Raw genomic sequence first — 70,432 nt, forward strand, 5'->3', positions numbered from 1 at the left:
TCTGCCATTTGAGATCCTTCAAAGCATAAAAAACATCTGCACTATCTCACAGATAACCGGTGTCCTCTGTATGAGCGGCTGGAGGAGCTGGTCTCGCTTAGCGATCCTATACCTGAGACTATCGGTCTCATTGATGGTGGAAATTGACCCTTGTGTGTTTTGGGCAGCGCATACAATATTGGGGTTACTGGATTGTTTCCTTTGAAATGTTCACTTTCTTTTTTATTAAAGTATCCCACACTGAGACCTTCATCCACAATTTTGAAGATTTTTTCTTGAACCTTAGATGTGGGATCTCAAGGCAAGTGTTTAAAAACAGCAGAATCAAGTAACATGGTTTCCACCCATGTGATGTAGTCAGTTTTGTTCATAATAACCACTGAGTCTCCCATGTCGGAGGTGAATAAAATATTGGTTTCACTACAGTATATCGTTGAGCTGGATATTTTCCTTTTCGTATAATGTGTCTGTACCTTCGCTGCTGATGAAGACTATTGGATATGGAGATTTTCCTTAAAAACGTTTATTAAAATAAGTTTTCAAAGTCAACGCGTTTCAAAGTCATGCAGGACGTCTTCCTAAGGACAAAAACTGATAGCGGATAAACATGTCAAGCTTGGAACATTTAATATGCAGTCTTTTTAAAAAAAAAAGCCAAACAAAGCGCTATATGTCAATGTTTATGAGAAAATCCATGTGTGTATCAAGCCCCGCCCCTCATCATGTCACTAGTTGAAGAGCCTGACGTTGTCCGGACATAGTAACTTACTGTGGGTAGTTAAAACAAATTATAATGATTATCCTCCATCCCATAGTCCAGTGCCCATATACCCATCATACATATCCTCCTTCCCATACTCCAGTGCCCATGTACCCATCACACATATCCTCCATCCCATAGTCCCATGCCCATATACCCATCATACATATTCTCCATCCCATAGTCCCATGCCCATATACCCATCATACATATCCTCCATCCCATAGTCCCGTGCCCATATACCCATCATACATATCCTCCTTCCCATACTCCAGTGCCCATATACCCATCACACATATCCTCCATCCCATAGTCCCATGCCCATATACCCATCATACACATCCTCCATCCCATAGTCCCGAGCCCATATACCCATCATACATCAAAATTTCACCTGTACATATAAGGGTGAATTCAGAGAGACCATGGCAGATCGAATGACAAGTGATGAGCGAGCATACTTGGTAATGCTCGAAACTCGCCCGAGTTTCGCTGTACTCTCGGTACTCGGCGATCACAGAACATTTCCGGGTTTGCTCAGTGGGAGTTTGGGTCCCAGCCCAATATGTTTGGTGCTCTTTAGGGAGCCTATAAACATGCAAGGATTGTCTGCCACGCACTGTAATGCCGCAGCCATCTTTGTTGTGGTATTACAGTGATTGGCTGGCGTCATCAGGTCTATGAAAAACCTTGCCACCACCATGCTCGTCGCATTCAGCTCCAAATTCAGACAGTGTAGGGAGAGGTGCTGCCAAGCTAGTCAGATTTGGGGGTTTATCAGTTAGTGTGGGTATACTGTAAGAGGGTCAGGGCCTAGACCTGCAAATGTTGTTGCTACTAGTTACCTGTAAATGATTGCCATATTTGAATGTATCATTTGTAGTATCTGTTCATTATGTGTAAGCTGCATATCCGTGTTTATTACCATATTCTATTATATATAAGTTAGGGACAGTGCAGTTAAGGAAAATGACAGTAGATGGGGCACTGAGTACACTTCATAATAGAGCACAGATGTAGTACACTTTAGAGGTTAATTGTAGGAGTGGCAACTGGGAATTGGTTAGAGAGGCTTTTCTTGGTTATAATCAGTCGGGGGTAGACCCATAGTTCCCAACCATCCCGAATTGGGCGCGACAGTCCTGTTTTTGCCTTGCCTACCCCCTGTCCCACCTGGGATGCTATTTTTTCTCGCACTGCAGGGAGAAAAGCCGCATGCACCTCATCCTCGCCCTCTGAGAAACCCCTCACAGCCTGCAATGATGTCCATGGCTGTTCTGTGTGCACAGGACTTGTGATGAGGTCACAGGAGGAGAGGAGTCAGAAGTCACATGATCATCATGTGACTCCTAACTCCTCCCCTCTTGTGAACTCATCACAGGTCCTGTGTGCACAGAATGCTAGAACAGCCATGGACGTCATTGCAGGCTGTGAGTGGCTGCGGTGATCAGGAGCCTCAGTGTACACAGGACTCTATCTGCTCTGCTGGTCGTCATGGTGCTGGATGAGGGAAGTTTATGTGTGGGGTCAGGAGGGGTTTACAGGGTGGATGTAGTAGAGCCGTGCGTGTACGAGGGATTACGGAGCAGAGCCATGTGTGTACAAGGTGTACTGTGCGGAGCCGTGTGTGTATAGAGCGGAGCCGAGTGTACAAGGTGTACCGTGTGTGCGGAGCCACGTGTGTACGAGGTGTACGGTGTGGAGCCGTGTGTATACGAGGTGTAAGGAGTGGAGCAGCGTGTGTACGAGGTGTGCGGAGAGGAGCTGCGTGTGTACAAGGTGTGCAGAGCGGAGCGGCATGTGTACGAGGGATGTATGGAGCGGAGCCGCATGTGTACGAAGTGTACGGTGTGTGTGGAGCGTAGCCGTGTGTGTACGAGGTGTACGGTGTGGAGCCGTGTGTGTACAGTATGTGCGGAGCGGAGCCGTGTGTGTACGATGTGTGCGGAGCAGAGCCACATGTGTACAAGGTGTACATGTGGAGCCGCATGTATACAGTGTGTGCGGAGCCGCGTGTGTACAGTCTGTGCAGAGCGGGGCCATGTGTGTACGAGGTGTACATAGTGGAGCCACATATGTATGAGGTGTACGTAGCGGAGTCGTGTGTACGAGGTGTACAGAGCAAAGTCGCATGTGTACAAGGTTTACGGAGCGGAGCCATGTGTACAAGGTGTACAGAGCGTGGCCATGTATGTACAAGGTGTACGGAGCAGAGCCATATGTGTATGAGGTTTACGGAGTGGAGCCATGTGTGTACTGAGTGGAGCCGTGTGTGCGCGAGGTGTACGGAGCGGAGCCGTGTGTGAACGAGGCATACAAAGTGGAACCATGTGTGTATGAGGTGTGCAGAGCCATGCGTGTACGAAGTGTATGGTGGGGAGCATTCATACCTCCCAGCTGTCCCCGATCCAGCAAGACAGTCCCGATTTTGAGTCTGCCCCACTGCTCCGGCCGGGAGGTTACTTTTCCCGTGGACACAGGAGTACACAGCGGAGCACTGAGGAGCACTTTAAAATTCGCATGTGACGTTCCACCGGAAATGACGTGCTGGAAGCGGACCGGAAATGAGGTAATTTCGGGAGGAGATTGTGACGGAACCATGGAGGCACTTCGGGGAATGCTTCAGATCCATCACCGTGTCCTCTGAAAACAGCGCAGACAGCGGGATCACCTTGGACTCGGGGATGTTGGCCATGTGAACGGATCATATGTCCTGCATCAGGAGGCTCACGTGGGCACTAACAATGTGAGCCGGGCTGCTATAGTATCTTTATTTCTTTCTCTCTCTCTTCTTTCTTTCCCCTCTTCCTTTCCCCTCTTTCTTTCTCTCTCCAATCTTCCTTTCTCTCTCGCTCTGTTCTTTCTCTGTTCTCTTTCTTTCCCCTCTTTCTTTCTCTGTTCTTTCTTTCCTCTCTTTCTCTTTGTTCTTTATTTCTTTCCCCTCTTTCTTTCTCTGTTCTTTCTTTTCCCTCTTTGTTTCTCTCTCCCTCTCTGTTCTCTTTCTTTCTTTCCCCTATTTCTTTTTTTCGCTCTCTGTTCTTTTTTTCTGTCCCCTCTTTCTCTCCGTTCTTTCGATCTGTTTCTTTCTTTCCCCTCTTTCTTTCTCTCGCTCCTCTTTCCCCTCTTTCTTTCTCTCTCCCTCTCTGTTCTTTCCCCTATTTCTTTTTTCTCTGTTCTTTTTTTCTGTCCCCTCTTTCTTTCTCTCTGTTCTCTCTCTCTCTCTGTTTCTTTCTTTCCCCTTTCTTTCTTTGTTCTCTCTATCTCCTCTTCCATTCTTTCTCTGTTCTCTTTCTTTCTCTCTGTTCTTTCTTTCTTTCCCATCTTTCTCTCTCTGTTCTTTCTTTCTTTCCCATCTTTCTCTCTCTGTTCTTTCTTTCTTTCCCCTCTTTCTTTCTCTGTTCTTTCTTTCCTCTCTTTCTCTTTGTTCTTTATTTCTTTCCCCTCTTTCTTTCTCTGTTCTTTCTTTTCCCTCTTTGTTTCTCTCTCCCTCTCTGTTCTCTTTCTTTCTTTCCCCTATTTCTTTTTTTCGCTCTCTGTTCTTTTTTTCTGTCCCCTCTTTCTCTCCGTTCTTTCGATCTGTTTCTTTCTTTCCCCTCTTTCTTTCTCTCGCTCCTCTTTCCCCTCTTTCTTTCTCTCTCCCTCTCTGTTCTTTCCCCTATTTCTTTTTTCTCTGTTCTTTTTTTCTGTCCCCTCTTTCTTTCTCTCTGTTCTCTCTCTCTCTCTGTTTCTTTCTTTCCCCTTTCTTTCTTTGTTCTCTCTATCTCCTCTTCCATTCTTTCTCTGTTCTCTTTCTTTCTCTCTGTTCTTTCTTTCTTTCCCATCTTTCTCTCTCTGTTCTTTCTTTCTTTCCCATCTTTCTCTCTCTGTTCTTTCTTTCTTTCCCCTCTTTCTTTTTTCTGTCCCCTCTTTCTTTCTTTCTGTTCTTTCCCCTCTTTCTTTCTGTTCTTTCTTTCCCTTTCTCTGTTCTTTTTTCTGTCCCTTCTTTCTTTCTTTCTCTGTTCTCTTTCTTTCTTTCTGTTCTTTCTCTCTCTAATCTTTCTTTATTTCTCTGTTCTCTTTTTTCCCTCTTTCTTTTTCTCTGTTCTTTTTTCTGTCCCCTCTTTCTTTCTCTGTTTTCTTTCTCTCTTTCTTGTTTCCCCTTTCTTTCTGTTCTTTCTTTCCCCTCTTTGTTTCTTTCTTCCCCCTCTTTCTTTCCCTCTCTCTCTGTTCTTTCTTTTCTTCAGTACCAGCCATTGTGCCCATAATGCCAGCCACTGTGCCCATAATGCTAGCCACTGTGCCCTCGGTACCAATCAATGTGATCAGCAGTGCTAAATTGGTATGCTTGGGGTGTGGACATGGGTGTGACTAGTTATGAAATGGGTGTGGTCAGGGGCATGGCCTAAAATGTTACACGGCGCACACAGCGCACCGCAGCCTCTCTTTTTCCCTTCTTCAAAAGTTGGAAGGTATGTAGACCCTTGGTGTGGTTTGGATGGTGTGATACCTGAGATCCATCCAGTATCCTGTCTGAATCTCCTGCAGTTCCTCCAGTAGGTGCAACGTGACCATCCAAGACCTGTTATGCCAGAAGTGAACAGTACAGCATCCGGCATAATAGGGCTTGCAATAGTGTGTAAATGGAGCTCAGTGGATAGCTCTGGCCTCTAATAAAGTGGCACTTGGCCACACCTACAGCAGTGAATTGAGCAGCCCACAGAAGTGTGCCCTGTTCACAGCTGATGCGGCTGCAATGTTAGAGATAGCGGTCGGACGCCGACCCTGTCTCCTATGCCCAGAGAGTGCAGTATTTGAGGATTGAAAGTGTCGTTCAGCAGCCATTACAGACCTGCATGGTAAAATGGCATTGCCCAGTGGCTGCACTAAAACAGTTAAAAAAACAAAAACAACAGAGTCAAGCTTAGGTGAAAACATCTTTTTAGATAATTTATTGTAAAAATTTAAATTATCAAAAATGACAGCACCTTCCCTTTAATCTCATTTCAGCCTTGATAGTGACACTCTTAGGATACATTTTACTCTATGATGGAACTTTTGCACATAGCCACTTGATGTCAAATGTAGCTACATTTGCCTGAATTTTTATATCTACACATGGTTTACACAAATTATATTTTTTTGTCATAACTGTATACTATTTAACATTATAAGCTGTGTATTTTTGTAATTATTTGTATGTATACATGATTGATTACCACTTCTGTCTCTGTAAAAACAATCCCCTTTAACCTCTTTCTGACATCAAGTGTAAATGTACACCAATGTCGGACTCCCTCCCTTTGATGTGGGCTCCAGCGCTAGGCCACATCTTTTCTGGCACATGTCCGCAAGCGAGCCGGAAATGCCTCCCATCAGTGACCCTGTCACATGATTGCAGGTCACCGATGGGTTGGCATGACAACCAGAGGTCTCCAGCAGAAGTCTATGGTTGTCACTGCCGGATTGCTATGAGCGCCGCCCGTTATCCGAAAACGCATGGACCAAGGATCATCCCGCAGAACTCCCACTCTCTCTTCAACATGAGCAAAATGCTACTCAGGCAACACAGGGTGAGGCTAAAACTATGACAATGCTTTATTGAACTTCAAAACAGGCAGATAACACATAGAACAGTACCAGCAAAATACCCAAGATGGTGCACATTACAGAGTCTCGCCCCTCCACTGACTCGCCCTGATAATAGCAGCTGTGACTACAGATTTTCCAGGGTCACTATCTCACCACACAGAGAGGAGTTAACAACAAGTGTAGGATGATGACAGTCCATTGAGTCCATACAAGGTACAAGGCCAGTTGATCCGAGGATCACAACTTGGCTTCTCCAAACGTATCCATGGTTCAGTGATGGTCAATGGAGCAGATCTGCATTCTTCCAACCGAGGCTGAAAACCCCTAGGTAATTTCCTATAAAATCATAGATCTATATCCCTTGTAATGGAGTCATGATGTAAAATGGCTGCTGTCCTGTCTCTGGTCCTTTTGAGATGTATGGATGTCTTGGCAGAATCTCTCTGGCTATTTCTCTCTCTCAGTCTCTTTATACAGAGGCATATAACCTATTTTTAGACTTAACAAGTGTCCCTCATACAGTATTTACATAAAGGGTAAGAATGGAGATGAGATTATTATAGCCTTACTTGATTATTTAAACTATTTGCATAATTTTTCCCTCTCTGATTTTGAAGTCAACAAACTGGCTCCATAACACAATGCATAATCAGCATATCAGCAATCAGTAGTGATTAAGGATAAGCGCACAATAAAAGTCAATATTACCGGCTGACACAAAAGTCTGTTTTCTTGACCAACCAGAAATCAACACTTAAATTTGAAAGCCAACATACAGATAACATTCTATTATTCTTTGTTTGCTAAAAATAGTCATCTGGTTAATTAAGATGCAATGCTGTATGCCTTCACAATAAATAGAAAAAGATTGAGACAGCTGACCTGTTGTGGCGTGTTGTCAGCACGGACTGCAAGTGAACTGCTTGAAAACTTGATGGGAAAAAAAATAAAAAAGGATAGTCCAGCTGATGCAGAAAGGCTGATTTATTAGAAAAACGAGATTAAAATCGGCATACTGCAGGCCGAAGCGGTGACACCGCAACGCGTTTCGAACACGGAGCGTGTTCTTTGTCAGAGCTGCATAATAACATTTCAAGAAACAATTTATACATAGCAAATAATCAAACCACTCCTCCAACAAAACACCTGTTGAACATTCTAATAAAAACACTGATACCGATCAAATTCACATGAATTGTGGAAATAAAAAAGTCATCAAGGACAAAAAAAACTAAATAAAAAAAATTCAATAATGAGACAACAATTCCTTTCGAAGATTAAGTCCAAATGGGAGGCAGGTATTCAGATGGAACATCCTGAAGGCTTCGCGATCCCGGAAATATTTTCAAGTATCCCCTCCTCTAGCTGATGGAGAGATTTTTTCGATCGCAAAAACCTGAAAAGAGGCGGTATTACGTTCGTGTTGTTGCACAAAATGTCTAGAAGCCTGTGACATAGTGCGAGAAGAATCAGAGGTGTTATAAATATCCCCCAAATGTTCAGAAATGCGCTTTTTTAAATTCCTAATGGTACAGCCCACATATATTTTGTTGCAAATAGAACAATTAATACCATAAACATATTGACTGTTGCAATTTAGAAATTGATTAATATTAAAGTGCTCAGAAGCATTCGAATTATAGAAGTTTTTAGTAGTAGAAACGAATTTACTTATTTTACATCGGCTCTCACCACATTTGAAAAAAACCCCTGCAGCTGAGCCATGTAGACCTATTGCGTTTTTTTTAATATTATTTGGGGCTGATAAAAAATTACCCAGAGTTTTAGCTTGTTTAGCCATCACTGCAGAACCAGGTTCCAGTATTTTGGACAACGTTGCATCCTCTTCCAAAAAAGGCAAATATTTCAAAACATTTTTTCTTATATCATAAAATTGCATGCTATACTGCAAAGATAATGCAGGTCTAACTTGCCAGATTTTTTGGGGTGCCCCATCATCCAAAAGATCAAATAGTTTCTTTTTTTCCACTATTTTTTTTAGCCCTGTTTAACATACAATTAGGATATCCACGGTTACTGAGCTGTTTTTCACTTTCATCACTACAATTGCGTTTTATGCGTGCGAAATTCACCTACAGGTATGGACTTAATAGTGTGCTTTGGATGGCAACTGTGTGCATGCAATATACTATTGCCTGACATTGGTTTTGAAAAAGTAGAAGTCAAAATCATACTACCTGTACCCTCCAAAAAAAGATCTAAAAATGAAATTGAAGACGTATGAGTACTGGATGTAAAAGAAAGACCATACATGTTATTATTAATGTACTCAATAAAATTGGGAATTGTGGTGACGTCACCCCTCCAAATAAACAGATCGTCGATAAATCTTCCGTACCAATGTATACTGCAAATAAAGGGGTTAGATAAAACATAAAGATGATTTAATTCCCAATAGGACATTACCAAATTGGCTACTGAGGGGGAAAATTTAGCCCCCATTGAAACACCCCTGCACTGTAAATAAAATTGATTATCAAAAAGAAAAAAATTATGCGTCATGAGAAAAAAGACCAAATCTAAAATAAAATTAATCAGGTCTTGGGAATAATTGCTGTAATGAGAGAAATGAAATTTGAGCGCTTCCAAAGCAACTTAGTGAAGGATGCAAGTGTACAATGACCCAACGTCACAGCTGACCCAAGAACACATTGAATCCCAGGATACCTGTGATAACTGCTGGAGAACATCACGGGAATCTTTCAAGAAACTGCAAGTACGCTGAACTAGGGGCTGCAGCATAGAATCAAGCCACTCACCTGCACGTTCAGTGACTGACCCGATTCCAGAAATGACTGGTCTCATGGGGGTGGGTGAAGAGACTTGTGCACTTTCGGTAAACCATAAATATGAGGAATAGTTGGATAATCAATGGTCATATATTCCATTTGTTGTTTAGTTAATACCCCCAACACAAAACCGTCATTAATGATGGAATGGGTTTCCTGCATAAAGGTTTTTAATGGATTACCCGACAATTTAGTGTATATGGATGAATCAGATAACAGAAGAACATTCATTTGAGAATTGTATACCTCTAAATCCGAAACCATCACCAGTCCCCCCTTGTCAGACATTTTTATGATGCAATTGATGACTTTATAGTTCTACAATTCATGTGAATTTGATCGGTATCAGTGTTTTTATTAGAATGTTCAACAGGTGTTTTTACCACATGATTTGTTGGGGGAGTGGTTTGATTATTTGCTATGTATAAATTGTCTCTTGAAATGTTATTATGCAGCTCTGACAAAGAACACGCTCCGTGTTCGAAACGCGTTGCGGTGTCACCGCTTCTGTCTTCGGTATGCTGATTTTAATCTCATTTTTCTAATAAATCAGCCTTTTTGCATCAGCTGGACTATCCTTTTTTTTCCCATCATGTCTTCACAATGCCAAAAGTAAAAAAAAAAAAGTTTTTAAAAAATATTAAAAAAATAAAAAAATATATAAAAGTTCAAATTACCGCCTTTCACCCCATTCAAAATAAAACAATAAAAAACACACATATTTGGAATCACCGCATTCAGAATTGCTTGATCTATCAATATAAAAATAGAATTAACCCAATCGCTAAACGGCGTAACGAGAAAAAAAGTCAAAACGCCACAAAGAGGTTTTTTTGGTCGCCGCAACATAGCATTAAAATGCAATAACGGGCGATCAAAAGATCGTATCTGCACTAAAATGGTATCATTAAAAACGTCAGCTCGGCACGCAAAAAATAAACCTTGACCCAACCCAAGATCATGAAAAATGGAGATGCGACAGGTATCGGAAAATGGTGCAATTCTTATATAGTTTACCTAATAAAGAGGAGTTATTTTTACTGATAAATGTTTTTTTTGGGTCATTTATTTTCTGTTGGTATTTGGTTTATCCTATAAAACTCCCATATAATATTCTCACCTTGAATTTTTTCTATAAATCTCCCATATGATATTCCATCCTTGAACGCACGCCACGCGCTTCATGTTTTTGTACAATTTGTCAATTATATATATATAGGTTCTCCCTGTCTGAGTTATTTTTGAAGGTCAACAAAATACGATTTTTCTGTAATTCATTTCTCCCACTCCAGGTATGATAATGACTTTTCCCTGTGTGGGATTTTTGATGTTTAAAAAGGTTGTCAACTAGTTGGACAAGCCCTTCTCGTGCCTCATGTTTGGTATTGCTAAAATAAAAGCACTTATACAAACCTCCCATGCTGGCACCGTTTCAGCAGTGTCGACACTTGTGTTCTTAGGACTTTTTGAAGTTGTTACGTCATGTGAGCCTGTGCCCAATTAGCGCTGGCGTCACTGTCCCCACCTTCAGACAAATCAAGCATCATGAGGCAGTCCGAGAGCAGCTGCAGCCCTTGCCTTCATGTTGATGTTCAATACGTCCGAAGGAAGGAACAGTGAAGCTGCCGCTGATTGGGCGCAGGGCTCGTGTGATGTGACAAACTCACATAAGCCCCAGGACAGTGAGTCTCGACACTGCTGAAGTGGAGCCGGCACACCAGTGTAGTATGAGTGTTTTTATATTAATGAGGCCAAACATGAGGAATGAGTTCACTGAGAAAAAAATATATACCGTATACCGTATTTTTTTGGACTATAGGATGCACCTAGGTTTTAGCATAGGAAATTAGGTAAAAAATGTAGTAAATTCTTTACTTAATATCCCCTACCCTGGTATATATGATCCCCTCACCCCCATCCTAGTATGTATGGCCCCCTCATCCCTACCCCCTGGTATGCATGACCCCCTCATCCATATCCTGGTATGCAATGCCCCCTCATCCCTACTCTGATACACATGGCTCCCTCATCCCTACCCTGGTATGCATGGCCCCCTCATCCCTATCCTGGTATACAGGGCCCCCATCTCGTCCTGGTATGCAGGGCCCCCAGCTCGTCCTAGTATGCAGTGCCCCATCCCTATTCTGATATGATTGGCCCCCATCCCGGTTTTGGTATGCATGGCCCAATCCTTGTAATTGGCCACGACCCCCATCCTGGTATGCATAGCCCCATCCGAAAACATAAAAAAAAAACAACCATTATACTTACTCACCCGGCGCTCCCTCATGGTGTCCGGCTCTTATGTCAGCAACTGCTTTATGCTTGCAAGCAGCACATCGTAGGGACGTCATGCATTGTTTACAAGCAGAGCACAGCTGCCGGAGTACTCACCAGGAGGAGGGAGTATTCATTCCTCTTCAGTAGCGCGCAGTGTCAGCCACCGGCTTCCTGCTGCTGCCGGCGGTAACGTGTATCGCTACTTAAGAGAAATGAATGTTCATTGGATTCATCATTCATTCATCAGGAGACTATTTAATATTGAACTTTATTCAAGCAGGACTAGACGAAGAAAACCCTAAAATCATGTATCTTGTTAACCAAAACAGTCAGAAAACTAGCCATATTGGCAGACCCCAGACCTCAAACTATATACTTTGTAAGTTTATAAGCCACTCCAGTGTCAGGAATAGATAGTGTTACAGAACCACTCAGCACCCAGAATATGTTGTGCAGTTATTTGTATATATAATAGGTTCTATGAGAAATGCATGTCCCTAATGTATCAGCAGTGTCCACCCTCCCCCCACCTTTGTAATTTCCACAGTAAACATCGGCAGGCTCCGGCCACCTGCGGCTTTTGTAATGCATGTCTGGCCTGCCCTCTGTATCTGTGTGATATATATTCTGTGTCCTGTGAGTAAAGTGTTGTCAGACTGGAAATACATGGAGAAGCAGTGATCTTTTATATGCTCCCAAGTAACCTAGGGATTCCAGCCAGCGTCATTCATTCAGACTCCAGCCAACGCAGAGCGGACCTCCCAAACCACCGAAGATTGTAGGGGGACCAGCTAGAAACCCGGCCTACCACAGTCCCCCTGGGGCGCGATGCCACACCTGCCGTCAGCTGGGCCACCTGCAAAGACAATGCCCCAAACGGACTCAGCATACCCAGTGGCCAAAGGCGGGAACAGCTACCTTCAGCCGGGCTGCTGTACACTGCTACCAAGGCGAAGCTGACCCGGCATTGGGGGCTACGACTAACCAAGGGGTGGAAGAGATGGAGGAAGTGCTGCATGAAGTAGACCCTGTGCAGGCAGCCCGGGCAGATAATCAACAACATCGACAGGCCGTGTGGGTTAATGGGAAACGTATGCAGGGACTAAGAGATTCCGGAGCAACTTTGACACTTGTGAAGCCTCATCTCGTCCGGGACCAAGAGAAGATGGACCGGACAGTGGCAGTCTGTGTAGCAGGGGGAGCTATACATCGACTGCCCACTGCCAGGATTCACCTGAACTGGGGAGTCGGGGATGGCCTTGTTGAGGTCGGCTTGATGGAGGATTTGCCTGCAGACGTCTTGCTGGGAAATGACTTGGGGCCCATGTTGTCTGCATTCTCGGTGGCCCCTCTGGCTGAGACCTATCCTGTGACCACCCGGAGACAAGCTCGAGCTGCGGAAGCGGAATCACACTCAGAGGAGGCCCAGGTAAGACATCCCAGCCCTGCACGTATTCCCATAGCCAGACACATTTCTTGGGCCACCCCAGATGAATTTAAGAGGGAGTTACTTGAGGATCCTTCATTAGAGGGATATCGTGGGAAGGCACAGGAGGGGAGAGGAGTACTAGAAGGGGAACAGTTTGTATGGAAGCAGGGATTTCTCTACCGGATCACAGAGCAGCACCACACAGGGACAAGGCCCCACTATAAAACAACAGCTGGTAGTTCCCAAGAAGTATAGGCAGGAGCTACTGCGAATCTCTCATGATATACCCTTGGACGGGCACTTCGGCGTCAGTCGCACCAGGCATCGTCTGACACAAAACTTCTTTTGGCCGGGGGTAACCTATGATGTTCGTCAGTACTGCGAGACCTGTGACAGTTGTCAGCACATTGGCAAGAGGGGGGATCGATGCAAGGCCAAATTACGCCCCCTCCCCATTGTGGAGGAACCATTTAGCCGAGTAACGGTCGATCTGATAGGGCCGTTAGCCAAACCCAGTCTGTCAGGGAAAAAGTATATATTGACCGTGGTAGATTATGCCACACGGTATCCAGAGGCGGTTGCGTTACCTAACATACTGGCAGAGACGGTGGCGGCCGCCCTGCTCCAGATTTTCTCACGGGTTGGATTTCCCCGGGAGATTATCTCGGACCAGGGTACCCAGTTTACAGCAGAGGTGACCAACCAACTGTGGAAGCTGTGCGGCGTAAAGTCCATTAGAAGCGTCCCGTACCACCCGCAAAGCAATGGGTTGTGTGAACGCTTTAACGGGACATTAAAACAGCTCATTGGGACTTTTACCAGGACCTACAGGGACTGGGAGAAATTCTTGCCACACCTCCTGTTTGCCCATCGGGAGGTGCCCCAAGAATCCACGGGGTTCTCCCCATTCGAGCTGGTATACGGGAGATGGGTAAGGGGACCCCTAGACTTAGTGCTGGAACACTGGGAAGGGGTACCTATTGTACCCTATGTGCAGGAATTCCGGGACCGCCTACAGGAGCTGACTCAGGCTGTATGTGAGAACATGCAGGCGACCCAGCGGCGCCAGCGCATATGGTACGATCGGAGGGCCAGAGAGCGCACTTTGGAAATAGGACAGAAGGTCCTGGTGTTAGAGCCCACTAAGCAGAATAAGTTTCAAGCTGCATGGCAGGGGCCCTACCAGGTAGTGGGGAAAATAGCCGACACAACCTATAATGTCGCCGATTGTGACGACCCCAGGGTTATCCGCATGTTCCACGTGAATATGCTGAAGCCCTACCTGGAGTGCCCTGAAGAGGTAGTGGCCATCTGTGCACCTGAAGCAGAGGATTTAGCTGGACTTCCCTTGCCAGATGTCTTAGGGGAAAGGACTCCGTCTAAAACATGGGACCAGATACACTTGGGTGAAGACCTAGGCCCCCGGGAGAGACAGCAGGTGGAGGAGTTGTTGAGACTGCGACAGAGGATGTTTTCAGAGAGACCTGGGTACACTCGTCTGGCACAACACAAGGTTGAGACCCAGGATCAGACCCCCCCTGCGACAAAACCCCTTCCGTGTCCCTGAGTATGTACGAGAGGGGATGCGACAAGAGATACAAGAGATGTTGCATTTAGGGGTCATTGAAGAGTCAGATTGTCCCTGGGCATCCCCCGTAGTGTTAGTGCCCAAGAAGGATGGGACTACACGGTTTTGTGTAGACTATCGTAAGCTCAATGAGAAAACAGTGACGGATGCATATCCTATGCCACGTGTGGATGAGTTGTTAGACCGGCTGGCGGGGGCAAAGTATTTGACCACCATCGATCTATGCAAAGGCTACTGGCAGATTCGCCTTAGTCCTGACGCTATTCCCAAGTCGGCATTTGTCACCCCGTTCAGCTTATTCCAGTTTCGAGTTATGCCATTCGGGATGAAGAATGCCTCGGTGACCTTCCAAAGGCTGGCTGACCGGCTTCTGGATGGTCTCCAGGACTATGCTTGTGCCTACCTGGACGACATCGCCATCTACAGTGCGACATGGGAAGAGCATCTAAATCACCTAGAGACAGTATTGGACAGGATCTACCAGGCCGGAATCACCCTGAACCCAAACAAGTGTCACGTGGGCAAAGCAGAGGTTCAGTATTTAGGGCATTGGGTGGGAAGAGGGAAACAGCGACCAGAACCAGCCAAGATTGAGGCCATAGCCAAATGGCCCATCCCACGTACTAAAACCCAGGTCATGGCGTTTCTAGGGATGGCGGGGTATTACAGGAAATTCGTTCCCAATAACAGCAGCGTAGCCAAGCCCCTCACTGATTTGACCCGTAAGAACCAACCCCGCCAGGTAACCTGGACCTCAGAGTGTGAGGAAGCCTTCCGCCAACTAAAGGACGCCCTCACCAATACCCCTGTATTGGCCGCACCCGATCCAACAAAACGTTTCCTGGTTCACACAGACGCTTCTATGTTTGGATTGGGGGCAGTACTGAGCCAAGTCGGGCCGGACGGCCAAGAACACCCGGTAGCTTACCTGAGTCGGAAACTACTGCCCCGTGAAGTAAGCTATGCGGCCATCGAGAAGGAGTGCCTGGCGGTAGTATGGGCACTCAAGAAGTTGCAACCATATTTGTATGGATGACAGTTTTCCCTTCTAACGGACCATAATCCCCTAGTCTGGCTTAATCGGGTCTCCGGAGACAACGCCAGATTGCTGCGGTGGAGTTTAGCCCTACAACCTCTGGACTTCACCATCCACTACAGACCCGGCAAACAAAACGGTAACGCCGATGGACTAAGTCGACAAACGGAACTTGTACCAACCCCATAAACTTCGGTCATCCCCAAACCGATCCGTTGAGGATCAGACTGTGTATGCCGATCGCATCACTGAAAAGGGGAGCCGTGTTACAGAACCACTCAGCACCCAGAATATGTTGTGCACTTATATGTATATATAATAGGTTCTATGATAAATGCATGTCCCTAATGTATCATCAGTGTCTGCCCTCCACCCACCTTTGTAATTTCCACAGTAAACATCGGCATGCTCCGGCCACCTGCGGCTTTTGTAATGCATGTCTGGCCTGCCCTCTGTATCTGTGTGATATATATTCTGTGTCCTGTGAGTAAAGTGTTGTCAGACTGGAAATACATGGAGAATCAGTGATCTTTTATATGCTCCCAAGTAACCTAGGGATTCCAGCCAGCGTTATTCATTCAGACTCCAGCCAACGCAGAACGGACCTCCAAAAACACGGGGTAGTACTGAAAGAGGTACCCCAGCTTGGAAGACCCCGTTACAGATAGTATGTGAAAAGCGTAGTTAATTACCATTAACGGTATTTCTCTGAGCCCATGACGACACCACGGAGAGAGGGGATCCGTCCCACGGGGACAGGAAACCTACAGATAGAAAAGGCGGTACCTCTCTCACGCATCAGTTGTTTACAGAACATTAATGGAACTTCAGCCTAATAATAACATGAACAACTTTAATAAAAAATATTTTTTACTATAATCATTAAACTGCGTAGAGGAGACACCACGTGACTATTTGACTAAACTATATTTACATTAAGTGGCCACACCACGCATGTAGGGAGGGAATATACTGGTGCCGTCATGGGCTCAGAAAAATAGTTAATGGTAAGTAACTATGCTTTTCTATTTCCCCCATGATGGCACCACGGAGAGAATTGCAGAGACTATTAGGGGGGACCACTGCCTCCAGCACCCTTCTACCAAAGGTTAGATCTGAAGAGGTGGCTAGGTTCAGCCGATAGTGGTCGAAGGAGAGGATGAAGTAGCAGCTCTACATATCTGTTCAATCGAGATGCCTGCTCTCTCTGCCCAGGAAGTTGACACTGCTCTTGTAGAATGGGCTGTTACTCTCGCTGGGATCTTGGCACCTTGTGAAGAGTACGACAAGGTGATGGCATCTCTTATCCCCAGCGTGCTTTTTGATGCTTTTTGCCCCTTTCTTGGCCACTGGAAGCAGACAAAAAGAGACCTATCCTTTCTACACTCCCTGGTGGCCGCTAGGTATTCAATTAGACACCTCCAAACATCTAATGTGTGTAGCACTTCTTCTCCCTTGTTTTTGGGATCGGGGAAAAAGGAGGGGAGGGATATTTCTTGAGTTCTGTGGAAACGGCACACCACCTTCGGCAGGTGGGCTGGATCTGTCCTAAGTACCACCCTGTCATCCAAAATTTGCGTAAATGGAGGGAAAGCTGACAGGGCCTGGATATCACTGATTCTGCGTGCTGATGTCAGGGCTATCAGGAGGGAGGTCTTAAGTGATATTATTATTATTATTGATATCAACTTTAGTGGTGCTTCTGATAACGGTTCAAAAGGAGGCTTGGTTAGAGCTGAGGGTACTATGTTTAGATCCCAGGGAGGAGTGTTTTAGGAAAACATAGGCCTGGATCTACTGGCTGCCTTAATGAACCTTGACACCCAACAGTTTCCCGCCAAGTTATTGTTGTATAGGGCTCCTAGGGCCGCCACCTGAACATTTAATGTGCTGGTAGCTAGACCTTGCTCTTATCCCTTTTGCAGGAACTCTAAGATCTTTGATAGGGGAATACTCCCCCTCGAACTGGCCCCTGACACCGAAAGGAACTTCCTCCAGATCCTCCCGTACAATCTAGTGGTTACCGGTTTTCTACTCCGTAGTACGAGTAGAGTAGACACTAAATTTTAGTAGAAACCTCTGCTGCTCAAAAGCGGCCTTTCAAGTTCCAGGCCGTCATATGTAGATTCTCCACCTGAGGGTGCAGCACTGGGCCCTGTGAGAGTAAGTTCGGGATATCCGGGAGGACCCAGGGGTTGGATACAGACATTCTCCTTAACCACGAGAACCAAGTCCTTCTCGGCCAGAAGGGAGCTATTAATATTACCCTTGCTTTGTCCCTGGTATTATTTTTGTAAAAACTGTTGGGGCGATGGCCAGCCCGAATGGGAGAGCTTTGAATTGGTAGTGCATTATTTTTCCCCCATGGTGACTGCTATCCTGAGAAATCGGCGGTAGTCTTTGTGTATAGGGACGTGATAGTACACGTCTTTTAAGTTGAGTACAGTCATGTAACAGGATGGAAACAGCATTTTTACTGCGGACTTTATTGGTTCCATTTTGAATGGATGAATTATCAGGCAATTGTTTAACCTTTTCAGGTTCACTATTGTCCTGAATGTTCCATCTGGCTTCCTGCTCAGGAAGATAGGGGAATAGAAGCCTTCTCCTTTTTCTTGGTGAGGGACCTCTTGTAACACCGATTTCTCCACCAGGGTCTGAATCTCCAGCTTGTTCTTCCATTGACTGCCTCTGTGGGGTCACTACGAAAGAGGGTTGAGTAAGATGTGGAAATTTAATTTGAGGCCTGTTTTTATGACGCTTAAGATTCAGGAACTGTTCAATATCTTTTCCCAGGTGGGAAGAAGCAGCCCAACCTTCCTACCTGGGAGACACCTTCATTGGGGTTGCTTTTTGTCTGCTGGTTTCCCGAACATGAATCCTTTTCCTTTCCCTCTCCTATCCTCCCACTTATCCTGGGAGTTTTTAGGTGGTTTTCTCTGGATAAATTTCCTGCTCCAAAAACGCTTGAAGGGGAAATTAGATGGGTTGGGGAAAGATTTCTTTTTATCCCCTACTTTGACAAGGATATTGTCCAGTGTAGGACAAAAAAGGAACTCGCCTTCACAGGGAAAGGAGCAAAGCTTTGATTTGGTCTGCAGGTCCCCTGTCCAGCATTTGAGCCAGAGTACTCTCCTTGCTGCGTTCGAGAATGAGGCTGCCCTGGCTGTCAGTCGTATCGAATCCGTGGATGCATCCACCAAAAAAGCCGCCGCTCCTCTCTTCAATGGGACAGAGTCTAGAATTGCGTCCCTTGGGGTTTTGCTCTTCAGTTGGTCCTCCAACTGATCTAACAACACCATCAAGTCTCTGGCTCTACAAGTAGTGGCTATAGCGGGTTTCAGTCCTCCTCCGACTGCCTCTCAGGAGCCCTTCAGGAATGTATCCGCATTTTTGTCCATGGGATCCTTCAATGTTCCCATATCATCAAATGGCAAAGAGAATTTTTGAGAGGCTTTTGCTATAGCTACGTCCACTTTTGGTGCTTTTTCCCATTACGAGCAGGATGGGTCTTTGAAGTGGTATTTTCTTTTGGGAGCTAGGAGTCCCTTTTTTCTGTTTTTTTCCACTCCCTCTGTATTAGTGCCTTAATTTTATCGTTCATAGGGAATTATCTCTTCTTCTGCTCTAACCCACTGAATATGGCATCCTGAATGGTTCTTTTGGGCCTGGTGTCTACCAGCCCCATAGAGGTTCTAATTGCCTTTACTAAGTTATCTGTTTCCTCTATAGGGAAACAACTGCGACCACCCCTCCGCAGAGGATGAGGAATCGGATGACGGACTGTGTGTCTGACGAAGAAGATTTGCTCTCCCTATCACTGTGGTCTGATTCCGGGTCCCTACTTTTAGTCTTCTTATGCTTTTTACTCTCTCCCTGGAAGGATTTGAAGGTGTTCTCTACTTGATGTTTGATTAGGGTCCTAAGGTCAGAGGCAAAACATGGGGATTCCTTGCATATCATGTGCTCAATGCAGGCTTGGAAGAGCCTTTTCCCCATGCTGTGGGGAGCTCCTCTTTACAAAGTGGGCAAATCTTGTGGTTGGCCTTTTGCGTGCACTTCTTCCCCTATAAGATAAGGAGGACAGGCCCTAGATACAGTATATACGTTCACGTAGTCCACTTACCCACCAGGCAGAAGGATACCGAGTTTGAAGGGGCCATCGTATCTGCCAAAGACTTGTCTTTTGGGGCCACTGCCCCACTGGACTCCTTGCTGCACTTGGACCCTGAGCGGCTGCTACTGCTGAGACTGGTTCCCCTTAGCATCCTTTTTACGGTGCTGCTGCTGTTGTGGCGATTGCTGCTGGTGTCCCGTGCCCGAGGACGTGTCCACCAGCAGTTGCTCATCTGGAGGCTCGGAACTCATGCTTCCAGTAGATGTAGCGTTATACCTGCTATGCTCGTTTAAGGCCTCTTTCACACATCAGGTTTTCGCCGTCAGGCGCGATCCGGCGCTTTTGACAAAAACCGGATCCGGCGAAATGCAATGCCGGATCCGGTTTCCCCCCCATTGACTTGCATTTGCGCCGGATCGCGCCGGATGGCCATGCGTTTCATCCGGTTTTCGCAGGATCAGGCAATGTGTCGCGATCCGGCGTCTGGAAAAAACGGCTACTGTAACGTTTTTTGTCTCCGGCGAAAAAGCCGGACACGCCGCATCCGGCGTGTCCGACTTTTTCAAACAATGAAAGCCTATGAGCGCCGCAATGCGCCGGATCCGTTTTTTTTTGGTCTGAGCATGCTCAGTAGCTCTGCCCACAAGACACATATATAAAAGCATGACAGTGGGACCCTCAGCCACACCCAACATGCCACCCAAGACAGCAACCAGGCGCAGGAGAAGGCAGGAGACCACTGCAGCAGCACCATCAGCACCACCATCACCCCAAATGGAGCAGCATGCTGAACAACGGGAGGGGAGTCCAGCAGCAGATGAGAGACGGTAATTATCAAATCCCCCATTCCTCCAAACTAGGGCCATGGAATATCAAGATATTCATTGCCCCTTTGTTTCTCTTTATTCAACAGCCGCCCAAGAGATGCAGCAGCAGCAACAGTGGCAGCACTGGAATCACTGGCAGCAGCAGTACCACCACCCACAGGCATGGAGTCTGGCCAGCAGGAAGACAGCACATCTTCTTCTGGGAGCCCTCCCTCGCATCGTCAGCGTTTGACGGTAAGTTTTTATTTCCAAAATCCATCATCTCTGTAATATATGTCTATTCATTGCCTTTTATTTCAAAACAGGAATCACAAGATGAAGAGGAGCTCCCAGAAGAAGGAAGGGGTGGACAGACACCTGGAGTGGGCTCACAATTGGTAAGTTTTTTGCATCAAACGCAGAAACACAACATCGCACTACACACAACACATAGAAAACAATGTTCTGCAGACCACACACAGCAAACAAATGCCTACATCCAAAGACATAACATTTTTTGTTTTCTTCTCTAGTCTTCCCAATCTGGTGCTCGGCAAAGAGGTCCTCGCAGTGCCTCCCAGGGTCGTCGGCGACAGCAACGCGGCGGTCACCAGCGTGTAAGTATAAATATTTTTGCTTTGTTTTTTTGCACTTTTTATTTCATTTCTTTTGTGGAGGCAAATTATGTTATTTTTGTCTTTTTCTTTAACAGCCTTCACAGCGTGCTCCCGACTCTGACGGTGAGGATGGAGGGATTGATGTGGACCACCTCATCGATCTCGTCAGAGAAAGGGAGCCGCTATCAAATATGGCTGACCGCCGCCATGCTGACCTGATCGTTACCCGACGACTCTGGGAGGAAATCTGTTCGCTCCTTGTGGACCACTGGGAGGACCTCGATGCTCGGGCCCAGATTAAAGAGCGTAAGTATATACAGTACCGTTTGCTTGATGTAAACCAGTGTTTCCCGAACTCCAGTCCTCGTGGTCCCCACGGATCATGTGTTCAGGATTTCCATTTACTATGGAAATCCTGAAAACATGACCCCTGGGGACCATGAGGACTGGAGTTTGGGAAACACTGATGTTGTATACTAACCACTCCTTTCTCGTTTCAGGGGACAGAATTGTGAAGCGGTGGCGGTCTGTGAGGGATCGTTTCAAGAAGGAGTTCAATAAAGAGATGCGGGCCCCGAGTGGATCTGGAGGACGCAGGAGCAAGTACAAGTACGCACAAGCCCTGTCATTCCTCCGGGAAACAATGGTCACCAGAAGGTAAATATTACACACCACATGTGAAAAAAAATGTTTAGATGTAACTTTTTTTTTTCAGCCAGGGCCATACCATGTCACTATTTTAATTGTTTTTTTTCTCTTTATTTCACAGCACGGTGAGCAGCACTCGGGAGCCTGCACGATTGGACCCTTCTGAGGCGATCCCTGAGGAGACCGGCACTGAGGGACACTTCGACCGCCCCGGTACATCTGCACCTTCCCACACATTCGACCCATCTGTTCCATCCACCAGCACAGGAGCATCGTGGCCGCCTACATTGCATGAAGCTGCTGGTGAGGAGATCGATTTCCCTTTACCCCACCCTTCTGCCCCTGCCACCTCTAGTACACCTGCGGGTACTGGGCGGCAGCGGCAGAGGGGTCAGGAAAAGACTTATGCGCCAGAGTTCTTGCATCTGAATGCATCTTTCCAGAACTGTCTAAAAGTCTTGTCAGAGCAAATCTCCGCAGGCTTTCAGCAGATCAACTCCAGCATTCTGGAGGTGAAGACACTTCTGCAAACCATGCATTCAGAATCAAGATCTTCGCCAAACCACACCTTTTTCAGGTCTGTTGTGGAGCGCATGGAAACGCTCTCTCCTACCCAGCAGATGCATGTAATGCATTCATGCCACGGTGCTCTCCAGCACGTTACCTCCCAACCTCCTCCTCCCACCACAGTAGTTCCTCCACCTGCACCCCCTCCAGCCACTTTCCATCCTCCCCCTCCTATTACATACCATCCAACTCCCCAGCAACAGCCACCTCCCCAGTACCAGCAACCTCCCCAGTACCAGCAACCTCCCCAGTACCAGCAACCTCCCCAGTACCAGACATCTCCCCACTTCCAGCAACCTGCCCCGTACCAAACTCCTTCCCAGTACCAAACTCCTTCCCCATACAACTTGCCATCAACATCATCTGCTCCTACAGTCCCTGCCCTCCACTCCACCGCCCACCACCTCTTCTGCCTCCCACATGTCCACCCATTCTGTAGCTTTTTCCACACCTTCACCTCTAACTGTTCCTTCCCCACCACGATCCCAGTCCTCTCTCCACACTCCCATTGTCGAAGTGTCCCGCAGCCCCTCCAGCAGTATTTCCACCCCACACTACACCGAGTTATAATGTTTTTTGTTGTAATAAAAATGCCCATTTGGTTGGTTTCAAACATTTATTAAAAAAGTTTTTTAAACTTTAAAAACATTTTACAAAAAAAAAAATATTTTAAATAAAAGTTAAATTATCGTTTTACAATGGTTGTCTGTCATTTCTTTCTGCGGCGAACTATGTTTAAAAAAAAGGTTAAATACAGGGTATTTCAAAGGTAAAAAGGTATTCAAAACCAGGTATATAACTGTGGGTAAATTTGACCTTTTTGCCACAGTTGTGTTCCTGGTTGTGTTTGAAGCAAAGTATTTCACCTAAAAAGTTGTGTTTATTGTTGGTGATTTCCTAACAATGTACACAACTTTTGTTACAAGGTGAAATACTTTGCATAAAACACAACCAGGTACACACCTGTGGCCTAAAGGTAAAAATAGTAAGACCATGACAAGATAGCCAACTTTGGTTGGCAAAGGTATATACTGTTGGTACAGAAGGTACACAAGTTTGGTTAAGGGCACAAATCTTTCACACTCTGTCATCCTGCCAGTGTACTCTGCCTTGAGGTGACATAAAGTATAGTGCAAAATTGTCCCTCATTACTGAAACCGTCACAGAACTTCTGGTGGTAATGTCATGGTAATCTTGCAAGGTGGTTTCTTCAGAGGTGTCCTCAATGGAAATGGGTTCCTGGCAGATAACAAAATTGTGGAGTACCACGCAAGCTTTGATCACCTCGTCCACAGTTTCTGTCTTGAGGTTGATCGCAGTCAATAGGACCTGCCATTTGGCTGTCAGAATACCAAAGGTACATTCAACCATTCTTCTTGCTCTTGTGAGGCGGTAATTAAAAATGCGTTTTGTTCTTGTCAATCCTCTGCTAGAGTACAGTTTCAAAAGGTGTTCTGACAGCTGGAAGGCTTCATCCCCTACACAGACAAATGGCATAGGTGGACCAGATGTTTGCGGCAGCGGTCTAGGGGGTGGGAACTGGAAGGTGTTTCCATACAGTTTACGCCCCATGGCAGACAGTTTGAAAACTTGAGAGTCATTGGAGCGGCCATAGGCCCCAATATCAACAGCAATAAATTTGTATTCCGCGTCAGCGATGGCCATGAGGACAATTGAAAAATATTTCTTGTAATTGAAATATTCCGATCCCGATCCGGCTGGCTTTACAATGTGGATATGTTTCCCGTCCACAGCGCCCAAGCAGTTCGGAAACTGACATATCTGTAGAAACTTTTCTGAAATTTCAATCCACCTCTCTGTTGTGGGCTCTGGTAAAAACTCTTCAGCTAAGGAGTCCCACAGTGCACGGCATGTGTACTTCACTATTCCAGATATGGTGGAAATCCCGAGTCTGTACTGGAAATGCAGTGACGAAAGGGATTCTCCAGTTGCAAGAAATCTGTGGGGAATTAAAAAACAATCAATTAGTTTTAAATCACAGCATTACATACCAAAACTCAGCTATAACACTTGGAGATACAAACTACCACCAACAAGATTGCAGTGAAAGTGTGCTCTGATGCGAGCACATCCAATAAATATGGCTTACCTTAAAGTCACCATCAGACGCTCTGCGGGTGAAACAGTGAAGCGGCAATAGGTGTCCGCTTTTCTTATGAGGTGTGCAATGCGCTCCACCAAGTAATCAAAATTCTCCATTTTCATCCGAACATATCCAAAAAATTTATCCGGGTTTCGTCTAAGGTCCATGCAGAGTGTAGAATAGACCCCACGCGTCATTCTCTTGGCTGTGATGGGGTGGATCCACAAACGTCGTCTACGATGCCTGATGCGCTGCTGTCTCGCTCTCTCCTTCTCCAGAACAATCACCCTCAAACGATTCGCCTCCGCTGTAAAATCCGCCAAATTCTTCAAAATATTTCCAATCACAACATCCATCTTCGCCAGTAACTTGCTCTTCTCTCCAACCTGCACTTTCTCCTCTACAACCTGTCAAAGAAGGGCTGTAGGAACACGCTATATATAGTTTTTCAGTAGCCAATCCCGTTCGGAAGGCCACAAGGGTCAATTTTAAAAACCGGATCCGGCGTAATCCGTCAAAAAACGGAACAAAAACCGGATTACCCGGATGAGACGGATCCGGTTTTGTCTGTCAAGAACAAGACGGATCCGGCAGAAAAACGGATCCGTCACATCCGGTTTTCCGAAATATTTGCCGGATCCGGCGCTCCGGCACGACGCCGGATCGCGCCTGACGCCGAAAACCTGATGTGTGAAAGTAGCCTAAGTATTATTACTCCCCTTCAGGCCACTGCCACGTGGGGGAGCTCTCCTTCTGGGCGCGCGGCACCTCTGCATCTTTTTTCCCGGCACTCCCAGCTCCCACAGATGCTTTGCGCCGCAACGTCATCTGACGGCATCCTCCCTCCCCCCCCACACGTGTGCCTTGCTGTCGCCGGCTCCCAGGAATGCATTGCACCTCGTCTCGACATCATCCCAGCCTGACGTAATCTGGCAGCGCCTTCCCCGAGCGAGCACACCCCTGCTGCCGGCGCACACCCTGGGATCCCTGGTGCAGCCGTCCGTAACCTGGACCCGGACACCCGGGTACCGCATCTTGAGGGAGGCCGCCATCATCTCCTGGAAGAGGCAGTCTTCTGGAACCGCTTCTGCCGCCTCTCTCCCTCACACACCCTGGATGCCCGTTGACCCCAGCGCTGGCGCCTAGGGTCACCACCCCAGCCAGGACAGGGGACCTCCCGCTGTCATCCTCTGGACTGGTCGGCCCTGGCCTCCATTGACGACGGTGAGTCTGTAGGTTCCCTATGGGGACAGGAAATCAACTGATGCGGGAGAGAGGTACGGCCTTTTTTATCTGTGGGTTTCCTGTCCCCGTGGGGCGGATCTCCTCTCTCCGTGGTGTTGTCATGGGGGAAAGAGAAAATACAGTATATACCGCTCAGGGAACATGTAACTTTCAGAGATAATTTCCATATTCATACTAAATAATGGCACAGATCTCCTAGACATTATGATTGCACATATCCCTAGTCTTTATAACGATATTGCACTCATTCCTTGACAGACCGCAGGATGGCCATTAGTTTGAAGCTGCTAATGTTCTTTGGAGCAAGTACGTTTTCCCTGAGTGGTACATATTGGGCCATCTGAAAACTGAATGAAGTCTAGGACAATTTGTCTGCACTACTAATTAACAGCTGTTACAATACCAAACTAGGGCAGTCCCTATAGGAGAAAAACACAAGAATTATACTGTATTTTCACATACTGACTATAGTCTGAGGTCTGGGGTCTGCCAATATGTGGCTAGTTTTCTGACTGTTTCGGATAACATGATAAATGATTTTAGTTTTTTTGGTCTAGTCTCGCTTGAATATAGGTCAGTATTAAAGAGTCTCCTGATGAGTCGCCTTTGGTGAGGATGATGAAACCCATACAAATGAGAGGCTTGGAGAGTGAGTGTGTATACGTCACTTCACCCTATATACTGAACTTTGGGGGGACATGTTTTTTCTATTAGTCACCAACTGACTAACCTTCAGGAGGTGAATTATGGGTATAGTTTTACATTTGCTATTAATAAAGTTTAGTTTTATCCTTTTTTCAGCAAACATGAGGAATGACAAGAGGCTACCCATTTAAGAAGATTCAATTTTGGTTAAAACTATTCCAACATTATGAATATAAAAAAGGCTTCTCCCCTATGTGACATCTCTCATGTAATTAACACTTGATGTCCAAGTAAAATATTTCCCACATTAAGAAAATGAAAATGGCTTCTCCTCTGTGTGACTGCTCTGATGGCAAATAAGAAGTGCTTTCTGGTTAAAACATTTCCCACATTCTAAACAGGAAAAAGGCTTCTCCCCTGTGTGAGTTCTTTGGTGTTCATCAAGATTCCCTTTAAAGATAAAACATTTCCCACATTCTGAACAGGAAAAAGGCTTCTCCCCTGAATGAGTTCTCTGGTGCTTACCCAAATCTGATTTCTGGTTAAAGCATTTCCCACATTCTGAACAGGAAAAAGGCTTCTCCCCTGTGTGAGTTCTATGGTGGCTATCAAGACCCATTTTCCTTTGAAAACATTTCCCACACTCTGAACAGGGAAAAGGCTTCTCCCCTGTGTGAGTTCTATGGTGGCTATCAAGACACATTTTCCTGTGAAAACATTTTCCACATTCTGAACAGGGAAAAGGTTTCTCTCCTGTGTGAGTTCTTTGGTGTGTATCAAGATTCCCTTTATGGCTAAAACATTTCCCACATTCTGAACATGAAAAAGGCTTCTCTCCTGTGTGAGTTCTTTGGTGTGTATCAAGATTCCCTTTATGGCTAAAACATTTCCCACATTCTGAACATGAAAAAGGCTTCTGTCCTGTGTGAGTTCTTTGGTGTGTAACAAGATTCCCTTTATGGTTAAAACATTTCCCACATTCTGAACATGAAAAAGGCTTCTCCCCTGTGTGAGATCTTTGGTGTTCATCAAGATACCATTTCTGGTTAAAACATCTCCCACATTCTGAACATGAAAAAGGCTTCTCCCTTCTGTGGTGGTTCACAAAATGTGATTTACGTGCAAAACATTTCCCACATTCTGAACAGGAAAAAGGCTTCTCCCCTGTGTGAGTTCTATGGTGAGTAACAAGATGTGATTTCGATGTAAAACATTTCCCACATTCTGAACATGAAAAAGGCTTCTCTCCTGTGTGAGTTCTCTGGTGACTAACAAGATTCCCTTTAAAGATAAAACATTTCCCACATTCTGAACAGGAAAAAAGCTTCTCCCCTGAGTGAGTTCTCTGGTGCTTACCCAAATCTGATTTCTGGTTAAAGCATTTCCCACATTCTGAACAGGAAAAAGGTTTCTCACCTGTGTGAGTTCTCTGGTGCTTACCCAAATCTGATTTCTGGTTAAAGCATTTTCCACATTCTGAACATGAAAAAGGCTTCTCACCTGTGTGAGTTCTCTGGTGTGTAACAAAATGTGATTTCTGGTTAAAACATTTCCCACATTCTGAACATGAATAGGACTTCTTTGCTTTAGGAGCAGTTTGTTTTTTAATGCTTCTTTTATGACTTTGATTTTCCTTAGCAGTTGGTAATGAGTCAGAAGATGGGACCTGTTCCATAGGATCAGATGACAGATCTTTGCTGTGAATGGATGATGGTATATCTGGAGTAACAGCAATCACTTCAGTTGTATCTTGTAGGATCTCAAGATCATCAGATTTAAAAATTGAAGATGTCAGCTGTCCCTCTGATCTCCTGGTACAGTCATCTGCTAAGATAAAAAATTTAAAATACAATTTTAAGCGTGCTCTGAAAGCGCATTTATTCTGACTGGCCTACCATCTCAACACATTAACCTAACTATCCCTGTGTGGCACAGTCAAAAGTTTTACCATACCAGGTTCCCTGCATCATGTTCCCACATGCTTTATGCATCTATTAGCCCTCTGTGTCTGTACTGTTACACACTTAACATTATGGCTGGTCCGAACAATGAAGGCAGCTGTTACCACCCACCTTTCGTGTCTACCTTTTTCCTCATGGATTGTAAGCTTGCGAGCAGGGCCCTCATTCCTCTTGGTATCTGTTATGAGCTATGTGATTATTGTTATGCTGTAATGTCTATCGTCTGTACAAGCCCCTCTGTAATGTAAAGTGCTGCGGAATATGTCGGCACTATAGAAATAAAATTTATTATTATTATTATAACTGTAATTATTTACCAAGACAATGACAGTTCACAGTCTAATAGAAAACCTTATAGGATGAACCAGTAGAGCGTGGTGTTCAACTGTTTGTTCATTCTGCCTCCCAAATATCGAATAAAAAAGAAACCAATCAATGTTATGTAGACGAAAATAATACCAATTCTCATCTCACAAAAAGCAAGTCCCCACTCAGGTCCATCATCTGTCAAAGGAAAAACAGAGATTCCCACACTTTTAGTGGCTGAAAGGCTGTTAAAAAGCAACAGGGTTTCTATAAACCAACCCTGCAAAATCCGCTCTCACTTCTGAGCCTTGCAGTGTGCTCACACAACATTTAGGATCCCTGTATTTAGCAATATTACAGTGAGAAGAATCCACTTAATTTATGGTGTGTGTCTCCTGGAGCACAATCTGGGCACTATGTGTTCGGTAATAAAATGGCAAACATCCACTGCGTGTTAATTTCCGGAAAGGGGCTGTGGAGTCAAAATATTCACTCCTCCTACACACGTGGTTAAAATTGTTGGTACCCCTCATTTAATTATAGAAAAACCCACAATGGTAACAGAAATAACTTGAATCTGACAAAAGTAATGATAAATCAAAAGTCTATGAAAACGAGCAAATGAAAGTCAGACATTGCTTTTCAACCATGCTTCCACAGAATTAAAAAAAAAAAAACTCATGAAATAGGCTTGGACAGAAATTATGGTACCCTTAACTTAACCGCTTCGTGCCTGCGAACGGTAGATAAGTGTCGGTGCTAGCAGGGCTTTGTGCAGTGCCGACGTTTGTCTACGGTCGGCAGTTTTGTACTTATCGGGACCCCCACATACCTTGTAATGAGGGGATTCTGCCGCACAACGCTTCCTGTGACCCCCAACCTCATAGAGACCTGATTGGTTCAGGTCCTGATGATGTCAGCGTCACACCAGCCAATGAGACAAATCACTAGGAAAGTTTGTTGTAGCAACGAACTTTCCCGGGCAATCTGCCTCATAAAAACACTCTTTCTCCTCAGATCTCCTGTCAGTGAGAGATTAGAGAAGAAACAGTGTTACAAGTGCTGCTGCCAACAGCTGTCAGTCAGTCAGTGATTGTGCAATAAAGTAAAAAAAAAAGATAAGGCAGGTTAGGGTTAGTGCTATAGTTAGGGTTAGTGTTGGGGCTAAAGTTAGGGTTACTGTTAAGCTAAAGTTAGAGTTAGGGTTACTGTTAAGGTTAGTGTTGGGGCTAAAGTTAGGGTTACAGTTAGGGTTACTGTTAGGGTTAGTGTTGGGGCTAAAGTTAGGGTTACTCTTGTGAACACTTGCGACCTGACTTCTGAGTTTGGGCTCCCTCTGGTGGTTGCTGCGGGTAATGGAGCTGGTCGGGTTGACAGAGGTGAATCACCTGAAGAGGATGATTGGAGGTCAGGTGTTACAGACTGGGAAGATTTAAGTGAGCAGCCTTCCATCAGTTCTTGCTGGTGATTGTTTTCCTCCTGTGCATTTTTGGAATCTGCTTGCCTGCTTGGTCCTGCATCGTTTAGATAAGTTATTTGTTTGCTGAAGCTTTTTGCATTTGATTCAGTTTTGACCTTTCTCTGATTTCTGCTTTGCTGGCATGGGTTCAGCATTGCTCCCTGTTGGGATCAGTGCTGGACCCCGCTCCATACGCCACAGCTCAGGTCAGTTTGTTCAGTATTGCTAATCCTCTGTTATGTCAGTGTTCTTTGGTTTTGTTTCTTTACATCATAATTGTGATCTAGTGGGGGAGAGGGCGTGTGGCCTCAGTATTTTTGCATATCAGACGTGTTGGATTTTTCTTAGGGTTTTTTGCGTGATTGTAGACAGTATCTTTCCTGTCCTATCTAAACAGTTTTGGGCCCCATCATTTGCTTACTCTATTTTCTACCTGTGTTTGTGCCTTATCTTGTCTCACCGGCAATATATGTTTGGGGGCAATCTATTCTTTTGGGGTTCTACTCCGGGGCAGTTTAACTTTCCCCTTTCTTGCTTTACACTGTGTTCCAAATTATTATGCAAATTGGATTTAAGTGTCATAAAGATGTAATTTTTTGTTTTTCAAATAAACTAATAGATGGTATTGTGTATCAGGGCTCTTTGGATCACTGAAATCAATCTCAAACGCCTGTGATAATTAGTTTACCAGGTGAGCCTAATTAAAGGAAAACTACTTAAGAATGATGTTCCACATTATTAAGCAGGGCACAGGTTTTAAGGAATGTAGGAAAGAAAAAGGATCTCTGCTGCTGAAAAGCATCAAATAGTGCAATGCCTTGGTCAAGAGATGAAAACATTAGATATTTCCCAAAAATTTAAACGTGATCATCGTACTGTTAAGAGATTGTGGTTGATTCTGAGCACAGACCATGTTTGTGCTGATAAAGGCAGAATGAGGAAGGTTTCTGCCAGGCAAGTTCATCGGATTAAGAGAGCGGCTGCTAAAAAGCCATTACAAACCAGCAAACAGATATTTTGCTGGTGCCTCTAGAGTGCCTCGAACCTCAAGGTGTAGGATCCTTCAAGGCTTGCTGTGGTGCATAAACCTACTATTCAGCCACCCCTAAACAGTGTTCACAAGCAGAAATGGTAGCAGTGGGCCCAGACATACCTGAAGACTAATTTTCATACAGTCTTGTTTACTGACGAGTGTCGAGCAACCCTGGATGGTCCAGAGGGATGGAGTAGTGGATGGTTGGTGGATGGCCACTATGTCCCAACAAGGCTGCGACGTCAGCAAGGAGGTGGAGGAGTCATGTTTTGGGCCGGAATCATGGGGAAACAGCTGGTAGGGCCCATTAAGGTTCCTGAAGGTGTGAAAATGACCTCTGCAAAGTATATCGAGTTTCTGTCTGACAGCTGTCTTCCATGGTAAAAAAAGCAGAAATGTGCCTTCAGGAGCAAAATCATTTTCATGCATGACAATGCACCGTCTCATGTTGCAAGAAGACCTCTGAGTCATTGACTGCTATAGGCATAAAAGGAGATAAACTCATGGTGTGGCCACCATCTTCCCCTGACCTCAACCCTATAGAGAACCTTTGGAGTATCATCAAGCAAAAGATCTATGAGGGTGGGAGGCAGTTCACATCAAAACAGCAGCTCTGGGGGCTATTCCGACTTCATGCAAAGAAATACAAGCAGAAACTCTCCAAAAACTCCCAAGTTCAATGGATGCAAGAATTGTGAAGGTGATATCAAAGAAGGGTTCCTATGTTAACATGTAACTTGGCCTGTTAGGATGTTTTGGAGTTAAATAGCTGTTTTGTTCAGTGAATGTGACCTCCTAATGCTGCAAATTCCACAAATGAACATTTTCAGTTCTTTAAAACATATCAAATGTTTAGAAATTCTACTGTGCCTAATAATTTGGAACAGTGCAATTTGAGTTTTTATTCATTTTGGAGATTATACTGTTATCATTGGGAGGTTTCTTCAATAAAATTCGATGTATACTCTAACAGATGATGACTTTTATTAGACTGACTGTCATTTGCACCGACTATTTAGGAAAATCATAGAAAAATATCATTTGCATAATAATTTGGAACACAGTGTAGGCTTAGTTAATTCTGTGGCTGTGCCGAGGCATCTAGGGCATTGTAGGTACGTCCCACGGCTAATTCTAGTTGTGTTGTTAGTTTTAGGAGGCTGCAATCCGCTTAGTTACCAACCTTTCTGGGTATCTGGCTGCCTAGCTTATTCCCCGGCAATCCTCAACAGTGACCTAATCATAACCGGTTACTGTTAGGCTAAAATTAGGGTTACTGTTAGGCTAAAGTTAGGGTCATGGTTTCTTCTAAAGTTGGGATTAGGCTAAAGAATTAAGGTTTTCTCAATTGTCCCCCAATAATTTGGTCACGTCATGTCAGTCACGTCAGAGTTTTCTATTTCCAGGAGAAAATAAAGCGAATAAAATGGCCCGTCTGTATTATAGTGCAGAGGAGGCTTATGCACCTTTACGTTCTGACAGCAAAGAAAGTGCACTGTCAGATGGCGATGTGGATTTCGAGGGCTTTAGTAGCAGCGACAGTGATAGCTCAGAAATGAGCAGTGATTCCGGTCCATCCTCACCCACAAGGATCAGTACAAGAAGGGCAAATAGCGCTTCTGGAGAAATGTCTCCAACTCAGGGAACAATGCCCAGTACTAGCGCTGTCCCTAGTGCTCGTGAATTGGAGCACACCAATGTCCAAGGGGCTTTGACTCTTGATGTAGCATTTCAAAGATGGGAGGCTTCGGATTCGGCTACTCCATTCATCCCTAATTTTAATGCCACTCCTGGTGTAAATGTGGATGTGGAAAATTTTTGACCAATTAATTTGTTTCTGATAGATAGCTTGCTAGAGCATATTGTCCTACAAACAAATTTATATGCGTCTCAATTCATCAGGCAGAATCTACGATCCTATTATGCTAGGTCAAATTTATGGACACCAACAAATGTCCTAGAAATGAAAAAATTTTTAGGCCTTACATTCGCTATGGAGCTTGTTATAAAACGAGCATTCGGTCCTATTGGGCCAACCGCCCTGTTCAAGCCACCCCTATGTTTTCTGCCATTCTTCCTAGGACCCGTTATGAAATGCTCATGAGATTTTGGAATTTTAACGACAATAGTCAATGCCTGCCTAGAAATGCCCAAGAACATGACAGACTATTCAAAATCAGAGCCATCATTGAAGACTTGACAGAAAAGTTCTTAAAGCTCTACACATCCCAACAGAAAACAGTTTCATTGATGAGTCCCTTGTAAAATTCAAAGGAAGACTGCACCTCAAGCAATTTATTCCTTCTAAGAGGGCAAGGTTCGGAAGAAAGCTCTATAAAATGTGCGAGAGTTCAACCGGATACACATCAGCTGTTCGCATTTATGAGGGAAAAGACAGCCAACGAAACCCACCAGGATGCCCTACTTATCAGGGGACATCTGGAAAAATCTTTTAGGAGTTGATAACTCCATTTTTACAAAAAGTCTACAATCTGTTGACAACTACTACACCAGCATACCCCTATTTAAATGACTGGTTGAACATAACATAGGGGCTTGTGGGACCACTGGTAAAAGCCATCAGGGGTTTCCACAATCATTGGTCAGCAAAAGTTCCAAAAGGGGCAGTCAGAGGATTTAAGCAATGGAGAGCTGCTTGCCCTTAAGTATAAGGATAAAAAAGATTTTTATCCTGAGATTGATCCACACAGATGCCACAAGGGCCACTGCAGACCAACAGGGATCCACTACTCCAAACCCTGTGTCTGTCATTGACTACAACAAATATATAGGGGGTGTGAACCTTGCAGATCAGGTTCTACAGGCATACCAGGTATCAAGAAAATCATATACCTGGGATAAAAAGTTATTCATTTATATGTTTCAGGTGGCCACATATAATTCTTTTGTGTTATCCCCCCTGAAGTGACCCCATTTTGGAAATGCACCCCTCTGCGAATTGGAAATGACACCCCCCTGCGAAATCATCTATGGGTGTAGTGACCATTTACCTATCTACCTATTTTCCTATGTAACATCTGGGGTTAAAACATTTTAGTGGTAAAAATGTAATTATTTTTTCTTCACTGCCCAATGATATAATTTTCTATGGAACGGCTGTGGTGTCAGTATGCTCACTGCAGCACTAGAAGAATTCATTCAGGGAAGTATTTTGTAAAATGCAGTCACTTTTGGGGGCTTATGCTGTTCTGGCACCTCAGGGGCTCTGACAATGTGACATGTCACCCACAAACAATTCCAGCAAGATCTGCACTCCGATGTGGCGTTCCTTCCCTTCCGAGCTCTGCCATGCGCCCAAACAGTGGTAAATCCCCACATATGGGGTATCGGCGTGATCAGGAGAAATTGCTCAACAAACTGTATGGAGCAATTTCTCCAGTTACCCTTATGAAAATGCAAAATATGGAGCTAAAAGATTTGGAAAAAATGTTCACTAAGGGGTCTACTTTCCAAAATTGGATCACTTATGGTGGTTTCCACTGTTTAGGCACATCAGGGGCTCTCTAAACGCAACATGGCAACCGCTAATTATTCCAGTATATTTTACATTCAAAAAGTCAAATGGCGCGCCGTCAATCCCGAGCCATGCCATGCACCCAAACAGTAAATTTCCCCCACATATGGGGTATCGGCATGCTCAGGAGAAATTGCTAAGGACTTCACAATTGCGCCTGAAAGAGCACTTCTTTCATTAGACATGGAACAGTTTGATGATTCGGTAAGATACATTATCATACACATCCTCTTAGTGACTAAGACCATGTTAGCACAATGGTGGAAGAAAGTCGAGGTTCCTAAGTTTTCGGACATACTTGATAAGATAGGCCAACATAGTGATTTAGAACTCAGATTTGCGATTAACAACAATCACATCCACAAATATACAAAAAAATGGAAGACTTGGAACAACAAATTCCATATCAAATAGACCTATTAAGAGGTATTATATTTTGAGGCCTAAACATGGCCGTTGTAGTACCGGTATGCTGTATCTCAAGAATGTTACCCCATAATAAGGATAGGCGATTTTCTTTTCCTTTTATGTTGTTATTTGCTATATGATATGTAATGCCTATTTGTGGGTTCTCTAGTTTTACATTTTTTCCGTACCTGTACAAGGTTCTTTCAAAATTATTTGAAAAGAAGTTTTTCTCGGCTCTTTTGTAACCACTCGTATTATTCGTCTCTTTGATTTGTCATCAATTTTCCTCCTGTGGCCACGTCCAGGGAGGTTGGCTACAGTCTCATGGAGCTTAAATTTCTGAATAATATGTGCAACTGTAGTCACAGGAACATCCAGGTGCTTGGAGATGGTCTTATAGCTTTTACCTTTAACATGTTTGTCTATAATTTTGGTTCTAATCTCCTGAGACAACTCTTTCCTTCGCTTTCTCTGGTCCATGTTGAGTCTGATACACACCGTGTCACCAAACAGCACAGTGAGTATCTGTAGCTCTCTATACAGGCCACTCACTGATTCCAAGATTGTAGACACCTGTGATGCTAATTAGTAGACACACTGTGATTTAACATGTCCCTTTTGTCACATTATTTTCAGGGGAACCATCATTTCTGTCCAGGCCTATTTCAAGAGTTTAATTTTTTTTTTAATTCTGTGGAAGCATGGCTGAAAAGCAATGTCTGACTTTCATTTGTTCATTTTCATAGATTTTTTTTATCTATTATTACTTTTATCAGATTCAAGTTATTTCTGTGACTATTGTGAGTTTTCTGTCATTAATTGAGGGGTACCAACAATTTTGACCACGTTTGTACAGATTGTAACCCTCAGTGAATTAAATGGAATCACTGAGGATTTAGACTATTCTTGTTTTCTGTCATTTAGTTATTTTAGGGCTTCTGCATATGGTGTTTCCAATCTCACCTGGGATCTCTTCCTGCTGTCCAGCTGGAGTAATCTGCTGTGAGCGGGGCTGTGGGCGGGGCTTTATATGGTGCTCTGATTACATATTCATCTGTATTGGCTTATGACAGGTCACTGATCCCTCACTGACCTGCCCCCCATTTTTACATAATGCATATAATAGCATTGATATTATTGTTGATAATGCCTATAATATTGTGGCTATTGTGAGGCTTAGAAAAAAAATTACATCCAGCAAAATGTCACCGGGGATGGCGGCACCTGAACCGCACAAACCAGAGCCCGCGCTCCGGCGCATGCGCGGTCAGCAGGACAGCGCTCGTGGTTTGTGTCATTGTGTCCATGGCAACCATGCTAATAGTCACTGTGCCCTTCCGTCAGAGCCCTGTCCTGCCAACCGCGCATGCACCGCCAATGCCTACAACCATCTCGCATCGGTAATCCCTGTGGCGTCTATCTGTCCGGACTGTGGTTGTGCGCGTGCACGGCTTGTGGGTCGGCCTCTCTGTGCCCGCATCCATTTCCTAGGCAATGTCTTTGTTTCCAGGGTGCGGGCTCTGGTTTGTGTCCGGGTCCCTCCAGCGGCGCATGCGCCGCATTCACCTCGGTCCCGCCTCATAGACGGCCACTTTGTGTATAAAAGGCGTCCGGTTCAGGTCGTACACCACCCCCTGATGAAGGATCTTTTGCATCCGAAATGTGCGTTGGGGCTGTGCTGTCCTTGGACCGGCAGACCTTAAAAGTATATACTCCCATATATGCTTCTTTCCTTATTTTTTTTCACTTTCTTATATGCAGTTCATTGCACTACTTCACTTTTTGCACATTGCATACTTACTATAATCCTTGGTCACATATTATGTTGGCTTATTGCCTCATATTTACTTTGTGTTCTATTTTTTTTTTTTTTTACACAAATTTTTCCACTTTTTACTATTGAATTGTTGAAGCTTTTTATGGGTTTTATACAAATATTTGCCAGGTATTACATACACATAGAAACAGGTCTTTATTTTGTCCAATAATAATTTTTTATCTTTATGCGCATGTATTTATATATTTTACCATTTTTTGGTCCGCTGTGTGATGATTTTTTCCTTTTGATATTTATCATGTAATATATATATATATATATATATATATATATATATATATAATTGAATGTGTGTGCATCCCCAACCAATCACAAAGCATCTTTCATTTCACCAGAGCTGTTTAAAAGAAGCTGAGCTGTGATTAGTTGCTATGAGCAACAGTTTTCCCACTCGACAACACCTCAGCAGACACTGACATGGTGGGAGAAATCTACCATCCCCGGGAACATAAGCTCCCAGCCATTGTCTGCCCCCCTGAAAGAAGCAAAAGGCACAACAGAAATGAATCACCCCCGCCCTGCCTATATACCCATCACACATCCTCCATCCCATAGGCAAAGCTTCCCTCTTAAAGGGGTATCCGGTATGGAAGTTAGGGCAAATCCCTGAGTGCTCTTATTCTAACCCCAGGCTTCTATTTAAAGGGATCATTGGTATGGAAGTTAGGGCAAATCCCTCAGCGCTCTGGTTCTGATGCCAATCCTCTCTTAAAGGGATCCCTGGTATGGAAGTTAGGGCAATTCCACTAAGCGCTGTGGTTCTGACCCCAGGCCTCTCTTAAAGGGATCCCCGGTATGGAAGTGAGGGTAAATCCACTCAGTGCTCTGGTTCGGACGCCAGGCCTCTATTAAAGGGATCCCTGGTATGGAAGTTAGGGCAATTCCACTCAGCGCTTTGGTACTGACCCCAGGCCTCTCTTAATGGGATCTCCGGTATGGAAGTTAGGGCAAATCCCTCTGCGCTCTGATTCTGACCCGAGGCCTCTCTTAAAGGGATCATTGGTATGGAAGTCAGGGCAAATCCATCCAGAACTTTGGTTCTGAACCCAGGCCTCTCTTAAAGGGATCCCCGGTATGGAAGTGAGGGCAAATCCACTCAGCGCTCTGGTTCTGACCCCAGGCCCCTCTTAAAGGGAACCCCGTTATTGAAGTGAGGGCAAATCCACTCTGCGCTCTTATTCTGACACAGGCCCCTCTTAAAGGGATCCACGGTATGGAAGTGAGGGAAAATCCACTCTGTGCTTGGCTACTGACCCCAGGCCTCTCTTAAAGGGATCTCCGGTATGGAAGTGAGGGCAAATCCACTTCGCTTTCTGTTCTGACCCCAGGCTGACGGGATGATGTGGGACATTAGGGGAAGTAGAATGGTGGCTCTGGCTCACGGGATGATGTGGGATATTAGGGGTAGTAGTCCAGCGGCTGTGACGGGATGATGTGGGATATTAGTGGTAGTTGTCCGGTGGCTATGGCTGATGGGATGATGTGGGATATTAGGTGTAGCAGTCCGGCGGCTGTGACGGGATGGTGTGGGACATTAGTGGTAGTTGTCCGGTGGCTATGGCTGATGGGATGATGTGGCATATTAGGGGTAGTAGTCCGGTGACTATGGCTGACGGGATGATGTGGGATATTAGGGGTAGTAGTCCAGTGCTTTTGAATGGATGATGTGGGATATTAGTAGTCCGGTAGCTCTGGCTGACTTGATGATGTGGGATATTAGGGTTACTAGTCCGGTAGCTCTGGCTGATGGAACGATGTGAGATATTAGGGGTAGTAGTCCGGTAGCTCTGGTTGACGGGATGATGTGGGATATTATAGTGAATGTGGCTATGCGGAGTGGCGGGACTATACACTCAGCTTTATATATAGATATAATCATTATAATTTGTTATAACTAATCGTAGTTAGTTACTATGCCCGGGCAGCGCCGGGCTCTTCAGCTAGTATTTACATAATTCCAAGTACGGGCACGCTCTGCTTTTAGTGTTACCGTGTACCATTAATATCTAACTAAAGGTCATTTTATCTATATATTTATTTCATTTGTATTATTTTTACCTATATATCCATTTTTTGGACCTAAGTTCGAGTTGTCCTCTTTTCATGTGTGGAGGAAGACCGATCTTTAGGCGCACGGCAGTGCTCAGAAGGGAAAGCGCATCATTTGAGGTTTTGAATGTCAAATTGGCTGGAATCGAGAGCGGATACCATGTCGCGTTTGGAGAGCCCCTGATGTACCTAAACAGTGGAAACCCCCCAAAAGTAACCCCATTTTGGAAACTAGACCCCCCAAGGAACTTATCGAGATGTGTGGTGAGCACTTTGAAACCCCAAGTGCTTAACAGAAGTTTATAACGTAAAGCCGTGAAAATAAAAAAATCTTTTTTTTCCACAAAAATGATCTTTTTGCCCCTAAATTTTTATTTTCACAAGGGTAAAGGAGAAATAGGACCCCAAAAGTTATTGTGCAATTTGTGCTGAGTATGCCGATAACCTGATATGCTGTGGGGTGGAACCACTGATCGCCTTACTGCGATCTTTGGGAGGCAGAATGAACAAATCCACAAAAGGTGAAGAATTGGTTTGATTTTTTACGCCGTTCCTCGCGCGGTATAAGTGATTAGGTGACTTTATTCCTCGGGTCGGTGCGATTACAGCGATACCAGATTTATATCCTTTTTTCATGTTTAGCTTCTGTCACACACTAAAAGACGCTTTTTTTGAAAGAATTTTGTGTAAGAAGTTTTTGCATCACCATATTTTGAGCGCTATCATTTTCCCATATTTCGGCGGACAGAGTCATGTGCGGGCTTGTTTTTTGCGGGACGAGCTGACGTTTTTATTGAAACCATTTTAGGGCACATGTCGTTTTTTGATCGCTTTCTATTCCGGTTTTTGTGGAGGCACAATCTACAAAAACCAGCAATCCAGGAATTGTTTTTTCTCTCCGTTCCACGTGCGGTAAAATTGGTAAGGTAGTGTTATTCTTCGGGTCACTACGATTACAGAGATACCTCATTTATATCTTGATTTATATTTTGGCTTTTTTTACACAATAAAAACTTTTATAGAAAAAAATAATTATTTTTGCATCACTTTATTCTGAGAGGTATAACTTTTTTATTTTTCCGCTGATGGAGCTGTATGGTGGCTTGTTTTTTGCGAGACAAGATGGCGCATTCAGTGATACTATTTTTATTACTATTCTTTTTTTATCGCGTTTTATTCCACTTTTTCCAAGCGGTATGGGAAGAGGTGCAGGGAACCATGCCGTCAGTCCCCGCACCCAGAACGCTGTGATTGGTCACTCAGTCTGACTGACCGATCACAGCATGATGGGAGCAGAAGTTGCTGAAATTTCAACATCTACCGCCCGGTCAGTGCAGGTAGATGTTGGAAATATTGCTCCCCATTTCAGGAGAGATTGTGCAGTAATCTGAATTTCTTAGGATCAAAAACAATATAATTTATGACATGGAGTGAATCCATGAATCCAGGGCTGGAGCCATGCCAACACATCTCCTGCAGGCGTGAATAAATGTATATTACAGCCATCAGCCACACACCACTTAGAGCTATATCATGGCACAGGTGGAATGTGTTTTCCTGTAGATTATCACAATCCTCCTTGAAGTTAGTTGGTTTTAAAAAAAATTGGAAAGTCAGGATAAAGGGAAACTCTGTTGTTAATGTACAGAAATTCACACTTGGCCTCACTGCACTTTTAATTTTGTGGATCATAAAAGCAAAATTTGGCCAGAAAGACTGGACCTGGTCTTGTAGGGACCATATGAGCACATTCAGCAGCACAGAAGGAAGAGAAGGTAGATTCATCCAATAAGATATCAGGATTCTAGGAAGCCAACAGCATCATTACCCTCCGCTTTCTCTTACAGACCCATCATAATACTTTTCTTCAAGTGATTTTCTAACTTATCAGCACATTCTACGTACGCTGTCATTTGCCTTTGTAGTTTACAGATCTGGGCACGTAACAGTCAGAGTCTCCTAATGTGAAGGAGAGAATGGCTAATGAAATCAATTATTAAACCTTATATAAGTCACTTCAGATATGGTGTACCAAGATGGCGTCTGTGTCTTCAGACAACACCCTGGAAGGAATCCTTGGAATGCAGAAGCTGAGATACTGGATACCATATATGGAAGTGAAGTTGAAATGGACCTATCATAGACTGACACTGGCTACTCAGAAGATTGTGTGACATGCATTTCCTGTCTCTTTGTCTTCAGAATAAACTTCAGTAGTGTGCAAGCTTTTGCTGAGAAAGGAGTAGACATCTAACTCTGTGTTCAGTGTGACTAAGTGCGCACTCGGCCTATATTGGGTCAGGTACAAGCAATCATATAGATCTCACTTTAAGGGATCACCCTCACACTAATACCAGGGGGTAGGTGGATCCTCCAGGTTGTAAGTTCTATGGAAAAGGGCTTTCAATGCCAAAAGTCATTTGAACAGTTTGGGGTGAGGACAATGTTGTGGTCTAGAGGCAAAATGGTGATCATGGTAATACGGCTGGACTACACCACCAATAAAGCAGCCACAGCCGGTGACTGAGAAGAATCTGTGACTTCTCTGCATTCAGTGGTTACTACTCACCTGGGTAGTCATATGTGGGAATCTCCTCTTTACACCACTCATCATCTCTCACATATATGTCTGTAGTATTAATATGGGTCAGATCTTCACCCTGAAACAAATATTGTAAGAGTCACAGACAGATGGAGGAGACGCATCTATGATCAGCTCTAATCCTGCCATCTCCACAATTCTCATTACACAAGTATAAAACATATAATACTGGTGGATAAAACAAGACTGAGCACAAGACCTTCACAGCTGTCTACACATCATAGGGGAGATCTCATGACACCTTCTCTCCATCTACCTGAAGATTCTGAGGAACATTAGGATCTTCTTGTTTACAGTCTTGTGGAAGAAGAGGATGGGGACATCTCTCTGGTGTTGTCATCTTACTGGATAGAACTGGAGGAAACACATACAGGGTCTGAATTCATTCTTTACATACAGATAATTATATGCCATGTTTATTTAGTCCAGTCTATTACCTGGTGATGTGAGGGGCTGGGGAACCTCCATTATGACGTTCTTGTACAGATCTTTGTGTCCTTCTAAATACTCCCACTCCTCCATGGAGAAATAGACAGCGACATCCTGACACCTTATAGGAACCTGACACATACAATGATACTGTCATCCCCTGATCCCTTCATAGTGTTACTGTATAACGTCCCAGGATTCCCAGCATTGTCACTTCTCCAGTCAGCAGCTCAATCATCTTGTAGGTGAGTTCTAGGATCTTCTGGTCATTGATGTCCTCATGGATCAGGGGGTGAGGTGGAGGCCCTGTGATTGGGCTCTGGGGTCTTCCCCATCCCTCAGACACTGGGTCCTGACAGTGATCACTAGAGGTCTTCTTCACTACTGTGTAATCCTGGTTATGGAGAGACACATTAATAAATCTCACTACAGACATTTCCAGAGTCCTCACCTCTCCAGTTCTGTCCATCTGTTATTCCCATAGATAAGAATGATGTAATGTGACGACATCAGAATCTCTCACCTCTCCAGTAAGCCGGAAGAGGATCTCTAGGGTGAGGTGTAATATTTTCTCTGCAATCTTGTCTCTGTCCATATCCATCTTTGATGGGTAAATCAGGAAAATTCTCTTATGTAGAAGATCTTCACTGAGAGGATCCGATATTGTAGAGACCTGAATGAGAAGAAGATGAGCCGATGTAACATCATAAAAATCCTGTGTAATACAATTACTGGAGATAATAAGGGAAACATAAGAGGAAATTATTTTACAGTATTTAGTTTCTTCTTTACATCTACTAATAAAACCTATATATTTAGGCCACAGACAACAAGCAGTTTCCTCCTCGGAGTCGGCAGCTGAATACGTTTCTCATAGACTCATCTTCCATAACGCTAATTCTCGTCTCATTTACCGACACTGGAATCGGCATTAGCAATACTGCAGGAGATATTCATTACATGTGACACGAGAAATAACTACTTCATGATGAGGACGACATCTTCATCTTCTACTACGGCTCTAGAAACATATTTGGCCAGAGTCGGTCACTGACTCCATCCCCACCGGCCGTCTATATGAAGGTTTCCCGTCTTCCCCGGACTGTAATCTTCTATCACGTTAGATCTCAGGTCTGATTCACACACAGAAGTTTGAGGCTTTTAGAAAAGATTTTTAGTTTCCACAATCAACGCGGAGAGAAATGATCTGATCCCAAAGTCTCCATGTACAGCGATTTATGGGGTTTATTTCAGGCCTTAGGCTTTCCTATATTACAAGAAAAACTCCAGGAAAAAAAAAACAGATATTAAAATGTTTCTAAAGAAAATTGGCTCCAACAATTCTTGTAAAAAGAAAAAAAGCATGGAAAAGCAGAAGACACATTTTATAATTTTTAACATGTTAAACATTTATTAAAAATAAATAAATCTTTTTGTGCACCAGAACATCGATGTACACCGAAGGGGCGGCACAGATGAGGCTTCAAAAAAAAACCCTGAAAAGCAAACATGACATCTCAGAAGGTGGGACAGAGTTCCCCCGAATGCCCCTCGCCTCCAAGTACTCGATAGTATGGGGGCGACCTAGTTACTACGATACTTACATGCCTAATAATGGTGTCTGGACCTGCAATGTATGAAGATCTATTAGGCCGGGGCCAGAGGCAGCGTCCAATAAGTTACATTTCATCACCCCCATACACATTAGACTAAAGTTACATGAAATCACTGATTTCGGGGGGTTGGGGCGACTATATAATGTATTTAGGGGCCTCCCGACAGATGATGTCAGGGCAGAGAAGGATCTGGCATCCTGAATTTCAGAGGATAGTCCGTTTGTTCTTCCTGTAGATAATCCTCCGCTAGAGGAGTCTGGAGGCGACTCTCATACAGACCACAGGAAAGCTGGAATATTTGTGTGTATGGGGGAGTCGGGAGAGATAGCCGTCTGCCAAATGACCGTTCAGCCAACACTTATCTCATGTGTATGGGGCCGTTAGTATTACACTGACAGGCAGTGATAGTACACGGCACTACAGTAGTACAGGGCATCACCGGAGCCATCAGAGGCTTGTATGTTGTATGATCGCACTGATCAGAGGGGTTTAAAAAATGGTTTAAAGTGGAAAAAAAAAAAATCACAGTTTCAGCAACAAGAAATATCCATCACTATAGGGAAAACAGGGTCACTGCACAATGTGAGTTACGTCATGTCCATAACTACTTTACTATACTCCATTATCCTATACACAGTGGAGTAGATACTGTAGAAATCACAGGTCCGACAGCAATAGCTGGAATTGGGCCCTCCAACGTAAAGGAAAAACACTATCTATATATAAACCTGAGTGTGTGTATGTATGTACTGTATGTATGTGTATCAAGCCACGCCCACTCCACATAGCAACCAATCACTAAGCATCATTCATTTCACCAGAGCTCCCAGCCATTGTCTGGCACCCAGAAAGGAGCAAAGAGCACATGACAGAAATGAATCACCCCCTCCTCTATTACTGCCGCGCTCTATTTTTACCAGCGTAGAAAATCGCATCATCAGCGGCCGCACACAGAGCAGCACTGCCAGGTTACATAACAGCACATCTCCAGGAACTCCCTGCACAAAGCCACCCAGATGGGGACTATGGGATGGAGGATGTGTATGATGGGTATATGGCCACTGGACTATGGGATGGAGGATATGTATGATGGTATATGGGCACTGGACTATGGGATGGAGGGTGTGTTATGGGTATAGGGGCATGGGACTATGGGATGGAGGATATGTATGATGGGTATATGGGCACTGGACTATTGAATGGAGAATGTGTGAAGGGTATATTGGCATGGGACTATGGGATGGCGTATATGTATGATGAGCATATCGGCACTGGACTATGGGGTGGAGGATATGTGTGATGGGTATATGGACACTGGACTATGGGGTGGAGGATGTGTGATGGGTATATGGGCACTGGACTGTCGTTGTAGGCCCAGATAGATGGTATAGAGATGAATGAGGGATACCCAAGTTCAAAAACAAACTTTCCTTTACTTAACCAGAACTTGATGAGAAGTATATACATCAGATAGGAGGCACAACACTTTATGAATGCTTCTTCTGCATTATGCAGAGTCAGGAACTTTCTGGTTACATGTGGCGGTGCATAATTTTTGTTATAAGCCACAATAGTGCAGCAAACCTGAGCCAATGACTTCTTCCTGCTCTTTGTCTCCGCTATGCCTCCTGCCTGGAATCCGAATTCTTAAGGGCCCATCACACTAAGATAGCTAGCGACCAGGCCCCCCCGCCGGGTATCGCTGATCATGCGCTAATGTCCCAGACCATTTTTTAGATCGTTGGTCTCCCGCTGGCCAGCACCCATCGCTGTGTGTGACAGCTGGAGACCAACGATCAGCAAGCTGGTATCCAAGGTAAATAGCGGGTAACTAAGCGACGGGTACCAACATCCTTGCTGGTCCTGATCGATGGTGAGTCTGCCTGTTTGGCAGCTCACCAGCGATCATATAGCGACGCACCAGTGATCCTGACAAGGTCATATCGTTGTCGGGATCGCTGGTGCGTCGCTTAGTGAGACGGGACCCTTACTGCCATTATATCTTTGCTTACCTTCAGAACATATGATCTGATGTCTCCCTCCTGGAACACAACACCATATCAATTCAGGAGGACCGCAATTAGATAGGCCAAAGGTCTGTATTTCTCACTTTCTATCTGACTCATCACAAGGAATTCGTTCTCCTGTGTGCCCATGTAGCTCAGTATGAAGTTTCCCACACAGTATGACGGCCCCCACAGCACCTCACACAGTATTATGGCTGGTGATGAGCGAATATTTCAATGTTCGGTTCGGCTCACAATCGCCAAATTTGCAATATTCGCCGATTTAATCGCAGAATATAGATGAACATCAACAGCACAAAACCGGTGTTTCCCAAGCTGTGTGATAGCATGGTAAACACCGGCTGTCAGAGACACCACACTGAACTTGCTCACTGAGCCAGTGTGCGTGTCCTGAGTACAGCGAAAGCGTGCTCAAAGCTACCTGTGGAGCGGGCAGCAACCGAATAGATGCGTACTTCAGAACAGCAGGACCTGAAGCACGTGACTGCTAGAGGCGTGGCCTAAATTCCACAGAGCTAGGAGCTGCAAGAGAACTCCTAGCAGGGTAACTGCGAGATAAAGTTACCAAGGGGCATAGACAGTGAGAATAGTCAGGACGTAGCCAATGAGTCACACACAGAGATAGCTGCAAGGTACCAAAGGGGGCGAGCAGAGAGTAGTCAGGTCACAGGCAATGAGTCATACACAGATAATAACGCAGTACAAAATCAACAGGCAAACTCACAACGGGAAACAGAGCCGGGTCAGAACCATATAAACAAGCTATAACAACAAACAGGCACACGGGGGTCAGCACACTAGGCCAAAGGCAAAAGTATAACTGGAAGGGACTGAAGCTACCCAGGGGTTTATGAAGCTATCCCAGAACCAGAAAGAGGCCACAATCATTAACCCCAAGTGTGCAGGTCAAAACCTGCACAGAGCTCCAGACATTAACCCCCGGTGTGCAGCTCAAAAACTTGCACTGGGATCATGACACCGGCGTAGCGCTTCTGATTGGCAGTAAAATCATCCCCGCCGTTGACAGAGCCGGGGTTCTCACTCTGTCAGAAGGCAGCGTGATCACTCATCTGTGATTGGAGGTAAAATGTTTACCTCTGGTCACTGGTGTCAGCTGATGGCACTACAGCTCCCATCATCCGACACCTACAGCCGCTAATAACAGTGAGAGCCGGAGCAGCGGATGGGAGTATTCATCAGTTGCTACGGAGCTATAAATAAATAATAACAAAAGAAACTGTGTGGGTTCCCCTGTATTTTTGATAATCAGCCAGGCAAAACTCACAGCTGGGGGCTGCCACCCTCAGCTGTCAGCTTCAGCAAGGGTGGTTATCAAGAATAGAGGGGTCCCCCCACAAGCCGTCAATTCATGTGCTGTGCTCAGTAAAATCACAGCGTGACAGGTTAGAATAGAATAGATAGTACAGATATATACACATAGAATACATAGATATATAGATGTCAGTGACACACACACACACACACATATATATATTATATACTAGCTGAAGAGCCCGGCGCTGCCCGGGCATAGTAACTAACTGTGGTTAGTTATAGCAAATTATAATTATCCTCCATCCCTTAGGCCCATGCCCATATACCCATCATACATATCCATGATCCCATAGGCCCATGCCCATATACCCATCATACATATCCTCCATCCCATAGTCGAGTGCCCACATACCCATCACACATCCTCCATCCCATAGTCCCATGCCCATATACCCATCATACATACTCGCTCTCGGGGTCCAGACGTGTGACTGTGCCAAATTTTGTGGCTGTAGCTGTGACGGTGCGGATGCCAATCCCGGACATACACACACACACACATACATACACACATACATACACACACTTGTATATTAGATATATACACTGTATATGTATATACAGTGCCTTGAGAAAGTATTCGGCTCCCTGGAACTTTTCAACCTTTTCCCACACTGCTTCAAACATAAAGATACCAAATGTAAATTTTTGGTGAAGAATCAACAACAAGTGGGACACAATTGTGAAGTTGAATGAAAGTTATTGGTTATTTTAAATTTTTTGTGGAAATACAAAAACTGGAAAGTGGGGCGTGCAATATTATTCGGCCCCTTTACTTTCAGTGCAGCAAACTCACTCCAGAAGTTCATTGTGGATCTCTGAATGATCCAATGTTGTCCTAATGATGATAAATATAATCCACCTGTGTGTAATCAAGTCTCCGTATAAATGCACCTGCTCTGTGATAGTCTCAGGGTTCTGTTTGAAGCACAGAGAGCATCATGAAGACCAAGGAACACAACAGGCAGATCCGTGATACTGTTGTGGAGAAGTTTAAAGCCGGATTTGGATACAAAATCATTTACAAAACTTTAAACATCCCAAGGAGCACTGTGCAAGCGATCATATTGAAACGGAAGGAGTATCATACCACTGCAAATCTACCAAGACCTGGCCGTCCCTCTAAACTTTCATCTCAAACAAGGAGAAGACTGATCAGAGATGCAGCCAAGAGGCCCATGATCACTCTGGATGAACTGCAGAGATCTACAGCTGAGGTGGGACAGTCTGTCCATAGGACAACAATCAGTCGTACACTGCACAAATCTGGCCTTTATGGAAGAGTGGCAAGAAGAAAGCCATTTCTCAAATATATCCATAAAAAGTGTTGTTTAAAGTATGCAGCAAGCCACCTGGGAGACACCCCAAACATGTGGAAGAAGGTGCTCTGGTCAGAGGAAACCAAAATCAAACTTTTTGGCAACAATGCCAAACGATATGTTTGGCGTAAAGGCCACGGCTCATCACCCTGAACACACCATCCCCACTGTCAAACATGGTGGTGGCAGCATCATGGTTTGGGCCTGCTTTTCTTCAGCATAAAACAAACGAAAAAACCGAGGAAAATGTCCAATAATTAAAATTTCTTTATTTTATTATTTAACAAACAAATGTATACATTATATATATAATTAAAATAAATTAATAAGGGGAGGTCAATGCCAAAATGAAGGCACAGCCAGGGGACAGCTGTAAATACTTAGTAAAAATGCACCCACAATAATGTCATACAAAATCTAGTGAAAACAAAAATGTATAATTAATGTATAATATATAAATATATAAACATATATATCAAGTGCAAAACTACAGATGATAAGTGCAAGCAAGAAAGAACTGTGTAAAAAAATATATATATATTAAAAAATGTAATATAAAAATAAAACTAAAATAAATATACAATAAAAAAGATATATTAATAATAAATAATAAATATATTACCACAAATAAAGTGCAATGTGTTGAAAAAAAGTGAATAAAAAAGTGTACAAAAAATCCCTGTATAAATATATATATATACACATATATTTAAGACCAAGTGCTGAAATAATTAATAATAAATAAAAAATAAATAAATAAACTAATAAGCTGCCGCACATAAAGTGCGATGTGCTGCGGTGATGAGGTGATGCGGTAAATCAGCGCTTATAGTAAAAAATAAATAATAAAAGAAGTGAGCACAGTGTGGATACCTTTCTGCTGCTTCTGTCCCCAGGATGTGCCAGCCCCTGGCAGGGTGACCCCCTGACGAAGGTACGCCGAAACGCGCGTCGGGGCTGGCACATCCTGGGGACAGAAGCAGCAGAAAGGTATCCACACTGTGCTCACTTCTTTTATTATTTATTTTTTACTATAAGCGCTGATTTACCGCATCACCTCATCACCGCAGCACATCGCACTTTATGTGCGGCAGCTTATTAGTTTATTTATTTATTTTTTATTTATTATTAATTATTTCAGCACTTGGTCTTAAATATATGTGTATATATATATATTTATACAGGGATTTTTTGTGCACTTTTTTATTCACTTTTTTTCAACACATTGCACTTTATTTGTGGTAATATATTTATTATTTATTATTAATATATCTTTTATTGTATATTTATTTTAGTTTTATTTTTATATTACATTTTTTAATATATATATATTTTTTTACACAGTTCTTTCTTGCTTGCACTTATCATCTGTAGTTTTGCACTTGATATATATGTTTATATATTTATATATTATACATTAATTATACATTTTTGTTTTCACTAGATTTTGTATGACATTATTGTGGGTGCATTTTTACTAAGTATTTACAGCTGTCCCCTGGCTGTGCCTTCATTTTGGCATTGACCTCCCCTTATTAATTTATTTTAATTATATATATAATGTATACATTTGTTTGTTAAATAATAAAATAAAGAAATTTTAATTATTGGACATTTTCCTCGTTTTTTTCGTTTGTTTTATCTTATTTGTCCGAGTTGTCTTTTTAATATTTTCCATGGGTGCATAACTATGATATTTAGGTGAATTTTATACTGCACTTTCCTTGAGTTATTTTATTTTTCTTCAGCATGTACAGGGAAGATGGCTAAAATTGATGGGAAGATGGATAGAGCCAAATAAAGGACCATTCTTGATGAAAACCTGTTGGAGTCTGCAAAAGACCTGAGACTGGGACAGAGATTTGTCTTCCAACAAGACAATGATCCCAAACATAAAGCAAAATCTACAATGGAATGATTCACAAATAAGCGTATCCAGGTGTTAGAATGGCCAAGTCAACGTCCAGACCTGAATCCAATCGAGAATCTGTGGAAAGAGCTGAAAACTGCTGTTCACAAACGATCTCCATCCAACCTCACTGAGCTCGAGCTGTTTACCAAGGAAGAATGGGCAAGAATTTCAGTCTCTCGATGTAAAAACTGATAGACATACCCCAAGTGACTTGCAGCTGTAATCGCAGCAAAAGGTGGCACCAGGCTCGGTCTGGCGGGGTACCAGGTAAATGCTTGGTGGGCCTCGAGGGTCGCTGGGGCCCTTTAAAAATGCTGCCCCTTTAAATGCGGGGGGCCCTTTAAAAGTGAGTCCCATGACTTGCAGGGACGTGCGTGCACATACCATAGCGCAGGGCCGGCGTCAGCACCCGGGGAAGTGCAGGGGCCCTGGCGAGCGGTGTTCTTCTCTTCTGGCACAGGACCTGTGATGAGGTCACAGGAGGGGAGGAGTCAGTGGTCACATGATCAGAAGCAGTCTGCAGGTCTCTGCTGTGCAGGTTGTCATGGTGCTGGATGAGGGTCGGTAAATTTGTGTGGGGTCAGGGGGGTTTACAGGGGGAATGTAGCAGAGCGGTGTGTGTATGTACAGAGCTGTGAGTATGGAGCAGAGCTGTGTATGAGGTGACGGAGCAGAGCAGCGCGTGTATGGGGCGTATGGAGCAGACCCGTGTGTGTACGAGGTGTACAGAGCGGAGCTGTGTGTGTACGAGGTGTACAGAGCGGAGCCGTGTGTGTACGAGGTGTACAGAGCGGAGCCATGTGTGTACGAGCTGTACAGAGTGGAGCCATGTGTGTACGAGCTGTACAGAGCGGAGCCGTGTGTGTACGAGGTGTACAGAGCGGAGCCGTGTGTGTACGAGGTGTACGGAGCGGAGCCGTGTGTGTACGAGGTGTACGGAGCGGAGCCGTGTGTGTACGAGGTGTACAGAGTGGAGCCGTGTGTGTACGAGGTGTACGGAGCGGAGCCGTGTGTGTACGAGGTGTACGGAGCGGAGCCGTGTGTGTACGAGGTGTACGGAGCGGAGCCGTGTGTGTACGAGGTGTACAGAGTGGAGCCGTGTGTGTACGAGGTGTACGGAGCGGAGCCGTGTGTGTACGAGGTGTACGGAGCGGAGCCGTGTGTGTACGAGGTGTACGGAGCGGAGCCGAGCCGTGTGTGTACGAGGTGTACGGAGCGGAACCGCGTGTGTACGAGGTGTATGGAGTAGAGCCGTGTGTGTACGAGGTGTACAGAGCGGAGCCGTGTGTGTACGAGGTGTACGGAGCGGAGCCGTGTGTGTACGAGGTGTACAGAGTGGAGCCGTGTGTGTACGAGGTGTACAGAGTGGAGCCGTGTGTGTACGAGGTGTACAGAGCGGCGCCGTGTGTGTACGAGGTGTACAGAGGGGAGCCGAGTGTGTACGATGAGGTGATCGGAGCGGAGCCATGTGTTTACGAGATGTACAGAGCGGAGCCATGTGTGTACGGAGCGGAGCCCGGAGCCGTGTGTGTGCGAGGTGTACAGAGCGGAGCCATGTGTGTACGCATATTCATGAGTTTTAATGAGCGGTACTACGTGACCGCTGAAGGCAGGAAGGGAGAGCGCAGAGAAAGAACCGCCCTCCAATACGGGCCTATCTTTGGACATTCCCAAAACACATGCAATAGATGAGCTTCCCCACACTCACATCTAGGGCATTTTGCATCTGTTCGCACTCCAATCTTATGTAGGAAGCTGGGGGTCCTGTCTGTGAATCAGGTAGATCTGGGAAAGTCTCTGGGCTACGCACGGTGACAACCTTGGAACATTTGCCAGAATCTCCTCCCATTGCTCCCTACCTCAGACACCCACCTAGAGCACACCTTTATAGGGGGCTTCTCCAACTGGTCTATTGCCATATGTTTATACCGTATATACTGGATATTATTTCCTTTTTGTGGGTCGCAGTAGTTATCATATCTATTAGGGGATGATGCTGGATCCTCGGATCTGTGTTTCCCTGTGTAGCCAGGGCATGTCTGATTTGTAAATACTGATAGAAACAGGTATGTGATAAGCCAAAATCTTCCTGAACTTGTTGGAAACGTAGAATTTTTATATAACTGGTCAGTCATACATATACAGTGGGGAAAAAAAGTATTTAGTTAGTCAGCAATAGTGCAAGTTCCACCACTTAAAAAGATGAGAGGCGTCTGTAATTTACATCATAGGTAGACCTCAACTATGGGAGACAAACAGAAAAAAAAATCCAGAAAATCACATTGTCTGTTTTTTTTTTCATTTTATTTGCATATTATGGTGGAAAATAAGTATTTGGTCAGAAACAAAATTTCATCTCAATACTTTGTGATATATCCTTTGTTGGCAATGACAGAGGTCAAACGTTTTCTGTAAGTCTTCACAAGGTTGCCACACACTGTTGTTGGTATGTTGGCCCATTCCTCCATGCAGATCTCCTCTAGAGCAGTGATGTTTTTGGCTTTTCGCTTGGCAACACGGACTTTCAACTCCCTCCAAAGGTTTTCTATAGGGTTGAGATCTGGAGACTGGCTAGGCCACTCCAGGACCTTGAAATGCTTCTTACGAAGCCACTCCTTCGTTGCCCTGGCGGTGTGCTTTGGATCATTGTCATGTTGAAAGACCCAGCCACGTTTCATCTGCAGTGCTCTTGCTGATGGAAGGAGGTTTGCACTCAAAATCTCACGATACATGGCCCCATTCATTCTTTCATGTACCCGGATCAGTCGTCCTGGCCCCTTTGCAGAGAAACAGCCCCAAAGCATGATGTTTCCACCACCATGCTTTACAGTAGGTATGGTGTTTGATGGATGCAACTCAGTATTCTTTTTCCTCCAAACACGACAAGTTGTGTTTCTACCAAACAGTTCCAGTTTGGTTTCATCAGACCATAGGACATTCTCCTAAAACTCCTCTGGATCATCCAAATGCTCTGTAGCAAACTTCAGACGGGCCCGGACATGTACAGGCTTAAGCAGTGGGACACGTCTGGCACTGCAGGATCTGAGTCCATGGTGGCGTAGTGTGTTACTTATGGTAGGCCTTGTTACATTGGTCCCAGCTCTCTGCAGTTCATTCACTAGGTCCCCCCGCGTGGTTCTGGGATTTTTGCTCACCGTTCTTGTGATCATTCTGACCTCACGGGGTGGGATTTTGTGTGGAGCACCAGATCGAGGGAGATTATCAGTGGTCTTGTATGTCTTCCATTTTCTAATTATTGCTCCCACAGTTGATTTCTTCACTCCAAGCTGGTTGGCAATTGCAGATTCAGTCTTCCCAGCCTGGTGCAGGGCTACAATTTTGTTTCTGGTGTCCTTTGACAGCTCTTTGGTCTTCACCATAGTGGAGTTTGGAGTCAGACTGTTTGAGGGTGTGCACAGGTGTATTTTTATACTGATAACAAGTTTAAACAGGTGCCATTACTACAGGTAATGAGTGGAGGAAAGAGGAGACTCTTAAAGAAGAAGTTACAGGTCTGTGAGAGCCAGAAATCTTGATTGCTTGTTTCTGACCAAATACTTATTTTCCACCATAATATGCAAATAAAATGAAAAAAAAACAGACAATGTGATTTTCTGGATTTTTTTTTCTCAGTTTGTCTCCCATAGTTGAGGTCTACCTATGATGTAAATTACAGACGCCTCTCATCTTTTTAAGTGGTGGAACTTGCACTATTGCTGACTGACTAAATACTTTTTTTCCCCACTGTACCCTTTCGCTCCCAGTTGGAGAATCTCCCCAGTTTAAACAACTCACTATATTTGGGATTATTCCAGATCGGTGTATATTTTGTACATCCTGAGATGTCGATGTATTTATTGCCCCTATCCCATACCTTGTACATCCATGCTAAAGTGGGGGCAAGGGGTCCCGAGTCAGGCAAAGTTCCCGCCTCCCAAAAGCACATTGGCAGCATCCATCCCGAACATTGCACCAAAACATCACCCACTTTCCCCATATTCTCTTTACTACCCCACCCTTGGAAGTGCTGTAACTGAGATGAAATAAAGTACACCCATGGGTCAGGAATTGCTAATCCGCCATCATCTTTATCACGTTGAAGAGTCAACAGTTTAATTCGAACGCTCCATTTTCACCATATTAACTCTCTAAAAATGGTTTGTATCTTACGGAACACGGCGGGGAGGAATCCAACAAGGGGCATTGTGTACTATGTACAATAATTGGGGCATTAACACCATTACTCAGGGAAAACTTACCTGCTCCGAAGGTCACTAGCAGCTTGTAACTAATGGCCATGCTGCGGTCTGTCAGGGAATGAGTGCAATATCATTATAAAGACTAGGGATATGTGCAGCCATAATGTCTGGGAGATCTGTGCCATTATTTAGTATGAATGTGGAAATTATATCTGGAGCAGTTATGTCTTCCCTGAGCGGTTTATACTGTATTTTCACATACTATCTATTCCTCACACTGGAGTAACTTATAATCAAAGTATATAGTTTGAAGTCTGGGATCTGCCAATATGTGGCTAGCATAACATGATACATGATTTTAGGGTTTTCTGTTGTCTAGTCTCACTTGAATATAGCCTAATATTAAATAGTCTCCTGATGAGTCATCTTTGGTGAGGACAGTGAAACCCATAGAAATGAGAGCATTGGAGAGCGAGTGTGAATACGTCACATCACCCTATATACTGAGATGTGGTGTATAGGTTTTTTCTATTAGTCACCTTCTGACTAACCTTCAGGGGGTGAATTGTGGGTATAGTTTTACATATTGGAATTAATAAAGTTTAGTTTTATCCTATTGTCAGTGAATCTTCTAATCAAGGGATAAAGTATATAAATCTATATATTTTTTTTCTCATTGGACTTATTCTTCATACAGTATTTGGCCTCATTAAAATAAGAACACTCATACTCCCCTGGCTCCACTTCAGCTGTGTCGAGACTCACTTTCCCGGGACTTATGTGAGGTTGTCACATCACACGAGCCCTGCGCCCAATCAGCGGCAGCTTCACTGTTCCCGGCTTCAGACCTATTGAACATCATCAGGAAGCCAGGGCCTCGGCTGCTCCGACTTCTTCATGATGCTCGATTTAAGATAAGATAGTCCTTTAATCATCCCACCATGGGGAAATTCAGAGCATTACAGCAGCAAGGCAGGAACAAGTACAGATACAGATGCATAAAGGCATTACATTGACGGTAGGTACATATACGAAAAAAAAAAAAAAAATTGTAACCGGACTATCACAACTTTGGATCTATCAGTTCTCTGTTTGGGTCGTTCTCCGTTTTGGACAGTGCTGGTTATACAGCCTAACTGCAGCAGGAAGGAAGGACTTTCGATAGCGCTCCCTCTCACATTTAGGATGAAGTAGCCGGTCACTGACAGTACTGCACATCTTTGTCACGGTCTCATGCATGGGATGGGAATCATTCTGCACCATGTAGCTCACCTTGGCCAGTATCCTCCTGTCGCCTACTTCCTGAACTGGGTCAAGGGGGCATCCCAGGACAGAGCTGGCCCTTCTAATCAGTTTGTCCAGCCTATTCCTGTCCCTGGTTGATATGCCACTACCCCAGCACGCCACACCAAAGAAGATGACTGATGCCACAACAGAGTTGAAGAAGGATGCAAGGAGTGCCCCTCTAACTCCAAAGGATCTCAGCCTTCTGAGCAGATAAAGCCTGCTTTGGTCCTTCCTGTACACTGCATCCAAGTGATGGGCCCAGTCAAGCTTATTATTGAGGATCACACCAAGGTACTTATAGGTGTCGACTATCTCAATGTCATTTCCCTGAATGTTCACCACTACTGGTGGATTTTTGCCCTTGCGAAAGTCCACCACCAATTCCTTGGTCTTCCCGGAATTAATCCTAAGGTGGTTCCTCTGACACCACTCCACAAAAGCTTGGTTAGTATCTCTGTACTCTCTTTCATCTCCTCCTGTCATGAGGCCTACTATTGCAGAGTCATCAGAATACTTCTGCAAGTAGCAGCTAGATGAGTTGCACCTAAATTCCGCAGTGTACAGTGTGAAGAGAAAAGGGGCAAGAACTGTACCTTGAGGTGCCCCTGTATTGCAGATCACTGTGTCTGACACACTGTCCCGAACCTTTACAAACTGAGGTCGGTTCGTGAGGTAGTTAAGGATCCAGGTGGAGAGTTGGAGGTCCACACCAACAAGGCCCAGCTTGTCTCTCAGTAGACCTGGCTGTATGGTGTTAAAAGCACTAGAGAAATCGAAGAACATTATTCTCACAGTGTTCCCAGGTTTCTCCAGGTGAGAGAAAGTCCTATCTAGAAGGTGGATAATGGCATCATCCACACCAATGCCTGGCCTGTAGGCAAACTGGAGAGGGTCCATATCCGAGCTCACTAGAGGATGGAGAAGTGTGAGAACCAATCTCTCTAATACCTTCATCAGGTGTGATGTCAATGCTACAGGTCTATAGTCATTAAGGTCTTTCAGATAAGGTTTCTTTGGAACTGGTACCACACACGAAAATTTCCACAGTTGTGGTACTATACCCATTCTCAGGCTCATATTGAACATATATTTAATGATCTCACTCAGCTGGTGCCCACAGGTTTTGATTAGCCTTGCACTGATGCCGTCAGGACCTGCAGCCTTCAAAACTTTGATCTTATTCAGTTCTTTTGCAACCTGGGTACTTGTGAAGAACAGACCCTGGTTCAGTTGACAAGTTGCAGCAGGGGGTGAGGTTATTGTAGCAGAGAGGTGTGAATGGTATGCAGGGGCAGGAGCAGCCAGTGTGTGATTAAATCTGTTAAAGAATAGATTAAGTTCATTAAGCCCCGCTTTATCTACAACCATCCTGGAGACAGTCTGTCTATGCCCAGATATAGACTTTAGACCCTCCCAGACTTCATGGATCCTTTTCTGTGACAATTTCAGTTCAATCCTTCTCTTATAATTAGCCTTTCCCTGCCTGATTAGATACTTCAGATCCTTCTGAACCTCTCTCAGCCTGCCCTTGTCACCTCATCTGAAGACCAACTTCTTCTCTTTGAGAAGAGCCTTTATTCCGGGGCTGATCCATGGTTTGTTGTTAGAGAAGCACCTCACTACTTTTGTTGGTACCGTGTTGTCTACACAGAAATTAATGTAGTCCATTATACAGTGTGCGAGACCATCCATGTCATCACCATAGGAATCTTGCAGCACTTCCCAAGTGGTTGTTTCAAAGCAGTCTCTCAGAGCATCATCACTCTCCTCAGTCCATATCCTCACTGTGCGAGTGACAGCAGGTTCTCTCTGTACAAGTGGCTTGTACACGGGTTGGAGGTGCACTAGGTTGTGATCCGATCTTCCAAGGGGCGGTAGGGCTGAGGAGGCATATGCCCCTCTAACATTGGCAAAGAACAAGTCCAATGTTTTGTTGTCTCTATTGAGGCAGGTAACATACTGTGTGCAACTGGGTAGTATGGATGCTGGAGACACATGATTGAAGTCTCCCGAAACCAGAAGGAGTGCTTGGGGGTGAAGGGACTGCATCATGCTCACTGTGGATTGTAGGACCTCAGTGGCGGCATCAGCTTTCGCAGAAGGGGGGACATATGCAGCTATCATGATTACATGCGATAGTTCCCTCGGTAAATAAAAAGGTCTCATGCCCACAGCTAATAGCTCAATGTCCTTACAGCATGTTTGCTCTTTGACCACGATGTGCCTAGAGTCACACCATCTATCATTCACAAATATCGCCATCCCTCCGCCTTTCCTCTTACTGCTCTCCCTTGTCCTGTCCGCGCGAATGAGTTTAAAGCCATCCAACGAGACAACAGTGTCCGGAGTACCTTCGGTGAGCCAGGTCTCTGTAAACAGCAACATGCTGCTCTCCCTTAATTCCCGATGATGTCTGGTCAGCGCCGACAGTTTGTCCATCTTATTCCCAAGTGATCTCACATTGCCCATAATGACGGAGGGAAGAGCAGGTCTATAGCGCCTTCTTCTAGCGTTCCTGAGGGCTCCAGCTCTGCAACCTCTTCTCTTAGTCCTCCTTATTTCTGGTAGAATGTCCTCTGGTCTATTAGCAGCATGCTGCCTTGCTGTATCCCTAAGCAGCAGTATAGCTTCTCTGGAGTAGACAATAGGGTCTTGTTCAGTTCCTGGATTTCCCAACACAATAGATCCAAGTAAAAACAAGGTAAAAAGTCCATCAAAGGTCCAGGTCCTCTTATGGTTTTCCATAGTGCAATGTCCCTTTGGAGTAACAATAAAAAAAAAGAGAAAGGAAAAATAGAAAATAGAAAAAAAGAGAGCAAAGAAGGAGCTACTGTAACAGGCTGCCACTCCAGCGGCGCAAGGAAGTGATTATGAAAATTTGTCAAAAAGGTTGGGACAGTGACAGGGAAGAAAAAAGTTGTCAGATCACACAGCTGAATAATCAAAAAAGATTCTTCTTTATTTCACACCATCATAAAAGCGTGTAGATATAGATAAAAACAGAGTCACATTCTTACGCGTTTCTTAGTCATAGAATGGATCAAAATAAGATCTAGAGAAGTAATTTATACCGGTGTGAGTTTCTATGACCTCACAGTTCATTAGCAGCTACACCTAACAGAATGCACACATGAATCAATCTCAATCAAAAAACAAACATATAGTTTATATATTCATGCAACATCATATACCATAGCACAGGCAGTATATTTATTATTATCCTTCATATATATATATATATATATATAAATGTATCCATGAAGTGAACCACTATAACAATTATTACATTCATATAATGAGGTATATGCTATTACCCAAAAAAAAACAAAACAAATTTTCTCAAAAGATTTTCATACACATTTTACGCTTAATAAATATACATGGTGTCCCTGCGATAATTGAATCCCTTTGGTTGTTTTGTATCTAATTGAATAATCCAAAAAGCTTCCTGAAGGAGCAATTTTTTTTTTTAGTACATTTCCTCCTCTTTTAGGATGAAAAACTTTTTCAATGCCAAAGAAGCATGAAAACTATCAAGATTTCCATCATGCGTTTCAACAAAATGTTTGGTAGCTCCTGAATAGGATGCATTTTTGTTATTAATATTCTGAATATGTTCCGATATTCTCTTTTTTTTAGTTTTCTTTTTGTGCAGCCAATGTAATTCAGATCACAAAATTCACAATGAATGCGATAAATAACTTGTTGCGTGTTGCAATTAATGAAAGACTGAATGGAAAAACCTTTCATTAATCATATGCGCTTTGAATGCGTGTTTACACATGTTGCATTTAGTGTTTGCGCATATGAAAAAACCCTTAGTGGATAACCATGTTGTATTACTACAATAAGGGTAGAGACACACTGGCGAATTTTTCGTCCGAGAATCGGATTGTAAAACTTGCCCTGGCCCGACACATCTCCTGACCTGATCTTGACAGGGTGATGGATTACTATGCAGCTGTCAAGCTCAGGTCTGGAGAGGTGCCGGCCAGGGCAAGTTTTACGATCCGATTCTCGGACGAAAAATTCGCCAGTGTGTCTCAGCCCTAAGAGTCTTGTTGGATGTCAGATCATCTCCCAAGGATTTTCCTCTTTTAGAAACACACCTGAAACCCCCTGCAAGAATCTGAGTTAGTATGATATCCTGATATAAAATAGGAATACGATTTTTGATAATGTTTTTTTATGTTGTTAAACTGGAGGCTGTCAGGACTCAAATATCAGGACCCTGTCAACGTCGGCAAACTGCCACGCCGAGCAGGGTAACTTAACCCCACTATGGGAGAGCGCGGGGTTCAATGCAGTAGTGACGGTTCAAGCAGACAGGAACTGTGGCACTGAAAATAGTAAGGAGTCCCAGGACCTAGATCATGTGACTGCAGGGGGCGGGGCTTAGCGTCCTACTGCTGCAGATGATATAATGTACCTAATGCAGGGAAACTGTAGTAGAGTTAAACACAGGTCAGACAAGCGAGGGTTCGTACATGGAGAGAGCTGTGCGGTACCAGAGGGACGAGCAGAGAATAGTCAGGTCATAGGCAGAGGGTAATACACAGAGAGGTAGCGCAGTACAAGAGGGACAGGCAGAACTCGTAACAGGGACAGAACCGGATCAAAACCAAACAAGCAAGTAAGATATCAGGCACAAGGCACACGTACGCACGAGGTCAACTAACTCAGCCGAGGGCAGGAGTATAACTGACACTGGACCTAGGTCAAGTGAGCATTAAATAGCTGCCCTCTGCCAGAGAGAGGCAGAAACAATTAACCCCTGTCTGACCAGGACGGGCCAAAGACAAAGCCAATCCTGGATCATGACAGAGGCTGAAGGAAGTACTAAATCTTACTGTGTTATTTGTGGATTTAGCATGCTGCTTTTTTTGTCTCAAAGTTTTTTTCTCTTGTGACACTCATGGCTTTTTCAAGCGAACTGTCGATGTTATTTTTCCTATAACCCCTAACATGAAGTCTATTTCTGATAGTAGTACACTCCTGTGAAAAAAACTTTTCATCAGAGCAAGGTCTCCTTGCTCTTATAAATTCCCCATATGGGATCGCTTTGGTGGTGTGAACAGGGTGGCAACTATCAGCTCTTAATAAAATGTTACCACTAACTGGTTTACAGAAAATAGTGCTATGTACCGTATATACTCAGGCATAAGCCGAGTTTTTCAGCCCCTTTTTTGGGCTGAAAAAGTCCCTCTCGGCTTATACACGAGTCATACACCTGAAAGCCAGTAAGGAAGGGGGAGCAGGAGACATGATACTCAACCCTCCTGGTGTCTGCATATCCGGTTCTGCTACATCTCAGTCCCAGCGTCTGTATCTCCCTTACTGTTTTCTTCCTGTGCGGTCACATGGTACCGCTCATTAAAGTCATGAATATGGATGTGTCTCCATTCTCATAGGGGTGGAGCCGCATATTAAGGACTTTAATAAGCGGTACCATGTGACCGCACAGGAAGAAGACAGGAAGGGAGAATGGAGATACAGACGCCAGGACTGAAATGTAGCAGAGCTGGATATGCAGATGCCAGGAGGGTGAGTAACACTGGGGGAGGGTGAGCCAGCCATGCCATAAGGAGAGATGAGTATGTCATTTTTTTTTTAATCGCAGCATTATTATATGGGGCATATATGGAGCAGGTTATGGGCCACCAATAACTTTTGTGCAGCAGTATATGGGGCATATACACTCACTGGCCACTTTATTAGGTACACCATGCTAGTAAGGGGTTGGACCCCCTTTTGCCTTCAGAACTGCCTCAATTCTTCGTGGCAGAGATTCAACAAGGTGCTGGAAGCATTCCTCAGAGATTTTGGACCATATTGACATGATGGCATCACACAGTTGGCGCAGATTTGTCGGCTGCACATCCCTGATGCGAATCTCCCGTTCCACCACATCCCAAAGATGCTCTATTGGATTGAGATCTGGTGACTGAGGAGGCCATTTGAGTACAGTAAACTCATTGTCATGTTCAAGAAACCAATCTGAGATGATTCGAGCTTTATGACATGGCGCATTATCCTGCTGAAAGTAGCCATCAGATGTTGGGTACATTGTGGTCATAAAGGGATGGACATGGTCAGCAACAATACTCAGGTAGGCTGTGGCGTTGCAACGATGCTCAATTTGTACCAAGGGGCCCAAAGAGTGCCCAGAAAAAATTCCCCACACCATGACACCACCACCACCAGCCTGAACCGTTGATACAAGGCAGGATGGATCCATGCTTTCATGTTGTTTACGCCAAATTCTGACCCTACCATCCGAATGTCGCAGCAGAAATCGTGACTCATCAGACCAGGCAACGTTTTTCCAATCTTCTACTGTCCAATTTCGATGAGCTTGTGCAAATTTTAGCCTCAGTTTCCTGTTCTTAGCTGAGAGGAGTGGTACCCATTGTGGTCTTCTGCTGCTGTAGCCCATCTGCCTCAAAGTTCGACGCACTGTGTGTTCAGAGATGCTCTTCTGCCTACCTTGGTTGTAACGGGTGGCAATTTGAGTCACTGTTGCCTTTCTATCAGCTCGAACCAGTCTGCCCATTCTCCTCTGACCTCTGGCATCAACATGGCATTTCCGGCCACAGAACTGCCGCTCACTGGATTTTTTTTCTTTTTCGGACCATTCTCTGTAAACCCTAGAGATGGTTGTGCGTGAAAATCCCAGTAGATCAGCAGTTTCTGAAATTCTCAGACCAGCCCTTCTGGCACCAACAATCATGCCACGTTCAAAGGCACTCAAATCACCTTTCTTCCCCATACTGATGCTCGGTTTGAACTGCAGGAGATTGTCTTGACCATGTCTACATGCCTAAATGCACTGAGTTGCCGCCATGTGATTGGCTGATTAGAAATTAAGTCTTAACACACAGTTGGACAGGTGTACCTAATAAAGTGGCCAGTGAGTGTATATTAATATGGAGCATGTTATGGACCACCAATAACATTTGTGCAGCATTATTATATGGGGCAAAAATTAATATGGAGCATGTTATTGGCCACCATTAACCTTTGCGCAGCATTATATGGGGAATATATTAATATGGAGCATGTTACATTTCCCACCCTTGGCTTATACTCGAGTCAATAAGTTTTCCCAGTTTTTTTGTGGCAAAATTAAGGGGGGTCGGCTTATACACGAGTATATACGGTATGCACTTCCTATCACAATCACCTAAAAGAGTGAGATCCAAAAAATCCATTTTTTTGTTTGAAAACAAAAAAGTGAACTGCAAATTGATGGAATTGTTATTAAGATATTGCACAAAGAGGGGTATGGTCTCCCCATCACCCCTCAGTATGAGTAGGAGATCATCCACATAGCGGCTGTACCACTCAAGGCAACCTGCAAAAACATTTCATTCAGAAAAAATAAAAAACTCCCACCAAGCAACAAACAAAATTGCAACAGATGGCGAGAATTGTGATCCCATCGTGGCTCCAGTTACTTGAAAATAGAATTCAGAACTAAGCATAAACAAATTATACTTTTAAAGATATGCTGTGCCTCTGATAATAAATTCCTTCAGTGAATCACTGTAGGAACTATACTTATTTAGATGGTATGTAATTGCTGTTATAGCCTGTTCATGAGGAATACATGAGTATAAATTTATTATGTCGCAAGACACAAAACAATTAGATTCTGACCATTCAAAAGTTTTTTGTTGATTTAACACTGAAGTACTATTGTTTAAATAGCCAGGTATGTGGGAAACTAGGGGTTGTAGATGAAACTGCAGAGGCGGTGAAACGCGCGTCGGGGTGCGTCACGGGTCCACAACCAGGCGGCAGCATGACCACAGGTATATTTATAGTATATGTATGGTGAACTTCTAGATACTTATATCTGACTATCTATTTATGTCATATGGGGCTTTCACTCTCTCCCATATGGTGCACTAGGAGGACCGATATTATGTGAGTGATTGTTCATACTCCTGTTTGGGTTATGTTACTATATCCTCCTATACAGCGCACAATGAGGATTTCTATCGTATGAACCTACGCTGCTTATGACCTAGATGTTGTGACCCTATACAATTCGTCTTATTCACAATTATGCTTTCTTGTTTATCCAGGTGAGGTATTTACCTCTTTATATGTGCTCTGTATCTACAATATGTGCTATATAGTGTTGTTATGATATGTTTTTGTATCTATTGAAATAAATTTTGTATTTTTGGATCTTTTGTTCCTTTTTGCTTTCTCTTTTGATGTTCTATAGGGGTTGTAGATGTCTGTCAATCTAAATACTTAAATTATCATTAAGTGATCCTATACTCGATATAATTGGATGTAAAGGAGGGGGAAAAATTTGTTTGTGCATTTTCGGGAGACCGTAAAACACTGGGGTGACAGGAAAATCTTTATTCAAAAATGTTTTAGCTTTTTTTTTATTAATTACCCCTAAATTTTCTCCCTCCATTACTAAAGATTCCAATACATTTTTACAAACATGAGTGGGGTCATTTGCTACTTTCCTATAAGTATCAACATCATTAAGAATGTCCATAACCAAATTGCTATACAGAGAAGCATCCATTACCACAACCGTTCCTGCTTTATCTGAATTTTTTTATCACAATATTTTTATTACTTTTTAATTTAGATAAAGCTTCATGCTCTGATTTAGATAAATTATGTGCTGACATAGGGGAAATCTTTTTCCACTAATGTTTGAAAAGTGTCCAATACTGAAGTTCTTGTTTGTTTTTTTTTATTGAGATTGATTCATGTTGAATTAGTTTCTGCAATGCGATCTCTGCTGTGTGTATTCTGTTAGGTGTAGCTGCTAATTAACTGTGATGTCACAGAAACTCACACCGGTATAAATTACTTCTCTAGTTGTTATTTTAATACATTCTATGACTAAAGCCTTGAGATCACTGCTGAGTCACAAGTTTTGTGGCGCAATAGCGATCTCACCAGCGAGATCGCGGTGTGTGACACTTACCAGCGACCGGTCCCCCTGCCGGGTATCGCTGATCGTCCTGGAATGGCCAGGACATTTTTTTTGATCGCTGGCCAGCACGCATCGCTGTGTGTGACAGGCGGGAGACCAGCGATCAGCGAGCTGCCGCTGGTAACTAAGGTAAACATCAGGTTTCTAAGCGATGCGCAGTGCTTAGAAACCCTATGTGTACCTTAGTTACCAGTGCGCTGGTGCAGGGAGCTGGTAACCAAGGTAAACTTCGGGTTTCTATGTGTCGTGCGCCGCTTAGAAACCCGATGTGTACCTTGGTTACCAGCTCCCTGCACCAGCGCGCTGGTAACTAAGGTACACAGTGTGTAACTAAGCGACGTGCGTTGCTTGTTACCCGCATGTCGCTGGTGCTGATCGCTGGTGAAGCTGCCTGTTTGACAGCTCACCAGCGATCATGTAGCAACTCACCAGCGATCCTGACAAGGTCATATCGTTATCGGGATCGCTGGTGCGTCGCTATGCATGACGAGGCCCTAAGTGTACTTCACACTAAGCGAGATCCCTGATGCGTCACCGATTTTGGTGACGCATCAGCGACCTTGCCAGCGATCTTGTTACGTGTGCAATTAGCAGCCACCAGGTCCCCGCTGCGATGTCGCTGATCATGCTGGAATGTCCTGGGCCATTTTTTAATCGCTGGTGTCCCGCTGGCCAGCATGCATCACAGTGTTTGAAACCGACGAGCGACCTTGTTAGCGACTCAGAAATCATGGACGCAGGCGGGAGTCGTCAGAATCGCTGCTGGGTGACACTAAGCGACGCACCAGCTATCCCGCCGAGATCGTTCCTGCGTCGATGGGTAAATTTGACTGACAGCTCACTAGCGATCTCTTAGCGATGCACCAGCGATCCTTACTAGGTCGTATCGTCGGGATCGCAGGTGCATTGCTTAGTGTAACGGTACCCTAAAGGCTGATAGCTAGAAACGCGTAAGAATGCGACTGTTTTTATCTATTTGTGGATATATCTACATATTTTCATTATGGTGTGAAATAAAGAAGAATCTTTTTTGATTATTCAGCTGTGTGATCCGACAACTTTTTTCTTCCCTTCATTGTGATCCGACAATCAGATGGAATTTTTTTGGATCACTGCTGGCAAATTCAAGGCTACCAGGCCCATTGACATGGTGAGGCATTCCGGTTTTCCCTGTATTTTTTTTTTTCTGTTGTTGGGACAGTGACACTAGCTCTGATTGGGCACAGGGCTCACATGACATAAAATATAGCATTGGAGTTCCGTACGCACTGGTTTACAAATAATAGCGAAATGTGACACAGAGTCCAAGGAGTGAAAAACAGAAACAAAAGGCAGAATAAAAACAGAAAAAAGTAATCACATACATAGTCTTCCGTTCTCAGAGACGACACAGCAGGTCAGCTGTAACTGACCTAAAAACAAGAATGCACATATCCAATCAGTATAATGAAGCAAAAACCTTCACCATGTAGTATAATGCATAACATCAAACCTAGTCAGATAGTACTCATCAGTGAAATATGAGAATAAGAAGAAGACAGAGCGCTGGGGTTAGAGCGCTGTGTGTATGATGCTATATATGATGTATTGCTTATGTGTGCTAGTTCCAGTTGGTCATAGAGTGACAATACGGACCTTGTTTTCAATTTAGTTGTGTTTTTTGATTGTTTTATTCTTTTTTTTTTTTCTTTCATTTCTTGTATAAGGTTTCTATCTATGTAAGGAATATATACATTACATTGACAATAATATTGTTTGTTTATTGTTTGTAGTTCTGATGAAGGCCAGGTGTTGGCCGAAACATCAAATACTAATAGCTAATAAAAACACTACCTATGTTTTTCTGCAATTAACCTTGGAGTGCCGAATTTATTTTTGGACCGCTGAAACGGAGCCAGCATGGGAGGCTTGTATAAGTGTTTATTACTTTAACAGGACCAAACATGAGGAATGAGAAGCGGTTGTCCAACTAGTGGACAACCTTTTAAACCCCTTAACCACCTGAGATTTTTTTCGGTTTTGCATTTCTGTTTATCTCTCCACTTATTCCCAGAGCCATAACTTTTTTTTATTTTTCCGTCAATATGGCCATGTGAGGGCTTGTTTTTTGCGGGACGAGTTGTACTTTTGAACAACACCATTGGTTTTACCATGTCGTGTACTCAAAAACGGGAAAAAAATTCCATGTTCGGTGAAATTGCAAAAAAATTTCAATCCCATACTTGTTTTTGTTTGGCTTTTTTTGCTATGTTCACTAAATTCTAAAACTGACCTGCCATTTTGATTCTCCAGGTGATTACGAGTTTATAGACACCAAACATGTCTAGGTTCTTTTTTTTATCTTAACCCCTTTACCCCCAAGGGTGGTTTGCACGTTCATGACCGGGCCAATTTTTACAATTCTGACCACTGTCCCTCTATGAGGTAATAACTCTGAAACGCTTCCAAGGATCCCGGTGATTCTGACATTATTTTCTCGTGACATATTGAACTTCATGCTAGTGGTAAAACTTAATTCAAATAACTTGCGTTTATTTTTGAAAGAAATGGAAATTTGTCAAAAATTTTGAAAATTTCTCAATTTTCAAACTTTGAATTTTTATGCCCTTAAATCACAGAGATATGGCACACAAAAAACTTAAGTAACATTTCACATATGTTTACTTTACATCAGCACAATTTTGGAACCAAAAGTTTTTTTGTTAGGAAGTTATAAGGGTTAAAAGTTGACCAGCGATTTCTCATTTTTACAACACCATTTTATTTTTACGGACCACATCACATTTGAAGTCACTTTGAGGGGTCTATATGATAGAAAATACCCAAAAGTGACACCATTCTAAAAACTGCACCCCTCAAGGTGCTCAAAACCTCATTCAAGAAGTTTATTAACCCTTCAGGTACGTCACAAGAAATTTTTGAATGTTTAAAAAAATGAACATTTAACAAAAAAATTACTTCAGGTCCAATTTTTTTTATTTTACCAAGGGTAACAGGAGAAATTGAACTGCAAAAGTTATTGTGCAATTTGTCCTGAGTACGCTGATACCTGATATGTTGGGGGGAACCACTGTTTGGGTGCATGGCAGAGCTCAAAAGGGAAGGAGCGCTTTTTGACTTTTTCAATGCAAAATTGGCTGGAATTCAGATCGGATGCCATGTTACGTTTGGAGAGCCCCTGATGTGCCTAAACAGTGGAAACCCCCCACAAGTAACCCCATTTTGGAAACTAGACCCCCCAAGGAACTTATCTAGATATGTAGTGAGAACTTTGAACCCACAAGGGCTTCACAGAAGTTTATAATGTACAGCCGTACAATTAAAAAATTATTATATTTTTTCCACAAAAATGATCTTTTCACCCCCAATTTTTATTTTCCCAAGGGTAACAGGACCCTAAAAGTTATTGTGCAATTTGTCCTGAGTACGCTGATACCCCTCATGTGGAGGTAAACCACTATTTGGGCGCATGGCAGAGCTCGGAAGGGAAGCAGTGCCATTTGCAAAAAAATGTATACCAAGCTGCTCCACCTCGTCAAGGTAACCCTTATTGAACCAGTCCCTATCTAATGTATTTAAAACCTGAGCATATGAACAGTGTCTAAATGAACAGGATTAAGACAGGCGCTTTCTAGTATGGGCACATGGTGTAAGACAGCTCTTTATGTGCATGTCACACAAAAGAGGGGTGGGGTCTCTCAAATCATGCATAAGCATGAAAAAAACTGGATTAACAACACATGTAACATGCACACACCACCCACTAGCTGAAACACAAACAGAAGGCACAGAATGACAAATGTGCAGAAATACCTTGCAGTAAGACATATGACAGTAGTCAGTGCTGATAAAAAGATGACAACAAATACAGGGTATTTAGTCACTGTTCATATGTTCAGGTTTTAAATACATTAGATAGGGACTGCTTCAATAAGGGTTCCTTGACGAGGTGGAGCAGCTTGGTATACATTTTTTTGCAAAAAAAGTATTAACTAAATACCTTGTATTTGTTGTCAACTTTTTATCAGCACTTGCTGACTACTGTCATATGTCTTACTGCAAGGTATTTCTGCACATTTGTCAATTTGTCATTCTGTGCCTTCTGTTTGTGTTTCAGCTAGTGGGTGGTGTGAACAGTGTCCGACCGACTTGTTCACATTTGTGCATGTCACATGTGTTTTTAAGACAGATCGGAGCATGTTGGAACACCTTATGCCTGAACTCCAGCTGAATGTGATGCAGGCTTGCAATGCTGCTTACATTCAGGCTATGCAGCAGACTCAGTTATACCCGCAGCCACAAGTGGCATTTCCAACTGTGCCACCACTTACACGATTTACCTCTATTCTGAGCTCTGCTGCATACCCCTATATGGCCACCACCATGCCCAGTCCTGCCGCACACCACTACAGCACCACCACAATGCCAGGTGCTGTTGAAAGCCACTCCACCACCACGCTGAGTCCTGCTCTTGCTCAGCTGTCCACCGATACCAATGCAGAGTTCTCCTGCACGGCTGTCCACCGCCATCAACACGCAGAGTCCTGCTCCTGCACGATCATCCACTGCCACCACCATGCCTATAGAACCCACCACTCCCACCCTTCCAAGGAGACAAAAAAGCCATCCACGAAGCCATGGAAAACACAAGAAGAAGAGACGGGAACCGAGACGTGAAAAAAGAACTGTTGTGCTACCTCCACCACCCTCACCTCCCAATGTGTCTGTGTTGTCCAATTTGTCTCTCCCTTCCAATGTGTCTCTCCCGTCCCATGTTTCCACTCCTAATGTGTCTACTTCCATCCTTGACCTCCCAGACCCCACACATTTATTAGGCCCTTCCCCTGGAACCCCTTCATTGTCCACCCCTAGCCAATCCTCCCATCACCACACCTCCCAGGTCCGTAACATTTCCCCCTCATTTTGTAAAAATAATTTTTTTTGTTTTGAAAATAAAATTGTGTTGTTTTTCCCCTATCACTGCTTGTTCTTTGTCTCTTTCATCGCCGGCAACATACACCGTGCGCCGTCTACACACACTGTTTTTTGCCACCTCATAGCTCCATGAAACACAATCTTCTCTTCTTTTTCTTCCTTTGATTTACACTGCAGCTTTGCTTCTTGCGTCTGTCTTGGAGCTATGAGGTGGCAAAAACACACATAGAGGACTGAAAATCCTCAGAAAAATATTAAGTAATAACAGCAGAAAGGGTCAGGATTCAGCAATACTCACCTGCCCAGGTGTCATCACTAGTGCACTTAGGATGCTGGGTTTTCTGCATCCTGAGGTGGATTAGCTCCAACATCTATTGAACTATATATTAATGCAGACTGAAGAGACGATGGAGCTAATGAGAAGTCACCTACCATAGCACGGACAGATCGAACAGGTGTAGTGTAAAGCATGAGTTACATAACCCAATCTGCATGAGACAGGGAGTGGACAGGTGTTCCACTCGATTTTTTTTTTTTCAAAACTTTTTATTGAAGAATTCCACAACATAGTATAACAAACATATAACATTGCAGTTTAAGGTCAAAATAATCCAGGTTATAATCATTCATAGTGATTAGTGTTGAGCATTCCGATACCGCAAGTATCGGGTATCGGCCGATACTTGCTGTATCGGAATTCCGATACCGACTTCCGATATTTTTTCAATATCGGAATTCGGCATCGGAATCGGAAGTTCAGTTGATTGACGGCCTGACGTCATCATGATGCGCGGTGTGTGCGCATCATGATGCGCCGTCATTTCGGGCCTTCCGGGGGTCTCTGCCGGCCTGCCGGGGGGCTGTGCCGGCCTGCCGGGGGGCTGTGTGGACTGCCCGGGGTCTGTACCGGCCTGCCGGGGGGCTGTGCCGGCCTGCCGGTGGTCTGTGCACCCTGTGGGGGTCTGTACCGGCCTGCCGGGGGGCTGTGC

General features: G+C 44.1%; 1 protein-coding gene across 2 annotated transcripts; it reads right to left on the reverse strand.

Annotated features, from left to right (window-relative positions):
- Window positions 1-26,402: 26,402 nt before the first annotated feature.
- LOC141093981 (uncharacterized) lies at window positions 26,403-50,656 on the reverse strand. Of its 2 annotated transcripts, none has more exons than XM_073579655.1 (7): window positions 50,433-50,656; window positions 42,363-42,512; window positions 42,054-42,233; window positions 41,848-41,971; window positions 41,667-41,764; window positions 41,378-41,468; window positions 26,403-28,047 (listed from the first exon to the last, which is right to left on the reverse strand). In XM_073579655.1, the coding sequence occupies exons 1-7, from the start codon at window positions 50,433-50,435 to the stop codon at window positions 26,528-26,530; spliced, it is 2,166 nt and encodes a 721-aa protein (XP_073435756.1). In that variant the 5' UTR covers window positions 50,436-50,656; the 3' UTR covers window positions 26,403-26,527. The 2 variants fall into 2 exon arrangements, with proteins under 2 accessions (XP_073435756.1, XP_073435755.1); XM_073579654.1 differs by lacking the exon at window positions 50,433-50,656 and adding an exon at window positions 50,250-50,420.
- Window positions 50,657-70,432: the final 19,776 nt, after the last annotated feature.

Source organism: Dendrobates tinctorius, unplaced genomic scaffold (assembly GCF_039654945.1).
Source record: "Dendrobates tinctorius isolate UK_male_01 unplaced genomic scaffold, ASM3965494v1 ptg000063l, whole genome shotgun sequence".
NCBI classification, from domain to species: domain Eukaryota; kingdom Metazoa; phylum Chordata; class Amphibia; order Anura; family Dendrobatidae; genus Dendrobates; species Dendrobates tinctorius.

What these genes read in the sequence shown, in the direction of transcription:
- LOC141093981 (XM_073579654.1), bottom strand. Translation starts at nt 50,405, where the DNA reads ATGGGACTCACTTTTAAAGGGCCCCCCGCATTTAAAGGGGCAGCATTT. An exon ending in TTGAGCTGCTGACTGGAGAA is followed by an intron (nt 41,972 to 42,053) that starts GTGACAATGCTG and finishes TGTATGTGTCAG; the next exon opens with GTTCCTATAAGGTGTCAGGA. An exon ending in CCAGCCCCTCACATCACCAG is followed by an intron (nt 41,765 to 41,847) that starts GTAATAGACTGG and finishes TGTTTCCTCCAG; the next exon opens with TTCTATCCAGTAAGATGACA.